General features: G+C 43.8%; 2 protein-coding genes across 3 annotated transcripts in view; both read left to right on the top strand.

Annotated features, from left to right (window-relative positions):
* The first annotated feature begins 21714 nt into the window (after window positions 1-21714).
* Window positions 21715-51936, top strand: grin2db (glutamate receptor, ionotropic, N-methyl D-aspartate 2D, b). The gene is made up of 16 exons (XM_073484629.1): window positions 21715-22002; window positions 22293-22499; window positions 23557-23823; window positions 27008-27336; window positions 28505-28619; window positions 35575-35780; window positions 36368-36536; window positions 37898-38051; window positions 39183-39308; window positions 40168-40397; window positions 40754-40914; window positions 43228-43297; window positions 43405-43522; window positions 47573-47808; window positions 48739-49306; window positions 49415-51936. The coding sequence occupies exons 1-16, from the start codon at window positions 21715-21717 to the stop codon at window positions 51934-51936; spliced, it is 5766 nt and encodes a 1921-aa protein (XP_073340730.1).
* Window positions 51937-70322: 18386 nt separating this feature from the next.
* The window catches only part of prkcg (protein kinase C, gamma), a 15785-nt gene continuing 14018 nt past the window's right edge, over window positions 70323-72089 (top strand). For both annotated transcript variants that reach the window (XM_073485280.1, XM_073485279.1), the window contains exon 1: window positions 70323-70564. In XM_073485280.1, the coding sequence (XP_073341381.1) occupies window positions 70323-70564 (242 nt within the window). The remainder of the gene's footprint in view (window positions 70565-72089) is intronic.

Raw genomic sequence — 72089 nt, forward strand, 5'->3', positions numbered from 1 at the left:
CAGATAGAACGATGATGGGTGCATACAAAGACTTGCAGACTTTGCGGGTGTGTTCGTGGGAAGTCTGCGAGTCTCGAGGACTGTCCAAACTCACACTTCATCCAGTCCACAAGGGCCCTCAAGCGGACTTTCTGCAGACTTCCAGGGAGTCGCATTGGGCTGCAGACTTCACCAGACTTCACTGATTTAATGACAGTGAACACGTCAAGGTATGTATGACTGAAGCCTGCAGAGGCTCAGCCCAGAATTCCAGCCTTCAGCCTATACGAACCTGGGGAGTCTCAACTTCTTTAGATATCCTTGTTTTGGTTAACTGGTTCATTCATTGGCGGGATTTTAGTATTGAGAACAGAAGACAGAACAGTGTAGAGTAAACATGCACGCTCTTTGTGACTTTGTTTTCTTCTGTATAAAACTGATGGAAGGATTATTTATTAAGCGAACTCCATGGGCTCTGTTATCAGATACATTCTTAATAAAATACAAAAAGAGAGCAGAGTGTCCAGAGGGTGTTTATTAATTCATCAAAACAGAGATCTGAAAGGACAACTTTTATTCATCAATAAGCTTCTCAAATGTGGGATTTGGTGCTTTTCCTTGTGATTCATTTATTTCATATTTATTGGGACTTTATTTTAAATATTTCTCTGCATCAAGTAGATGATACTTATTTACATTCAATGCAGGACTTTTATTTATAATGGAGTAGGTTGTGTGATACTAGCACTTGAGTAAAGGCTTACTTGCCACCACATGCGGGATAATTGTACATTTATAATCTCACAGATTTCGTTTCCTATTCACAAAAAAGAAATCAACAAAACATAAAAAAGACAATAATTTCTGTGTATAAATGTTGTCGTGGGATCCAGAATTCCAACAAAAGTGCACTCTTGTTTTTCTGTGCATCTGTGTACACAGTATATGTGTATTTGTGAGAGAGAGAGAGAGAGCGAGAGAGACAGACAGACATAGAGAGAGAGAGAGAGCGAGAGAGACAGACAGAGAGAGAGAGAGAGAGAGCCTTATTGTTTGATTGTTAGCTCAGAGCTAAACAGATGCGTAAATAGAGATAGGGGAGCCCAGTCACATCAGATTAGACCAAACAACAAAATTCAAACTGTCTCTCTCACTCTCCCACACACAAACACACACATGCTCTCACAGACAGTAAGTGGAACTGGGAAAACAAACAGACACCAGCAGAGCAATGTGCCTCCATCATACGGCCAACCTTTATTAACAACAACAGGAAAACACACTCCTGCACTGTAACTATCATGTAAATGTACGCAGACACTGTAGGTCTTTGTGCGCTACAGAAGCATACCGACACACACTGTGGAGTAAATACAGTGGTGACGCATACCATCACATGCCTCATAAACCCTAATGTTACCTCTCCAATATCTCCACAGGCCTCAGGCAAAACAGAGAGACCGCCATAGAGACAGGAAGGAAGTGCAAGAGAGAGACTGGCGCACATGGGCGAGCTGTGATGATGAATTGATTGATGAATGCAAATGAAGATGAATGCACGTGGCAAATACAGATAACAAGAGGAATATGAAGAGTACAGAGGCTGGTTCACCTTTTCCGCGTAGCAGAAAATATGAATAGCTGATGTGTATCTGGCCTATTAATACCACAGCAGCGACAGTGAACGCACCACTGAACCAGATATGGATCCCTTATCACAAATCGTATGGCTCAGAATCAGCCGCCGCCGCTCTTTCTATACCATCTGGAGTCTAATCACTGGGCCGGGACGCACCGATCAGCTTAATCGCCCTACATCCTAACCTTTATTGCCATATGGTCCGAGTCCTAAAACTGACCATAGATCAGTGTAAATGTAGAGCAACTAGCAGCCGTTTGTGTTCTTAATTGTTTGTTAATGCAGCTTCATTCCATCACAAATCATGCCAGGTGGAAAGAAGCAGGTGGAAACTGGTGTGTGTGGTGAACAATGGTATGGCATTCTAGCTTTTCAAATCCAAGGATTTGTTGCTTTTCTCTGTTTTACATCATTGTCAGTGGGAAGTAACAGAGTACAAATATTTGGCCAGTGTAATTTTTTCAGATTTTTCAGGTATTTATACTTGAGTAGTTATTTTTCTGCCAACTTTTTACTTTCTACCTACACTTTAACACACACATCTGTACTTTCTACTCCTTACATTTTCAAACGAGGGTCGTTAGTTTAGTTTTGAATGATCGATTATTTCTATTTTGCCGCCTCCCCAACATCACAAGACTGATTTCAACCAGTGCAAATCAGTGCATCCTCTGTGCATCAGTGCAAATCACACACGGCAGACGCAGTAAGATGGAAACAGATAGAGAGGGAGACTCGAATGGGGGGAAAAGTAGTGTTAGTGTCTCGTATCTGCAGAGACCCTGCAGCCCTCTGCCTGGATTTTCTTATTTTCTCAATTTTGTTGCTGTGCTTGGGACACTTTACCAACCTAAAACGTCGGTATTTGAAGTCTTTGGAATGAGACTCAACAATCAAATATCTTTATGATGCGTTTTACCAACAGCTCGGACAAATCCTACTGATTCTACCTTTAAGTTGAATAGTCTTTGAATTATAATAATATGACGGGAGGGTCAGCTTTGCACAGAAATTACCAGTAAAAATGTCCGTCAGAGGGATAAAGTAGTACATTTCAGAGCCAAGAAGTTGAATCAGTACCTTTACTCTTTTTTTATCTGCATCTGCACTTCTACTAGAATAAAGAATGTGTGGACTTTTGCAACTTTTAATCATTGCACATTAGAGTGGTGATCTTTGGGTTTTTAACTTTTGTCAGACAAAACTAGTAAAAGTCCTTCTTGTCTTCTTGGGATTTAGGAAACTGTGATGAACAATATTCACTATAATCACAATTAATTGCCAATGTTGTGATTACGGTCTGGTTAGGTTTAGGCACAAAAAACAATTGTTTAGGGTTTGTTTAAGATTATGTTTTACCTGGTTCTGTCACCACAAACAGGGCTGCAAATCCAATAAAATGTGTGGTGTTTTGCCACTAACACGACTGGAAAACGCCCCAGCATCTCATAAAAAATATACAGTCGCTCATTCATGGTTTGCAGTAACGAACAATGCTAATATTTAATTCTGTTGCCTGGGTTGTTGCTGGCCTAGTCTCTGCTCCTGTGAAGCCGACATGTTTGCCTTCGTTGATGCAGAATCCCACTGTATAGTAGATTAAACGGTCAGTTCACCAAAGATTTCTCACTGAAAACATTTATTTTTTTCAATTTTCTACTTTTACTCTGCTGATATTTAGTCATGCAGGTAGTTTTAGTTTTATTTGCCCAGGTTTTAAGATATCCATCCCTTAGATTTCTGCCACTGTCAAGAGCTTTTTTACTGGAACTAAATTCTACCCAGGAAATATGAAAACTGTCACAACTGTTGACAGCCTGTTCTGTGGATTATTCGAAGTAATGAGGACACTGATTTTGGAAATAGATGTTGCTGTTAAATTTCTGAAGTCTAATTTTTCAGTGTTCGAAGCACCAGAAATGTAACTCCATTCAGCTCTATTGTAGGACGGAGGCAGACGTCTGAGAGAGGTTGATGAGACTGTGTCTCAAAACCAGGGCAGACAAAACCAAAACGATCTATATGACTAGAAAAAGTCTTTCTTTACACACACACACACACACACACACACACACACACACAAATTGTGCGGTGACCTGTAGGGATCTAGTGGCACACATATACACACGCGCTACTTGTGTGTGGCCTCTTCCGCATTTGTGGGGTCAGCCTCATATTGATGATTGTTCAATTAGATGGGACTGAGGTGTGCGTCCATCATTTACCAGACCTCCAGGGGTAAGGCACATTTCTATCAATACGCTGAGACCTTTGGCCTGCTTGTCGTTACATTTAAGCACTCGGTCTTTCTCCTGTGTGAGCTCACGCTGTGCATGTATGTGTGCATTTGTGCATGTGATCGTGGAAGACATCCCAAGGTCTGATGAAAAGGTTAAACCCCAATCATAAGATCATCGACTGAGCAGCCAGGCGCACGTTCTGCTGATGATCTGCGGCTAACTATTGCTTCATTGATTAGTTCTGATCCCGCAGTGGAGGAGACTGAGGAGAAGATAACAACACATCTCAAATTTAATGCACTTCACACCCTCTGCGTCCCCCCAGAGATAGCTGTAAACAAAATATATACCTAGCACACGCAACTGTAGCATCTCTCTTCTTCAACAAACTTCAATATAAATATTTCATCTTCAAGTCGAAAAACACGAGGAGCTGCAGTGTTGTGATGCTGCATGTTCCTGCACTCTCTGCAAGCTGCTCACACATGGTCACTGACATGCTACTGTAGTATAGATTTCTCATTCACACGCACGCGCGCACACACACGCACGCACACACACACGCAGGAATGCTCTCTCTGCAGCTCTCCATGCAGAAAAAAAACAACAAAAAAAAAAACACGCACCGGGCAGGGTGACACTCACATGTGGATCCACAGACGCTGGTGTGGCGCCTCCGTTTTGCTTGGAGAAGCAGAAAGAGGCGATAGGAGGCAGGAGAAAAAAGGCAGGACGGCGAGGGAGGGATGCAGGGAGGGAGCCAGGGATGGATGGATGGATGGATGGATGGAGGGGAGGACGAAGGGGGGAGGGAGGGGGAAATGCAGAGGGAGGCAAGGGAGGAGGAGGAGGAGGAGGGTGAGGGGGGGGGGGGCAATGAGAGGGCTGAGTGGTTCTAGTAAATATTTATATTGCAGTATGATACCGCGAGAGTGAAAGAGAGGGAGAGGGAGAAAGAGAGAGAGAGGGGGGAAAGTCAGAGAAAAGGGGAGATATAGCGCGTCCATCCCTTTATTAATTTTATTCCGGACCGCTAAGTTTAGCATTCAACACGTGTCGCCAGTGATGGAGAGAGGGAGGGAGGGGGGGAGGAAACGAGAGAGAGAGGGGGAGAGGGAGAGAGAGAAGGAGGGAGAGAGAGAGGTTGACGGTTGCTAGGTGACGGGGCGCATATACTGAATTTTAACAAAAGAACAGGGAAAGAGGGAGAGGGAGAGAGAGAGAGGGAGAGAGAGAGAGAGTGTGAGGAGAGAGGAGAGGAGAGAGGGAGGGAGAGAGGTAAAGAGAGAGATCGGAGAAATTGAATACATGTAGAACATATATATATATATATTTAGATATATATTTTTTCCCGGCGTGTGTGCGGGTCTGTGTGTGTGCGTGTGTGTGTGGTGGTGGCGGCGGCGGCGGCAGAAGCGGTGGCGGGGGGGGACACCCGCAAAACGGATACCTCAAAAAGGAAGGATGTGAAAAAGGATGGAGGGACGCAGGAAAAGAGGGGGGAAAGGCTGGTGAAAAACAGTAAGTACATTTATTTGAATGATATTTGCGGTGCGGAGGCATTTTTTTTCTCTCCTCCTCTTCTTCTTCTTCTTCTTCTTCTTCTCTCTCCTTCTCTTCGCGCACAAACACGCACACACGCACGCACGCACACAGACAGAGACTCTGTGCCGCTTAGATTAATTGCGGCTCGGGCAGTGAGAGGGTGCTACGCGTCATTGAGACAGGCATAAGGGGGCTCGGGTGTCGGCATCTGGACGGCCGCTTGTGATGGAGAGATGGATGGCCGGGGATGGAGAGGTGGAAGCGGCCGGCGCACCGGGGCTTTGACCCCTCTGTCATTGCTGCGCCTGAAAACTCACAAGCGTCTTAACGCATAGGTTCCTCACAGCAGCCGGCATAGATAGTCCAATGATACACACACAGAGACACACAGAGAGAGACACAGAGACAGAGACAGAGACAGCACCGGCAGTTCAATTAATCATACAGACTAAACCTTTAGGCTATGATTTTGTCTGCCAGGAATTTTCTATGCATTATTAATAAAGACAGAGTTTTGGTTCCGTTTAAGTCTTTAAACACCGGCGCTGGCTGCAGTTTCCCCCTCACTCTGCTGCGGATGTATTAATTGAGGTGATCATATCTGTTGATGCTCATTTTCTCAGGCTGCGTGGTCAATGTTAGTGCGTGTGTGTGTGTGTGTGTGTGTGTCTGCTTCCTCGTCTTCTATAGCTAAAGCTAAGCCCGCAAGATTGCCGATCAGTTTTTCCCTCTTGATCTATTTATATCCCGATACGCTGAATATTTGGGCGTATGGCAGCACACAGTTATCCCTCTGTTGCCACCGAGGAATCTTCCCCAACGGGCTGACTTGCCTCAAACACTCTCAGACAGCTGGAACAGGCGGGTTTTTCCTCTTATTTTTTTTTCCAGCTGGGTGAAGGAGTGTGTGAGAGATTTCACTTTGTAGGTAGATTTGCTAAATTTGCAACCTCCCCCCCCCCCCCCCCCTTCGGGTGCCCAAATAAGTTTTGTTTTTGCCTTGCAGTGCTTGATGTAGGGAGAGAAGTGAATAACACACAGCACCACCACCGCTGAATAATAATAAGAGGAAAACAACAGAGAGGCCTTGGACCACAGAGAGCATCACAGAAGGAGCTCGTGCTGTTGACCTGTAAAACAGAGAGCCACAGTGTTGCTTCTCTCGCAGATTTGCTGCAGTGATTGGGAGTGCGAGATCAAATTTATTGGCCTGCATTGTGAAACCACTGAATTCATTTATCCAGATGGAAATTGGAATTAATGTGTTGTTTGTTTTTCCATTTCTGTGGGCTGTTTGGTCTCTTCTCCTCCCTCGGCCGAGTTCTCCAGCTGATATCCATTTCAATCAGCTCTTTTCACCCACAGGTGATGTGCTCTGCTCAGCTGATCGTTTTCCCCCTCTCGCAAGCCCGCTGAAATTTACACACAGGCGTACTGCAGCAGCGTACTGCATTCACCGCTGCTGCCCGTAAAGTGTTGCCTTCAGTGTCAGCAACAGAGCCCCCCTTTCTCTGCCGATCTGTCGTACAGTTGCCCTGAGAGATCTGTACTGTACCAGCTGTGAGTAGGGGTAGACAGGAGGGGAGGAGGGTGAGGGCGGGGGGGGAGAGGAGCACTGATGAGAGAGACAGAAGGTGTGGAGGGAGCGAGAGATGAGGGAAGGTGCGAGGAGGAAGAGGAGGAGGTGGAGAGAAAAGCCATGAGGGGAGAAGCCGGGGTGAGAGATTGGAAAGGCAGCAGAAAGAAGGGGGAGAGCAGAGGAGAGAGGGGAGGTTTGAATTGAATATCAGAGGGGGACATGGGTGGAAGGCGAAGGAGAAGAGATGAGAGGAATAGAGTCAACATTTGTGCGCTTGTTTTCTCCAGCCCCCTGCTCTTCATCAATTTCACCCTATTGATTCATCGACTTTTGCGCAGAAAACCTTCAAGCTTAGCTCAATCCCCCCCCTCGCCTGTCTTCTCTTTTCTTCTGCCAATCCCCCTGTTCCTTCTCGCCTCAATCCTTTCCGTCTCTTCTCTCACCCCTGCAACCTGTGACTTCCTCTGCACAGTTTCCTTTTCCCTCTCTTTCTCCCGCCTCCCCTTTCATCAGTTGTTTGATGCAACATTAGTGGATAGTTTCCTCAACCCTGCCGCCCACCCCAAACCCCTCTCCCACCCTCTCCGCACACGTTGCACCCAGTGTTCTTTTTAATACCACTAATTAAGGTAAAGCTCGTTAACAGAGAACATCAATTAGTCTTTAACGAGATCAGAGGCTGGTGTTTTGGAGCGATTACAGTGCTCCCCTCTCCCACTGTTCTTCTCTGGACTCTACTCAGGGTTGTATTGATGTATGTGTTGCATATTCACTTTGGCCTGGAGCAGTGGTGAGCTGAGGACTGTATGCTCGTGTTGGCAGGGGGCTGTCATGTGATGCAGACTGTTTTGATCAATTATTTGAATGTTTAAGGTTATGTAAAGAATTCACATTAACTACACATCTGTATTTTCTACAATAACAGCTCTGACTAGTGCTCATTAAATAAACGCATATGATTTAAGAAAAGTATCCCTTCATTGACATCAGCAGGGGAGGCGATTTATCAGATCGACTCTTCTTCTCAAATTGAGTCTAAATTGTGCAGGATAGTCTTATTTAATGTATGAACTGACTTTGTTTGGGAGTGAAGCCCTTCTAACCATCATTAGAAGCAAAACCTGCAGCTCAGTGATGCCCTCGAAACTAAACTTTTATCAGTGGTATAACACATAACAACTGAAAAGATTGTTTAAAATGAACAGTTAACAGTATAATCTGCCTGTTTTAAAGACTATGACTGTAAACTAGAGACCATCTTGTGATTGGATCACACCCGCCGTGACGCCTGTCATCATGTTCCGACCCATAAGTACTCTGTTACGTTACTACATTAGTACTCAGAACACATGGATCGAACTAGATCCATCTTTGAGTTCAGCCTTCATTTTGATCTCAGCTACGTACCTGTAAAGTTACGCGACTGCATCCTGCATGGTTGTGACGCTATCAACAGTCAATTATCAACTAAAAGTATAAATATTCAGAAGGGTAAAGGTTGTTTGAGTGACAAGTCCAGTATCATTTGTTTACTGACGTGTGTCAAGTGAATTTGACCTATCGGTGGTTTATTAGTTGATTTATTGATTGGTCGATCGACAGAAAAATAATTACAAATGATTTTGATATTCGATTAATCTTTCCAGTCATATTTCAAACAAAAACACCAAAGTGAAGAAACGCCAAATATTTTTCGGTGCAGGGTTCTCCAATGTGAGAATTTCCTGCCTTTCTTTGTTTGATGTAATAGTAAACTAAATATCTTTGGCCTTTGGACTGTTGGTCGGACAAAACATGACATTTGAAGACATCACCTTGGACTCTGTGGAGCTGTGATGGCATGTTTTGACTATTTTTTGACATTTCGTGCAGATAAAAAAAATGTCAGTTGCAGCCCTATTTACAGCAGTAGATACATAAGAGTTAGTAGAGATGACTTGTGAACTCCTTTATTTACTGCATGTGTATACATTTAAAGTTTAAATCGTAATAAAATTGAAAAAAAAATGCTGAACGTATTTCTATGTAAAAGTTTACGTGCATCGAACTGTATCCTCCACACAAAAACTAGCAAAAACATGTAAAATTACTGAAGGTACAGCAAATTTCTGTCACAGCTGCCAAGCTGTCAGTGACAACCTACCTAGACTACACTTGTTAGATGTAATAGTGACATTATGATGTGTTTGATTATGACAAGTTGCAGTAACAGAAAAAAAACTGTCTGCTTCCATAATGAGAACTGGGCATCATTTGTGAGGCTGGGTTTACTGCAAGTTTTCAGAGAGTCACGTGTCACTCAGAGAGACAGAGGCGCTGCTTCACATACTGAACTAGAATGGCACTCAGCAGAGCGCATACCTCCGCCATGGCCCAACAGTCCCCTTTAATTCACTCAAGCCTCGATAGCACTGTGTCCCTCTAAATTTTAAACTACCATAACTGCTTTACCGTAACTTAAGCTCACCAGATATAGGATCCAAATCAAACTGCTCACACTCATCAACACCAGCCACCTAAATATGCCTGATTTTTTTCATCAAGATCCATGACTTATTCCCCGAGAAACTAAAGAAAATGTCGAAAAACAGCCGTTCTTGCAATGTCAAAGAAAGTGAGAAAAAAATCCTGGATCCATCCCTTTATCCAGATCCGCACTAAACGTAAATGGGGTCTATTCTGGGCCGAGACCCATCCTCCATCCAAGTTTCATGGAAATCAGTTCAGTAGTTTTTGTGTAATCCTGCTGATAAACCACCCAACATACAAACAAACGGAGACGGGTGAAAACATAACCTCATTGGCAGAGTTAATTACAGAAGTAAACAGTTTCTGGGGGAGGTACAAGTGCTGCTTGGGGTGTGATGAAAATGCACTTATTCAGAACGAAGTTTGGTACAGTATGACAATAATCAATATCAAAACAAAATCATTATGCTGTAGAAACTTAGAAATGAATTAACTACCATCTGAACTCCCTGTCTGAGAGTTTCTTTTCAGTAAGGTGGCAGCTGCTATGGTTTGGCACCCTTGAGGTGCCGCCCCCGGCCCAGTTACAGCCCAACTCTGGACTGGGACTGGCAGAGACAGTCAAACACACACTGTAGATGGAATGACAGGAAGTCCTTCAACAAACAGGTGGAGATGGAACAGACAGACAGATGGACAGGCTGGCAGACAGACACATTCATAAACAAAATCACACAGACAGGTTTGAACGCACACAACAGTGAGGGAGAATTTATTGTGCACTCCTTGCACACAGTCACTATCAAACAGGTGCGCACACGCACGCACACACAAACAAACCTGAGCCAAAGCCCTGCGGCTTGTTTTGGGAATACAAGTCTGGAGGCAGCTAGCAGGCACACAGCTTCACATGGCTGCATGCAATACACAGTCACACACACTCTCAAAAAGTACATTCAGGCAGATACCCATGGGTATGCAGTCAGACACACACACGCGCACCAAGAGCATACCCAAAAATACACACACAATGAGTAGCATACTGCACACAAACACACACACACACCAGTCTCAGTTTTGGATGAGAGAGGACCTTGGGACCTTGCCCATGGGATCCACACACTTACAGACACCGTACTGTATATATACATTTGAGAGCGCGCACACAGCAGAGGAAAGGAGGATGAAGGGAAATAATGAAAGACGATGGAGAGATGTGCAGGAGTGTTTTGCGGCGCGCAGCGTTTTGCAGCAGTGCGGTGCGGTCCTTCATCGTGATGGATGGGGCAGGAAATGACAGCATTAAGTGGTTATTAAAAAGAGGAAATGGGGGCATTTATAAAAACTATGTTAGCCTGTGTCTGCGGCCCATGTCGCATGTCACCCTGGGCTGCTGTGTCATGCCTCCTGATCTGTGAGACTTCCCAGCACTGCACGTAGGGCCAGCTTTGTTAAAACCCTTTGTCATTCTCCTCTCAAAGAGCCCAGCAGCTGGCATTTATAGCAGGCTTTGTACTGGAGTGACTGTGCCGGATTTACTAGGTGCGGGTACCAGGTGCAAAGTTGAACCTGTTTTATTGCCTTATCACTTTATATAAAAATAGCTTTGCTCTATATTCTTTCAAGTTTGAATGTGGAATTCCTTCATAAACAGGTGCCGACTATACAGCTGTTACAAATGCAAATATGCGCGTTGGCACCTGAATGGAATTTGCACAGCACGTTATCTACAGTACAACAAGGTGGGGAAGACAAGGATGGAAGAGGGAGCGTCAGCGCAGAGATGGAAGAAAGCCTCTGATGAAGATAGTTTGATGTTCCTGGGCTTGTTTTAATGTGCTTCATCTCTGCATGTAAATAGCTCCAGCTTCTAAAACTGGCCTTGTGATTTGACACCTCTCCTGGTTTTTGACACTGAAAAGAATGAAATGTACAATATGCTTGGTATGCAGGTATTAAGACTCAGGGTGCGGATTAATTTGTTCTCAATTCAGGTTGTGCGGTTTCATTATTCAAATTGCACATTTTTTCACATCGAAGCCTTCTTTAGTCTACCTCCTGAAAGGTGATTAGGAGTGAATGCTCTCTTTTCAATTATATAATAGCAATTTCAATCTGATTTTTTCCAATGAGGCAATAAATGACCCTGGCCTTGGTCTGGTGCTGATCAGGCTCATCGAGTTGATTGTTATGTGTTCCGCTCTGTGTTAACTGTGGCATATTCTCTATCAAAGGCTTCAGCTTTTGGGAAATAGAGGCACTCATTCACACGTTTTGGACTAAGCAGTGAGGGGAAATAGCACGAAGATCAATTGTTGGCACCGGATGCTCTGTGAGATCTATACCCAAATATTAAGACTGCTGATTACAGTTCCTGTCATACAATAGTCCGTAGGTCACGGAGTGAGAGTGGGAGGAACGGGAAAACCTTGCGCCATTCCAAATTTGAAGCATTCACACTTTATTCCAAGATGGTTAGCAACACTAAATAAATTAAATAAAGCCTAAGGTAGTTATATTTTTGTGCTACATATATCTAGTAGTACAATGACAAGTACACCAGAGACAAACAAACAAGTGTATGCACAATCTGATACTGCCATGTTTGTGTTGTTTCTGGAACATCGTAATTAATGTTCATTACAACTGACCAATTATGTTTTTGTGACTCGGGGGGGAAAAAAGACTGAAAAATACACACATAGGAGAAGTTATTCTTCCAAACATGTACATTTGTGTTGAGAAGCAGTGTGATAGACGTATAGGGCTCGGATGAAAACGCAAAAAAAACCTTCAAAAGAGTCTTTAGATGATGACACATCAAAATGTATCAAATCTCATTTGCTAGTCAACATTTCTTGGTGCAAGTTATTTTAAGCAGGATTTGAACTAATTAAGCTTTTAAAAAGTGGTGAGGACAAAACTGGTCATTACAAAAAGTAAAGGAGGCATGCCCTCAGTGTAGATGACACCCATGTGGTTCATATTGTGAAAGGTATGGTAACTCAAATATTTTTATTACCTTAACATTACGTATTTTAGTTCCCTAAATCTGACCAAAGAGCGACAGAAAGATGGAAATAAATGGAAAATAACAGGTAAACTGAGTGTAAAAATAAGACGTTTACAGTATAAAGGCAGGATGTGACCCCCACTTCTCTAAGTGAGACCTATGCTGAACCCACTCAACCACAACAGCTGGCTCCAGATGTGGTTTTCCTTACTGTTTTGTAAGTTTAAATGACGGTCCTGGAGCAACATTGATTATGTTGTTCTAGGAACAACATCAACACCACCGTAGCTCATCGGCAGATATTGGCCTTTCACAGATTTCTCAGGCTATCCGCAAATATATTGTCCAATATATGCGATATAAAAACATGTACAGAACATGATGCAGAAAAAGATGCTTGAAGTAATTTATAATTGTCAAATTCCCGGTGAAGTTTAATGTTTGAGTACACTGATGTATGTATACCTTTGTCACAAGGGTTTGATAACCACATTTGAGGAATCAATGCAAAAAATGTGTGTTTATGTATATCTTCTGTGTGTGCAAGAATATTGGTCGATATATTGATATTGGGAATTTTTTACTCCCTAATATTGGTATCAGAATCAGCCCCAAAAATCCAGTATCGGTGGGGCTCTAGTATAGCTTATTTCTACTTGGCAGAATCAACAGTATTTTATTCAGATGTAACTGCCAGTGATTTTGGCTTTGCAGCCATTGTTTTTTATTTTTTACACTTGTGTAGTCTTTTCTTCAAGTATAAAATCATAGCTGTCAAAAAATGTTCTGATATCTCATGACACAAGCAGCTTTTCCCTCCCGGCTACTTATAATTACGTTCTGTACAATATGATGCGAAACCGCCATAAAGAGCTGGGGCCATCTCAGACTAGTGAACACCTCTTTGATGAGATACTGGGGCTTCATGTGTCGAGACTTTGAGAAAATAATAAAAAAAACAGGAGAAGACAGATATTTTATATTTGTTGCTGTGAAGCAAACATCATAGCATTACTGGGCAGCTGGATGTGTCTGTGTGAAGACAACACTGTGGGGTTCTGACATTTCCTTCACTAACCTCTCACCACCTTTTACTCCTGAGAATCATCTGAGGCTTCATGAAAAAAAAAAAACCCTCCCTGGTCTCAATCCTCCAATTCCTCTCCCCTGTTGGGCTTCTGTCTGCATGGGAGTGCATTTCCTGAGCTGAACTGATCCACCAACGTTTATAGGATAGGCTGACAGAAGTGTTTCTAACACCTTTGCTTATGAGCGGGGGCAGAGCCAGATGTGCTGTGAACGCAGCTCAAACCTGTACACAACATTTTGACATTGCAGCGTTAGATTTTAAGCAGACCAAATCCAGCTTGACTTTAGCAACATGTGGCGCCTGAGAGACTAGCTAACTGTTTCTCTTATTCAGACGGGTGTTAAAGGTTTGTGTGTATCTGTAGATGTGACATGTGCGTGAGTGTCTGAACACATTCATCCATACATGTAAAGTCTGTACATACACATCTGCTTGTGTGTGACCTTGTACAAAGACATTATCAGCGAAGGTTTCCCACACCAGTTTAATCCGTTTATCTTCAGAATAAGATTGTGTATCGTTACTATGCAGAGCTAGGTGCTTGTTTCTGCTGAGAGTCTTGAGCAGGTTCCTAGTTTATAGTTGTTACTGAATGTTTCACCTTACAGGTCCTGAAGGGCTGCAGTGTCGGCTGCTTTTCATCTTGCTCTTTTAATTAGTGACTGATTTAGATCTGGCTAGGTGATCCCAGTGTCTGGCCAATCAATGAGGGAATTAATGGAAGCGCTGGTGCAAGCAGAGTGGAGCAACGCTGTGCCGTTTTGCGACAACTGGCTCGAGATTGGAATGAGAAAAATAATTAATTTATATTATTGTTAAAAAAACGCAGTATTTTTCCTGTGTGGTAACATGATCCCCCTAAATTCTGAATACTCCCAGACTTATTTTGCCTGTCTCATCACATCTTCTGAAAATCTGTCATCCAATTTGTTCCTGATTTCAATCTCAATGCTCCTTTAAAGAAAAAAAACACCAATCAGGCAAGTATTTCATTCATGAATGTACAGTGCATTATGTAAATGCACAGCATGAATGCATGTTTATTCTTAGATGATTGGATTGCATTGATAGCGCTGTGATACTGAAGCTATTTTCCCCAAACACAAAGCCCTCAGAGTGTCTGGATTCCCGCAAAAAGGTTGAGTAGAGAGAAATGATTCCCTTTAAAACAAACATAATAAGATAATCCCCCCAGGTCGTGCGTCGTAAGGACATCTTGACAGAGGATTTGGGAAGAAAAGCAACTACAGAAAACAATTTATATGTACATTAAACCCAGTAAATTATGTGGTATTATAGTCAACCTAGGAGAAGAGGGGGGTGGCCAGAGAGTAGCGCCGCAGACCTCTGCTCCTCACTCTATTAGATGTCAGGTGTAGAGGTGGGAAAATGAAATATTCTTGCTCCTTGGCCAGCCTTAAAGCAAGCACTTATGTTATACAAGCATTGGCAGTGGGCACACAAACTATGAAGTCTCCTTACAAAACCATTTTCATTCATTCAAGCTGACTTAGGATATGCCAGTTAGGCTTATTGAAATAATACCCCGACACTCTGTCATGTGAATTCCTGATGCAAGATCCCCAGACACTGGTCTTTCCACGTGAAAGCATCTGACCTCCCTGATATTTATGTCTGAACACTCATGAGGGTAGTAAACCATTTGTAGCTGATGTTCTCTGAATGGATGTGTGTGTGTGTGTGTGTGTGTGTGCGTGTACAGGAGCGAGAGGATAAAATAGAGACACCATTGAAATATTTCCGTGCATCGTTCATTCACAAATTGATGTTGTTTATGCAGACTGTATAACTCTATAAAAATAAAGTGTGAGTGTGTGAGCTTGCAATGTCCTGAGGATTAAATGAATGACAGGGGCTTGGAAGATAACACACACACACACACACACACACACAAAGTGAATAATTCAAGATGCCCAGGCTGCGTTACAAAACAAAATGAAACAACTGACAGGCCTTTATTTCTATCAGCTGATTTTTCTCTCAGGTTTCTGGAGTTTATATTCGTGCAATTACTAGACATGTGTAAGGTTTTATTAAAGCAAAATTAAACACATTCTCTACTAGGTAATTCCAGGTAATTATAAACCCGGAGCTGAATGTTATGAGTTAGACAAATGGGATGTGGTAATGTCAAATATTTCATCATAATCATTTGTAATGGATGTGATTTCCAGTCACTGCTTTTCATGTCTGTTGTGCCAGAAACCACAGCGGGAAGTGGCAATAAGACATTTTCTTTTTTGTTAAAAAATGAGGTCAGAGAATTGTCAGTGCTACACTGTGGCAGGGTCCGGGGTCAGCTTCATCTCATTTCCATCAATCCATAGAGGGAAGAGAAACAAGGAGTGTCCTCCCATTCAAGTAATGAAATTTATCTCCTGAATGTACGGAAGTGAAGTCCAATTAATTGACACTGTCTCTTGGCAGAAGCGTTTAATCCGAGCCCGTGAAGAAATATTTGAATTAAAGGCAGGATACTCTGAACCCCAGTCAGGCGCGTTTTGTACGACCACATGGAAATTATGGGGACTTGAAATGTCAGAAATGAAATGCCTTTCTGCTGTGGAGAAACATCAAAGCGAGATGTCAAGGTGACTGTTTCATTTAGCTCTTGTAAAAGGTTACAAAATACAGAAAGGACAAATGGAGACTATCAGCTATAAGCGAGTGTCATGCAGAGCCGGTGTAGATTTCACATCCTCTCTCCTGTAACAGTACAGTTCATATATGGAATATTTTTTTTGCATTTTAAGGTTATTTATTTGTTAACAGAAAGAAGAGCCTTTGGATAGCTGTGTGCTCTGCATGTCTTCGGTTTGCCACAATTCATTTTTCATATTCCATATCAGCTAGCCCCTTGACTTTAACTGTTCCGCTTTAAAAAATGGTTGAAAGCAACCAGCTCTGATCTGGTTATCGGCCTGTGGCATGTGTAATTTACAAATACTGTGTGTTGCTTTTCCCTCTGAGGCTCTGGTGTCACGATGGTTTGATAGATGGCTCCGACTCTGTCACCAGAATGGCTTATGATAGCCACGGCTATCAAGTCCAAGGGAGGCAGCAGCAGCAGAAGCAGGCTTTACTACTGCTGTTTACGGCCATGCAGTAAAAACACACAGTACTATACGCCCTGCTGCTGCACGCTGCGCTGCTCGCCGATCACTCTGCACACTATGCACAATGGGAACAAGAGCCGCTCGCCTGCCTGGTGGCTCTTCTGCTCGACAGGGATCAAAGAGAGAGAAAGAGAGATGAGAGGAGAGAGGAAGTGAGGGAGGGGAGGAAGTAGAGAGTGAAAGAAGTACAGGACAAAGACGTGTGTGGAAGGAAAGAATAGGGAGAGGGCTGAGGAGGGAGAAACAGGCGAGGAGTTGACGAGGAGTTGGTGAAAGTGAGACGGTGCAGAGTGAGGCAACGGAGTGACTCAATGAATGAAAGCGTGAATGAACGAGTGACCAAATCGAGTGACTGAGTGAAGGAGACAGACTGAGTGAGGGAGTGCGTCAAGTGAGAGTGTGTGAGCGAGTGGATGAGTGGGTGACCAAGTGCAGCAGGACAGAGAGAGAGAGAGAGAGAGAGAGAGAGAGAGAGAGAGAGAGAGAGAGAGAGAGAGAGAGAGAGAGAAATTGGGGGAGGCAAAAAGAGAGGGAGAGAGGATATGTTCCGTCAGAGAGGACACACTCCAGTGGCTGTGATTGAAGTATGGGCCAATTAACACGAGGAGCATTGAGCTCCAGCTGCACTCTTCTCTTCATTCCTCCGCTCCCCCACACGACACACTCACACACAGAGAGACATTGATACACTCACATATATGCACACTGTGGGCATCACACTGTGTTGGCACTTTATCTTATCTTTTACTATAGTACAGCTATGGACCCGAGGAAATTATAGAGACTACATGCAGCAGTGTTCTTGAGCCCACTGCAGTCTTAAATGTGGACAAGTGGAAAAAAAAAAAGAAGGAAAAATGGAGTCTTCATCTTCAGGGGAGGGTTTTTTTTTATTCTAGGCACTTACAGTGACTCACAGAGATGCTGCAATTTCTTCTAATGGTGTACAGTAGATTATATATTAGCCTGCATATTTCAGATGTTTTGTTATTGGCTGTGGAGAACTGCCTGAGCTGATTCAGTGCAGCCTGTGCCATAGGCAGCAGGGAGCAGGTCCATTACTCTGCATGACAGACTGGAATGAAGCAGCAGAGCCCCGATGTGGGCAAAACACAACGCTGAACACTGCACTTCCACAACTCCACACACTCCAGACTCCAAAGACTCCTTCCCCATTCACATTTCCCCAGCAGATCGGATGCAGCACCAGGCCTGGCATGCTGCCTCCACTGGAGTTCAGTGGGAGAGGGGCTCAGGGAGGCATGCATGCCAGAAGCCGACTTCCACCCCGAGCGGCTCCCTCCCCTCCTCTCTTGCGACTCGCTCTTCCAGACTCACCGCGGGCGCTCGCTGCAGCTGTAGAATGCACAGTTAAGGAGAAGGAGGGGATCTGATACTTGAAAACATTGTGATTGTTTTCCTACCATCACACTGACACCGAGAATCAATTTTTCATTTTGTGTTTAGAGGCTATACAAGTTTTTTGTCTCTTTGGTGTTTGCGGGGAATAACACAGGCTTCACTTTAATCCTCTATAGAAGGATATACCGTCAAAGTGGTTGATTTGCCTTCAGCGACACAAAACTGCAAACCTGTTTTGATATTTGTGAAGAAGTTGCTGCAAAAAAAAAGAGCTGCACATGCAGTCACCATCAATTCCTATAGGAAATCAATTGGAATCACAGTGGGCACATGATGCTGTGTAGAAGAAATGTTTAAGCAGAGATATGATGAGATGTATTTTGATTGCAAAGTACTGGCAATTTTGGAAGAGAAAGAGGAGACTGGCTTGGCCGTGTGAATGTTTTCTCTCTCATCATCTTGATTAGCTGTCTCTGTCAGCCTGAGAATATTCCTGCTCTTAAGTACCCTGTAAATATTCCTGAAGGTGTTTTTAGTTTGCCTCTAACAGTCGCAGGCATGTACGCCAGCTTCTGTGGTGCTGTAAATGTCACTTTCTTTGTTTAGAAAGACAAACTAAACTGGCTCAGCGGGAAAGAATAATTATACTGTAGATACAGTAAGCTGCTTATTACAGTGATTGACAAATTTAGAGATCAACAATATACAATACAAATACTTCAGTGCAAGCGCTGATATAATATAATGATTTAGCCGGTAAATGATGATTGAAGGTGCGTGTACTTAGGCGAATTCAAAGTTTTAAAGTCTAAAAGAATCATCAAAGAAGGTAGTCTTTGAAATTTGAAAGGTTTTCAATTCCATCTTTCTTTCTTTTGTAGTCAGTGCAGTCACATTCAAGAAAAGAATATATTATAATATTTATCATCCTGGTGAGGAACACAATCCTGATACGTCCCAAATAACAAACAAATTTACATATTGTCTTTCAAATAATACAGTATCATGCAATGGTCAGATCCTGGCAAGGCTCCTATCTTTTAATTCAAACTTTATTTCAGACTCACAAGGGGGTCCATAGCAATGAAAAGAAAGAGAAATAAATCATAAGAAACTGTTCATAGGTAGGCTGTCTCGCCAGTGTTTTCTAATAAAGCACAAGTATAATAAAGGACTGATCACATCTCAGCAAGAAGGTGATTGGTTACCTCGTTACGCTTTTTTGACTAAATGATCCCAATTGTAACATTTCCTGTGTTGTAGGCAGTGCCTTTCCAAATATACATGCATTATACACTCTACTAAATTAGAAGCAGCTCTGAAGACCGGAAAGAGGTGGTTTTAAAAGGTAGAAGGGGAGGAAAATATACTAAAAGGAGAACATTTGCATTTAACAAAAGATTCATTTACGGTAGCAAATCAAATGAAACGATAATCTTCATCTCTTTCTCGCTCTCCTTTCTCTTCTCTGTGCATGTGTGTGTGTTTCAGTGTGTGTTTGCTCGCTGTGAGCCCCCTTACTGCTCGCTTTTCATGATTCAGTTTGCAGAACTGGAGCACATAATGAACTATATAGTAAGATATATTTAGATGAGGATTTGATTATAATTTGCCTTATTGTCGCGCGCCTCAGCGAGATGTTGCGGACGCACGTTCGATACACTCTGCAGGGAAAGTGGCTACTGTATATAGTAATACACCGTGTTCGCACTCCCAACGAGGCTCAATGTGATGGAATGGCACACGCTGGTTGAGCAGTGCAGTACAGTGACAGGCCTAACAGTTAATGGCTCAGCACCGTAGAATACAGCTCCACCAAATGATATGATGTACCGTATTCCTGCAGCTTCGTCTCAGACTCTCTCATTTTCTCTCTGTCTCCGTGTCCTTCCCATTCTTTCCTGCCACATCTTCCTCGCCTTGAAGAAAACAAAAAACAACAACAAAGCTTGTTTTTTCTCCCTCTCCCCATTCATTATTACATTCTCCTTTTCCCTCTCTCCTACTAACAGGTCTGTCTCTCCCTATCTCTCCACACCCCCATCTCTTTTCTAACCCGTATCTATATACCTCCCTCATTCGCCCTCTCATTCCATCTCATTCCACCGTCTTTCTCTGCTTTTCTTTTTCTGTAGCTCCACACCACACATACACACGCATGTCCACAGCCCTGTCACTCAAAACAGGAGGTTTGGCAGTGTATTTGTTTAGGCCGAACACGTATACACATCCCAGTAATCAATATTTCCTTTCCTGCTACTCTTGTCACATATTTTACTCCACCTCCCACCATCCCACCCTGCTTCGTCCTCTCCCTTTCTCCTTGTCTCCTACTTTTCCACCCAGCCTCTGTCCTTCAATCCACCAGTCGACCATAAGTCATATGCCCTGTATTTACAGTACCTTTCTTTTCTATTCATCTCACACAGCTTTCTTTCTTCACCCTCTCTTTTCTTTTCTTTGCCACTTTCTTTTTCCATCCAAAAGACTGATCAGGGTCAAAGAATCGGCAGACTGTGACAAAGAGAAGAGAGTCGGATGAAGACTGAGCGAGAAACATAGAGAGGAGGAAAGGGGGAAATAGAGGCGCAGAAGGGGAGAGTGACTTTAGAGGGAATATTATGTCAGCAGGCCTCTGTTAATCAATGCAATTGTGTTTGGTTCCTGAAGCCATGAAAATTGGGAGAAGAGATGGGGAATATGAAAAGACAGAGCACGAGACGGAGCGGGGAGAAAGTGAGACGGAAATGGAGAAAGGGAGGGAGGGCAGTTGGCACCAGAAGTAAATTGAAAATGATGTGCTGTGTTTTTGTGTGTCTGTGCGGCTCACATATTAACCCTGCTATCTCCCAGGTAGTCATTATCTCTCCGTATGGTTGTTTGTGTGAGTGTGTGTGTATGTTTGTGCGTGCTGCATTAACCCTCATATCTCTCTATCATTAAGCTGCTCTACGGGCATAGTGTAGCAATGCATTTATCTTGCGAGTGTGTGTGCGCATTCAAACACTGGATGCATGTGTCTGTGCTTGGATGCAGCTGTGTGAGGCCGAGTGTGTTTACAGTGATCTTAATTGTTGTTATCATTCATGCAGCACAATAACCACCTCCGCCCCCATCTTTGTCTCAGTCTGCTATTAACTCTCTCTCCCCCTCAACCTGCTTCCCTCCAACGGCCAGTTTCTATTTTTCCTCATATTGTTCCTTCTCAGCCTGCAGCCTAAATAGCACCCATTTCATCTTCTCTCTGTCTTGCTTTTCTTCCCTCTATTGTTTTTCCTCTGCATTCCGTACTCCTTGTCCAGTATTTTTCTCCAGCCAAAGCTAACTTTTATTACCCAATGATTGGATTCAGAATTCATTACCCCGTCTAGCCTGTATGCAATCTCTGATCAGTTTCTGTCTTTCTCTCTCTCTCTCCTTCACACTCTCTCTGTCTACACCTCCGTCTTCTGTCCTCTTCTCTCTTGATTTGATGTCCTCTGTACTGGACATTGCTGAAAAAATAAAACACCTGAGTCTAACTTAATCGCTTCTCTCTTCTCTTGCTTCTTCTTCTTCTTCTTCTTCTTCACCTTCTTCTTCTTCTACTCCTCTCTCTCTTTCTTTCAGGCACCCTCTCTTAGTGCGATATATATCTGCCTCCCCCCCTCGGCAGGTTGCCATGGTCGCCATACCTACTCTCTCTCTCCTATTGGTCCTGGCAGAGTGGGCAGGTCTGGTGGACGCCTCCCCCCACCTCCTGCTCCGGCCCAGCCCGCGGGAGCGTGATGCAGGGGCCATGATGAACTTCAACATCGCCGTGATCCACGCCGGTGCTACTGTGCAGGCAGAGGCGGCGGTGGCGGGGCCTGGGGGAAGGGTGCTCTACCCTGGCTTTGGCCGGGTATATGGCTCCCTGGGGGAGAGCGTAGTCACCCAGTGGGGCTCTGCTAACGTCATCTGGCTACAGGTTGGACACTGTCTCCTCTACCTACTGCTCATTCAGCCTTACTTGAAGGAAGGGAATAACAATGACCATCCATTATTCATACTCACTTCCAATATTTGAGCTGAATGGGCAGCAACTGCTGCTGTTGTGTGGGCCCTGCTGAATGAGCGGGCGTCTGGCAGCTTGTAGTGTTAGCCAGACATCTCATGCATACTACAGACATTTTCCATATCAATAACACTAAGCCAAGACACACTCCACTAGTTGGTCAATTCCCTCTGTATTTATCCCTGTCTATCTTTATTTCCCAGGTGAATGACAGTAGTCCTAAGACGGTGCTGTCCCAGCTGTGTGAGCTGCTGGCGGCGCGGCCCCTGCAGGGTCTGGTTTATGAAGAGGAGAGGCCACCTCGCACGGCCTGGGGTCCTTTAGCCCCCATGCTGGAGTTTGTCTCTGCGCAAACAGGACTGCCCATAGTGGCTGTAGGAGGGGGAGCGGGGCTGGGGAGGATGCCACAGGTAGGAGGAGGGGGGTTGGGGTTGGGGTGGGAGAGTGAGGGGGAAGTGATTGCAGCTTGTGTGTGTGAGTGGGTGTGTGAGAGGGTGTGTGTGAGTGGGTGTGTGAGAGGGTGTGTGAGAGGGTGTGTGTGAATGTGTGTGAATGTGTGTAAGACAGAGAGAGGAGAGAATCAGAGAAATACAAGAGGGCAGATGTCCCAGGTGTATGACACATATAATTAGGTGTGTGCTGTATACTGAAGCAGTATGGATTGACAGCACTATGAATGAAGTATAAAGGGAGAGCTGCTTAGATTGCCATAACAACTTACAATGTCACAATGTCGCGCATCCTCTCTGTGAAGAAAAGGTTTGGGGAAGTGCCGGTGGGACGGAGGGGAAGCTGAAGGTCAGGGTCGCTGATCTGCTGAAACTCTGCAGTGTTTGATCTGTAAATGGCACCAACTGGGGCTGTCGCTCTGCCTCTGATGTTCCTGGAAGGGAGGCAATGAGCAGACGTGTGTGTGTGCATGAATGAATAAGAGAGTGTTTGTGTACTGTACATTTGTGTGCGAGTGTGTATGCACCAGAGAAACTAGTGTCACATGCTTTTCACCACCAAAGAGGGGGAGAAAAGAATCAAAAAACATTGCGTTTGAGCTTACAAATAACTTGTTTTAACCATTTACACTTGAGGAATTAAATTGTAGCACTTTGATGAACTTCCTTTGAAGATGTACCCTCGCCTAGTCCTCACCCCCTCCCATCCCCTGAACAGACTTTTTAGAAACACTCCCTTCTGGACGTCATAGGAGAATTCATGCAACAATCCTAGTTGTTTCAGCCCTGCGGCTGCACGAGTGGTGTTGCTCCATAAAAACTTCAAGCCCCGTGATGCCACGATGTTGTTGTGCATAAAGATGGAGCAGTCTGGAGAGTTGTAGTTCTTTGTAGTCAAAATGCTGTCTGTTACTTTCTCACTGTATTGTTTCTGCATTTTAGACACAGTACAACTACAGAGGATGTATTTTTACAGTGAGATTTTAAACCAAATCGGCTGCTCTTTTTCCCAAATCAGGAATCAGGTTCCATCTTTCTCCAGTTCAGCTCCTCTACTGCCCTCCAATTAGAGGTCATCTTTGAGGTGCTCGAGGAGTACGACTGGACAGCCTTTTCCGTGGTGTCCACGCGTCACCATGGCTACCAGGACTTCCTGTCTGTGGTGGAGGGCCTGACGGACGGTTCGTTCATCGGCTGGGAGAAGAAGAGTGTGGTGATCCTGAACGTGACCGACGACCCTGGGGGGGCACGCACGCGCAGGCTGCTGAAGGAGAACGAGGCGCAGGTGAGACAGGGGGGAGGGAGGGGGGAAAGGGGGGAGGAAAGGGGAGGAAGTGCTGCGAGTATCATTGGGGGGCCCCCTTTCTGACAGGTGGCTTCCCAGCTTTTTCCTTCCTTCTTCGTCTCTCCCTCTGTCCCTCCACATCTCTCTCTCCCCTCTCTCCTCTATCCCTCTGTTCTTCTCTCCCCCCTCCCATCTGCAAAGGCATAAAGAGTTCAATGGTACAACAAAAAAACACGAGTCAATCTGATTTGCCGGCGGGTTGTCGTCGAAGATAATGTGCAAAATGAAAAAAGTTAAAAAAGTTAACAACCTTACAGTTTTCCCCTTCCACACTGTCCAACAGTATCACGTATATCAGCTTGTTCCAGTTCTTCACTGAAGATAATGTAAATGATCACTGAGTCAAATATTCATGGCTTTTAAACACATTTCCCCAAAATTTAACTTAACTTAGTTCTTTGGAAACTCTGAGATGTCCACTAGATTTAAAGTAAAAGGTGAGTTTAAACTATGTTTGGCTGCACAACGTGAGTTAGCAATGAGAGACTGTCACCTTCTCTAATTCATGATTCCATTTTGATCCAGACATAACCTAATGTCAGTAGTTTTTCTTCACCCTCTACCTTGTTTTAACTTCATTCTAGTTACCCTCTCTCTATATATCTTTATAGAGTTGTTACCTGATTTTTTGACAAAACTCGCCCTACATTTCAAATTCACATTGATTCATTATTGAGCAGAATGACTTGTGGTTTTGGCTTGTACCTCTGGTGTGTTTTATCCCTTCATATTGTATGCCTGCTCCCTCTCCTATCACACTGCCTTGCTCGATCTTCCCTTCCTTTCCTTACTTCCTTCAAACTTCCAGTCTCACTTCCCTTGCTCCTCTTAACTTGTTTTCTTTCCCTCAACACTTCCTTTATCATTTTGTATCTCCTTAAACCACCTCTTTGACCCCATGATCCACCTGTTAAATTTTTCATCTCCGTGTTCTCATGCTTCCTCCGCTCCCTCCTTCCCCCTCTGCCTCCCCTCCTGCGTTTTCTTTGCCTGGAGACAAGCTCACTCTCCTCTGCTGCCTTCCTGCTCACCTCCATCTCTGTATGGCTATCTTTGACTCCTTCAGTCCACCCGTCCATCCCTCTTTGCTGCATGTCTTCCCGGCCACGGGCTCTGCTCTCCGTTGGCTCGGTTTAGTCTGGGTCTCAATGTCATCGCTAATGTCCCAGCATGGTCACTGCAGCTCTGCGTGTGTGTGTGTGCGCGTGACTGTGTGTGTGTTTGGGTCTGTGTGTGTGTGTGCTTGTGTAGTGTATTCCTTAGACTCCACTCTGCTTCTGTCATTGTTAATATAACATACTGCCAGCAACGGGTTGCCTATACGCAGTGCTTGCTTTTTAACCCTCTTGCTTTTCACAACCACCCCCCACCCCCCCTTTTTTTAGCTTTTCTCTACTGCAGGGCTAATAAATGCTTGTGATCGCTTAGTGATGCTGTGTATCTTTGCATTACATGCTCTCTCTCTTTTTTCTCCCTCTCTGCCACATTTCTAGTAATGTCCTCTACATTATAGATGGCCTCATGCAGGTCTCTGGGTCAATTTCTACTCAAATCTCTCACTGTCTATCTTTTGTTCCATTCCTCTTCCAGCTTCTGCCTTGTCAGTATTTCTTCTGCTCTCTCTCTCTCTGTTGTATGTTCCTCTCTTTCTCCATTTCCCGTCTTTAGATATCGTGTGTCTGTTTATAACTCTGATTCTCTCCTTCCCTCCTTAATTCAGTCTCCCTCTCTGTCCGTCGCCCTCTTTCTCCCTCCGTCCTCCTCCCCCCTCTGTCACTCTCATTCCCTGCCTAATTCACTGGAGGTTTATTGGCATACAGGCAGGATTGTTTTGCCAAGCCATTACAGTTCAAAATTCAATGAAGGCGCAATTCTCAAAATGTGCTTTCAGTCTGTTTCCCTGACTCCCCCCGCCCCTCCACAAAAGAGTTGTCTTCCTTTTTTTTGTCCTTCGATTCCCCTTTGTCTATTTTCTTCACTCTGTGGTTTATTATGTACTTCTTTAATTTGCTCTTACTCTCTCTTTCTTCTTATGTATTTGTCAGCATTTAACCCCCACCCACCCCTTTCCGCTCAGCTCAGCTCAGCTCAGCTCTATCTTCCTCTTGTCGATCCACTCCTTCTCTCTCCATTTCCCCTCTAACCCCATAAAACCCTCTTTGGTCAATTTCTACCCCCATCGCCCTCCTCCTCCTTACCTCAGCACTTGCAGCAGAGAGCTCATCCAGTGTCACTGCTCTGTCTTTCTATGTTGAATTTCTCTCTCTTTAATGTTTTCTTCTCTCCTTCTCCCCAGCCACGCTCCATCATCCCACCCCTTCTTTCGCAAATATCTCTTATCTCTCCAGGCCCTGATTTCACCAAAATATGTCATCCTTTGCTTTTCTCCGCCATCCCCACTCCTCGTTTTCCATTCTCCAAGGAGTGACTTTTCTGTTTTCAAACCTCTGATTACTTCCCTCCATCCGCTCATTTTGCCCACCTCCATCTCCTGTTGTCTCCGGGTCTTCTCTTTGCCCTGCTTTTAATAACATATGTCAGAGTTTAACCTCTTCCCCCTCGTTTTCCCTCAGGTGTGTTTGGTCTTCAACTGCCCTCCCCTTCCTGTTTCTTCCCCGCCTCCACCTCTCTATTTCTCGGCTCAACCGCTTACAGTTGTTTCATGTTCTCCTTCTTGTTTTACTCCTGTTTTCATTATTCATAACTGTAACTTGTTTCATCAGGCCCCAGCTCATTAAGCACTGACCCCCATTGCCTCCTGCACCTCCTGGTTAGCACACATCACATTCAGCCGTGCAGTCTTCCCTCTTTTTTTTTTTCCTTCTGCTTCTTCTTCTGAATCATACGTCGACTCCCATGAACCTTATCACATCAGCTTGCAGCTATCTCTCCTCTTAACTCCCCTAGCATCCTTGTCTTTTCTTAATATGGCCTTTTCTATCCAACCTCCTCCCCTGCCGTTCAGGTGCACCTCTGCTCCAGCTCTATCTTTCTCCCCTTACTTCTCCCACCCTCTGTCTCTCTCCACGTCTGCCCCTGTCCCCTCCTTATCTCACTAGCGTGTATGTGTGTGTGTGTCTCCCCTCGTCCCTGTTCCCTCCCTGCACTTCCTGCTGTCCTCCAGGTACGTTTGCTGTACTGCTCCCAGGAGGAGGCTGAGCTGGTTTTCCGAGCTGCCTGGGCCGCCGGTCAGGCCGGAGCCTCGCACATGTGGTTCGCTGTGGGCCCAGCTCTCTCAGGTTTGGGCATGGAGAACCTGCCAAGGGCTCTGTTTGCCGTGCGGCCCCAGGGCTGGAGGGACGAGCCTCGCCGGAGGATTGCTCGGGGTGTGTCAGTGCTGACTCACGGGGCAGTGGCGACACGCAAGGATTACGGGACCACAGGCGGGCCGAACTTTGTCACCAACTGCATGACGGATGCCAATCAAACCCAGAGACTGCGGGGCAGGATGAGGTGAGAAAGAATGAGAAGAGGGAATGTGAAGGGGGATGGAAGAGAGTATAAATGTTTTTGGGGGCAAGTGTAAGGCAGTTCTCCAGAAAAAAAATGTGAAAAATGAAGAAATCGAATTGGAGACACAATAAGGTGTATTACACTGAAATGAGTTGATTCTGTGCCAGAATGGGCTGGAAGGTATATGGGTGGAGTTGGTAGATACAGTGTCAGAGAGCAGGCACAGAGGGGATATCTGAATTTGGAGCTGGCTATCATCCATGCAAAATAGATGTTGTTGGTGCGTGTAGTTGTGAGTTGGCAAAATTACCCCAGCATCTGTAGCAAGCGGACCATGTCTCATGTATATTAATGAGCCGGCTTTAATATATTCCTCGTAGGCTGTGCAAACAGGCAGCGGCACACTCTAACAGGTAGCCCAAGTGGTTCTGGTTATCATCTTGTTTCATTTTTAATGCCCGTCATTCTTGAGCCACATATAGACCATACACACGATACTGAATAGAGAAGTTTGTTCAGTCTGAAGATGAGCCAAACATGTAATGAATTAGTTTATTTGCAGTCAATTTCGTAAATGAATCACAGCACAAACAGTTTGGCAATTAAAGGGGGATGATTAATAGATTCCTCCTTCTTGGTTTATAAACTATGTCCAAAAACAGAGTAGGAAGATGTTTTCATTTTCATATTTTTGCAGTGCTACCTGCTGTTCACTGTCTGTAACTGCAAGCTGTTGTTCCATGAGGGTTTCTGTCATGGGGAAAAAAAAGCTTTCAGGTTTTCTGTTTTGAAGGCAGCAAGATGACATGAGGAGACAATTAGGGCACCGTCCTGTGTGATTATCAGACAAATATAGAGCTTGCAGCCGATACAGAGAGCAGCAGTTGTTTGACTTCAAAGGTCCTGACAATTCTGTGCCTCTGATCATTTGTCTGTAGATTTGATTAACAGACAAGCCCTCTTGTGTCACCACAGAGGTGCTTTGACTTAGTTTCAAACAGGAAGAGAATAGGGCAGGCTCACTGTTGCATCAAAAGCAGTCTTGTGATTTCTATTTTCTCCTCATCTCCTCCATGAAAACAATTAGTTAATTTACTAATAATAGGCTTTCTTCTGTCGTTTACTTACCACCTGCCTTCTCCTTGTGTATATATCCATCACCATGCAGGTATTTCAGCAACATCACGCTTGGTGGTCGAGACTACTCCTTCAATAGTGATGGTTACCTGTCCAACCCCTTCCTGGATGTAATTTCCTGGACACCTGGACGTGGATGGGAAGATGTAAGGACATGACATCAGTTCTTTTATGTCCAATCATGTGCTCTGAGTGTCACTCTAAAAAGAGAAAAGGGCATGCTTTCTGTTGAATCACAGGATACAGTTGATTGTATATCATTTTGTTGTCTCCAAAAACTGCTTGAATCTTGGGATTGTTGAGAAACTGTGATTTTAGCCTCTCTAAAGAACCACAAGGACAGAAGTGTCAAGAAATTGAACCCAGAGCAGGTTTTTGTGCTGATTGGAGCAACGTTCTTGAGTCTTAATCTCTCAGCATGAGTTAGAGGAGCAGATCTGTGCTGCGTTGGCATCTGAAATAAGAATATAAACCTGACAGTGAGAATAGTTGGGTCACATGGGTTAATTTTCATGTTAAGTTCAAAATGGCTATAAGTGCCTGAAGCAGAGGACAGAAGCTGGCTGCTGAACATTTGACCATGCTTTATGTCCTCCAACTATTCAGTTTCTGCTGTCGCTCTATTTTCTGGTTAACACACACACACACACACACACACACACACACACACACACACACACACACACACACACACACAGTATATGATAGTCAATTGAAGGGATGTTGACATTTGTCATGTCTTCCTAGTCAAACGTTGCTTTATAAAAAAACGAACATCTGTTTCTAATGTTAACGTCAGTTAACTGTTGCGTCTGTAAAATGTGATATAATAATTGACAGTTTTTCAGACAATGTTTAACATTATAGATTACATTTTGACTGTTTTGTCAGTGTTTTCTTACTTTTACACAACTTGACTAGTCCTAAGTTTAAAACTCACATCAGTTTAAACTACACATCCCTGGCTGATTGACAGAAATATAATCATCAAAATTTTGCTACTTTATCAATCGATTAGTCGCTTCTTAAGCAAGTTTCAAGCTTCAAAAATGTGAAAATTTGCTTTTTGGATTTTACATCAATCTATATTCAATATGTTGGGGTTTTGGACTATTGGTCTAAAAACAAGCAATATGAGGGCAATGACATCAGCTCTTTGAAATTGTGATGGATCAATTAATCATTAAAAAAAATTAAAGGATATAGTCACATGTTTTCAAGTCTGTCTTAAAGCATATGTGCATGCCTGTATGCATTTTTAAGACATATTGGGTTCTGTCACTTTCCCTCTTTTTCTTACTGGTTGTGAAGCAATAGCCTGGAGCTGAATTAGTTGATCAAAAGAAAATGAATTGTGAACTATTCTGATAATCATTATAGTCATTTTCAAAGTTCTTGCTTCTTAAACCTTAGGATTTGCTTGACAAAATCAACAGTCCTGGTTTTGTGCAAAAATGCATTTTAAAGGTGAGGCTAATCTGAAGCTTCAGCAGTCTTGAGTTGCCCAAATTAAAAGGTTTTCCTTAACAGTTACAATCTCTTTAGTACCAAATTCCCTCTCTGTGACTCCCTGAGCAGTGTTTAGTTGTTCAGATGCAGCAGAGAGATGGTAACACAACAAGGGAACTTTGAACAATGAGACTGTAACTTTGGAAGACACCCAACTGGTTAAACTAAATGAGGTCGTTGGAGCTTCACATACTGTAGCTTTGGCTGAATTTTGGAATGCATTTTATACACAATGAGGACTGTGGATATTGTCCTCCATGTCTTACATCACTGGATTTCTTGGCACTTGGAAGAGATACATCACAGTCAGTACAGAAAGGAGGAATTCTTTTGTTTCTAAATGTACAAATGGGTCAGCCAGAATCGCATTTAGACAGACTTAAAAATGTGAGGCTATTCTTGAGTCGATAATGAAAATAATCAATAGCTGCAGCAGCCCTGCAGTCAAACACATTTACTCATATATTTCAGTCTTTGTCATTTTGCTGAAAGCAGTGTTCTGATGTGGCTCCGATCAATAGTTGCTGATTTGTTCTTACTTGCTGCCTGTGTTTTCCGTCTTTTACTGTGAAATGAAATGCAGATTTAAATAGTGCTGAAGATTTCTGGGCGTCATTACCATCTGGTTGTAGACTCCCCATTGTTTTCTGTGTTTGAGTGTCTTGTCTACATAACTGCATGCGCGTCTCCCAAGCACCAGTACCCCTGGCATGTCATGCATATTCTATAAAGCTGTGGTTTGTTCAGAAATCCTTAATGCGAAGCCTTGTCACCTGTTGGAGATGTTTTCCCTTTAATGCGCCGGGATTTTACCCTTGTCAGCGTCAGAAGAGAGAGAGCAGTGCTCATTTTCTCAACCGCACACCAGCACCTCAGCACCACACTGCACATGCATAAAGACACCCAGCACTCTCAGAACGTACACTCTGCGACCGAACATAATCACAAACACCGCACAAATACAAATACCGATGTACTCACACAAGTTACGCACACACACATGCACAAATACACACATTGGTGGTTCTCAGCCTCCTGCTGGTTTTAACAGCCCACCAGAGTCCAGTCTCAGCGTGTCGTAACATGCTGACTCCTGCCATATCCCTCAAATCCCTTTCAATTAGAAGCTCCTGCGCTGGTCCTTCGACTCAAACCCGGGGTACGAAACCAGCCCACATACACACACACACACACACACACACACACACACACACACACACACACACACACACACACACACACACACACACATGCTTAGAACTTAAACACAGACATCCACATGCGTGTGCACACAAATGAGAGCACATACTGTATGCTTACACACATATGCTTACACTCTTCTTGCATAAACCCTCTTGCATACACACACCCACAATGAGGATAAGACGCCTGTATCTGCCTATTATGCACATCCACGCTGTTGGCTCTCCCTGAATATTTAATGTTCTCTTTACAATGACTGCACCATTACCTAGAGCCCGGGAGCACCCAGCTTAGCTTACTGAAACACTGCAGACTAGTACTGAAGGTTGTCCAGTATTAGCATGGCTTGTTTCAGATACGGATACAGCACACAGAGCTAGAGGTTCCAGGATATTACCAGAATTTAATGAACATTTATTAACTCAGATGCTAACGGATGTTTTAGATTAAAGTGGCTCCCAGTCTTCAAACTTTTGCTTCCAAACCAGAATATTTTTTCTGCCTGAAATATCTGTCATCGCTGTTCTTTTCCTGAAGTTTTTGAGTGGGTTTTTCTGGGTAGTTGTCTGATAGAGAGTAGTGTGTTCACCTATAAGCTCTATCTGTTTCCAGTCTGTGTTCCCTGAGTGTGTTTTGATTGAATGTCTTTTGCGGAGCTGCGGTCGAAGTGCAGGCAAAATACTGTCATCGTTGCCACCTCCTCCTCTTCTCTCTGCCAGAGCTTGCATTACACAGACAGGCAGGCTGCACAAAGCTGCCAAACTTTACTTCACTCTACTGGCCTGCTTAAGCACCCACATTCGTATGTGTATGTGTGTGTTGACTGTATGTCTTCATGTATTTCTCTGTGTGTGTGCCTGAGTGTACAGTATGTACGCACACTTTTTCGTGTATGTCGCCTCAGTTACTTGTCACGACACTGAGATGAGACTTTTATCAGGTGATCATGCCAAGATGTGTCAAGTGATGCTGCAAGAGGAAGGTTCACACACAAAAAAGACTCTGCACTGAAGCTTCTAGGGTGTGGTTCTGTCTTGTGCTGCTGTCTGAAGTCTGAATGTGCCAGGCACCAGCGTCCAAAACATCCAGAGTGCATAAAAACAAATGCAAAGAGAAGGGGGGGAACAATGACACAGCCAATGGGATGCTTGACAGACATTTTCAGGTCAGCAGTGGACACAGAACAATGTGGTCTCGCAGCATCATTCGCAAACAGATTTTAAAAATCATACTGAAACGGCATCTGTAACCATGGGTCCGCCTGCGGCATGTGTGATTTTTCACTGTAAACGCCTCTAAACATGCGTTTCCAGCTGAGCTTGTCACAAGCTGTCAAAAATCTTCAATTAAACTAACAAATTAAAACTATTCAATCAGAATTGTGGATTTCTGCTTGCCAAAGAAACACTTCTGTGACCACAGTTCCCTTAGTGAAGCTCATTGTGTGAGCATGAATCTGTCTGTCACTTGCTGCCACCCTACTCAAAGCCATTATATCCAAATTATTAGTATTTTGTTTAATAAGCAAATGACTAGCACGAATACATCTAAATAACCGCTGTAACCCCGTCAATCAGTGTGGCCTTTGTATACACGTAAGTGTGTCAGGTAATTGCTCCCAACCCACATAACAATGAATATTCAAGGCCTGGTGTTCTAAAAAGAGCGAGTGGGCATGATAACCTTTATAATACCTGGACACTAAAATGCAAAACGGCACCATAGCCCTGCAATAAATACAACCTTTACGCTGCTTATTATACTTAGCTTTTATTGAGACTATAAGGGAGAAGTTAATTCATCTTTGTAGTCACTCTGTGGCCCTAGCTTGTGATACAGTATTGTACAATTTATCATGACTGTATTATCTTGTATAGGTCTTAATGTTGGTGCGTTACCCTCTGTGTATGTGGCAAACTTAATGTTTAAAGTTCTGATATTGTTATCGTTCTAACACAAAGTAGTTTTTTTAGTTTAATTAATGAAAAATTATTAAAAAACGAATTAAAAGCGGCTCCTTAAGAGTGAAATGCAGATTTTTATGGCTGATATCATAGCTTAGTCTGCATCTTTTTCATTTCAAAATATGTGATTGATACAGTGTTTGAGCATGCAAAATTAAAGTGGTTAGGGGAAATTATACTAATTATCAAAAATAAATTAATTTGCCATAATATATCGAACCAATTCCAATTAAAGCCTGTTTGTAAAACATGTAATTTTTCTGTTCTTCAGTTTCAGCTCTTTTTATAAACACCATCTGTATCTGTGCCTTCTGGATGCACAACACATTTATTTAACGTACAATCTGCAGCTAGCTTAACTTTAGCTCCGGTGTCACTACACACAGCACTCCCAGGAGTCCCGTCCTCGGCTCGAGTAAAGCTTCAGGATTCGCCCTCCAGCTCGAACAAAACAAGGTGACCCGGACTAGTTAATAACAGAAGTAAACGACACACATTTTAATTATCGAGAGTCAAAGTTTCTCCTCTTCTTATAGGGGCTAATGTTAGCCGCGTCCTAGCCCCTTGCTAGCACTTCGTACGTACGTTGGTCCGCGATACTTAAACCGTAGAGGGGCAGTCAAAGCGTAATGTCCTTACCTGTTATCCAGCCACTTTAAACTAATCCTAGTGACATTTGACGGGCAATTTCTCTCTGATGGATTATTTTGCTTGGGTCCAATATATCCCGGGACTGTGCCCCGTCAGATCCGCCCTGTTTGTTCGCTGAAACGTGCGCTAGTGCAAGTTCGTTGCGCAGGTGGAAACAATTAGTTAGCCAGTTGAGCTAGCATACCACCTAGTGCTGGATGACAGGTATGACATAACTTTTCGACTTTTAAACCTTACATTTCCTCCTCACACCTCCTTCTGCTTTACCAAGCTAACATAGAGTATTTTGGACATATTTCTACTGGCTGTTCTTCGCTTCCTTCTAACTTTCTTGTAAGACAGCGAACATGTATGGGAAAAAAAGGACTGAGTGAGCTTTATGAATTAATAACTTTTTAGTCACCAGACGCTCTTATTTTGCACACTGCAATATCAGTATCTACTGCGACATGGCAAAATCCAGGTTAAACTCTTTGAGTGAATGGATAAGCTGGAGGCACGGATCAGGGGTGTGTCAGTCTGATGGTGTTCACAGTCTGACAACTAAACAGATCCTTCACTCATCAAATAAAAGATAAATTACAGGACCAAACAACAGTAATGTGGTAACTGGTAGTGTGTTTGGCAACTTACATGAGGAAAAAAATACCGCAGTTACGTGGAAAAGCCTCCGTCATCCTGTCTGTCATCCTGTCGGTCCTACTGACTCTTCGTCACATTTCTGCCTGAAAAACAGCGTCTGTCCCCCCCATCAAAAAACTTTAACTCAACAAGTGTTTGTCTCCTTCCATTATTGTGTTGTCCCCTTCTGGTGGACCCCATGGGACCTTATTTTAGAAAAACTTTGTATGGTAGTGAATGGCGAGAGACAAATAATATTTTGATCCCACTTGAATTGTGTCATGAATCACACATATGATGTTTGTCAATTTAAAAGATAATTTTCCAAGTCAAGAAAGTCGCAAAACAGGAAGAGGCGTGACTTCAGCTCTCTATGTCTGGCGAACACGCTGCATGAGGGAGGGGATTTCTAACTGCAAAATGGCCAGGAAGTTAGCTAAAATGATGACAATGCTCACAGCAGTTTTAACGTTACGGTCTAAAACCGAATAGAAACATACTTACTCACAGAGACTTGGTCATTTTAGATGGACTTTGTCTCTTCCCTCTTATATAACAAACAGCTTTGATGATGGCACATTTCCCCCATTTCCAAACATGTGACATGCATAGTTTTGATTGATGTCTGTTAGAGGCTACATTTGAAAAAACTTAACCAACATCTTGAGATGTGCACATGGGAAAATCTTGGACACCTCGATCGAATCTGAAAAACAAAAACTATAGCATGTAAACAAACTTTGAAGCATGACAGGATAAAAACACTAGAAGATCATTGAGTAGCTTATTTTCATAGTTGTCCTGACTGTCAAATCATGATAGCAAAATGGTTTTCATCCCTCTGCTACATTACAGACATAAGGGGAAGTTGGGACATGCAGATATAATTATTTCAAGCATTCATCATTTACTCATCATTAATAAATTATTTTCACTGAAATATCTTGAGACAAGGCCAACGTGGGTTGTCAAGTGTCTTCTTGATTCTTGCTTTGAGCAGTAGGGTTGTTGCCATCATCAGTTTTTTTTTGTTTTTTTTACATTATTAAAAACACTGGTATCCATTAAAAGAAAAGAAATATTGATTGTGGTAGAAAAGGGTGTGTCTGTGTACTGCGCCTCTCTCTAATGTTTCTCGTATCTGTTCCCTCAGGTAGGCTGGTGGGAGAATGGCGTACTAAGGCTTCGATACCCAGCCTGGTCCCGCTACGGGCCATTCCTTAAACCACCTGATGATGCCCAGCACCTGCGCGTTGTCACACTGGAGGAAAGGCCATTTGTCATTGTGGAGCTGGCAGATCCCGCATCCGGGACCTGCATCCGTGACTCAGTGCCCTGCAGACGACCCCTCAATGCCAGGTTCGAATCCTTTGGATTTAAGACAACACAATGTTGTGTGTGGGATTTGATGTTATCGACTTATTCCATATGATAATGTTTCACCCAAAACACAAGTGGCGATGAAAGGAAATGATAATCAGAAAAATCGATTGGAAAAAAATCGTAGCTCTCTCTCTGCTATGAATGGAGTTCCTAAGCTCTCATGAGGCCATCCAATAGAGGAGACATCAATCACCTATCAAAACTGTGGTCTCCTCACTGCCTGACCATAATCAATAACAGACTGCTCTCCAGAGGATCAGTGGAATGACTCAGGAGTCTGGAATCAGATATGACCACAGTGGGGCTTTATGGTTCATCAGCTTCTGAAGGGATGACAGCACCTATCCTACACTGGTCGATCAAACCTGTCACCAAAGACTTGGCCACAGTATTCCTTCTTTGTGACCATTTTCCTTTCCTTTCCTTTCCTTTCTAACTTTCCTCTTGTAAATCATCCAATCAAACGCACCATTACACGCCAACCACAATGCATTTACTAAGGCTTTTTATTTGACACTTTTACTGTTATTTCTTACTTATTTTATCTTGTAACATTTTCACAGTGCCATCCACGAGGGTGTGGCCCCCATGAAACAGTGCTGCAAGGGCTTCTGCATTGACATCCTCAAGAGACTGGCCAAGATTGTCGGCTTCACCTATGACCTTTACTTAGTGACCAATGGGAAACATGGAAAGAAAATTGATGGGGTTTGGAACGGCATGATTGGAGAGGCAAGTCTTTGTTTATGTGTGTGTGTGTGGTGGGGGTGCCTGTGGTTCTGCTTGTCTGCCTTTGTGAGCAATGTGTTCTCATTGTCGGTGCTGTGTCACTTGCGCATGTGTGAAAGGTTTGTGTGTGTGTGTGTGTGTGAGTTTATATTTATGGCTCTGCATATTTTCTGTTGCATTTTCAGTCGACAAGCCGCATAGTAGCATGCCTCTGCCTGTGCTCCTGTTTCCTGGGTGACCAGTTAAACGCTATGTGACACATCAATCGCTGTGAGAGTTAGGGCCACTTAACCACCACGAACAATCAGACAGCTGTCATTTATTATACACACACACACACACACACACACACACACACACACACACACAGACACACACACACACATAAGTGTGCAGAGAAATGCACTGCAATAGAGGGCAAAAAATGCACACTTACACAAATGAGCTGGACAAAATATGCGGTGAACACACTTTCCAGCAAATACTTTCCTATAGAAGCACTAACACACACATTGTCAGACTCCCCCTGGCTAGTTGCGATTAGTCCTTGATGTTTTCTGGGCACTACTCTCTGAGGTTCATGATCCCCCATCAAGAAGGACACAAAGATGCTGGCAAAAAAAAAAAAAGGCACACACAAACAGACAAGCATGCACACATGCTCTCACACTCATACTGAGATCGATACGGATGCTGCTGTTTCATTGAAGCGTCCCGCTGTTTCTATCTTTGTCCCAGAGGGAACTTGCCAAACGCCAGTTGTCACACGCTCCGAGACAGTTCCACCGCGCTCCCCTGCTCTATCATTTATAACTTGAGCCCGGGCCAGAGCTGTCTGTCGAATCTATTTTCACATGCAAAAGGCCAAGCAAATTTTGTTTTCTCAAACTAATGTCTGTCTTTTGATCAGATGTTCCAAAGCCTGCCATTCTTTGATCAGGTAATCCAGAGACTTGGCAGAGTTGAGGGGAGGGTGCTTTGCTTTCCGCTTCGCTTCATTTTTCTGCTGATTTGCTCTGAAGAGCAGATGTGCCATGTCTAATGTAGATTAACATTTCACTTGTACAATCAGCAGACACAGCGGTTTTCAGGTTTTTCTAGATGGTGGCAGGGAGGAGACAGGCCTCAGCTCATTTTATATGCTAAAGAGATGCACCGGAGACATGTGTTCAGTATTTGTAGCAAATTGAATCCTTGGCCTTTCCCATGCAGGCACATTTGAGAGGGTCAGGGTGAAGAAATGTCACTATCTCACCTGGAAAGGAACCTTTGCGGACTGTTAAAGATTGGCTTTGTCTAACTACATCTGCTACAGTAATTATTAATTAGACTTCTCTCTTACCACGGATTCTTGTCCCCTTCAGGTGGTGTACAAGCGAGCGGACATGGCCATTGGCTCGCTGACTATCAATGAGGAGAGGTCAGAGGTCGTGGATTTCTCTGTCCCTTTTGTGGAGACAGGAATCAGTGTAATGGTCTCCCGTAGCAACGGAACTGTCTCACCATCCGCTTTCTTAGGTAAGAGGCTGTGTTTATGTGCGGCGGGGAGCTGATGTACAGAATCTAATCTAATTGTAAAGTGTTGAGTTTGCATAAAAAGCCTCAGTCTTTGGCTGCCGGTCCTTAACGTCTAGATTAGCCGTTACTTTTTCTTAGCTGCTCTTGTCTTCCAAACTTATAGTTTCACTCTGTCAGCAGTGTTGGGGCTCCAGTGGGAAAACAGTGTTATTGGCCTTTAGACTGCATTGAGATGATTGTAAAAAAAAAAGAAAAAAAAGAGAGAAACAGTGTTTATGGACTTGGGGAGAATATGCTCCAGTGGTTTCTATTTTTACTGCATGCAAGGCTCATCTCTAGATATATGTAGTACAGAATGTGCCAGTTGTATTAAACTCTCTCATCCTTTCTATTGATGATAATAATATTACAACCAAAAATAATGATTTGACAATGCAGTACAAAATGGTTTGCTTGTTTATTCAAAGTTGTATTCTTCTTGTCCCTACAGTTGAATATTTAAGCTTCAGTGTGTAGAATGATGTATGCGTAGAGTTTGATACAAAAAGGCTGTTTTCACATTCTTTGCTGAAAGTGGAAATTTTCTCTGGTCTCAATGAAAATGAGATTTTAAGAGGCAAGCCTAAGATCATGAATTGTGACATCACAAATAGTTTGGAAGCCAATCCTAGTCCAACATTCAGGATACAAGTGTGACATGGAAAGACGAGAAGGAGACATCTTGTGTCCAGCAGTCAAACCTGTCAAATGGAAATTTTTGCGTAATCATGTATTCTGGAATAAATGGACATTTTGTGTGATTTGGCAACCCCCACAGCTTCTGAGTGCAACACCAATGCCGTACATACAAATCCCAGGTCTGTAACAATTTGTCTGATGTAATGTAGGTCACAATGTTATGTGTTGAAAACTTGTATCTTGAAGTAAACATGTATGTAACGCTGTGATCCTACCCTCTCACTGAAGTTACATAGTGCAGAAACAAGTGATGGGGGGGTGGAGTGGCTGAGATAGAGACACCATTCACCCTATTACAAGACACTGCACCATCAAAATGATGTTGATGGTGCAGTTATTTTAAGATTAAAAGGTTACATAATGTTTTAAATCTTCTTCTGTTTTCCTGCATAGAGCCCTACAGTCCAGCGGTGTGGGTGATGATGTTCGTCATGTGCCTGACCGTGGTAGCTGTGACCGTCTTCATTTTTGAGTTCTTCAGCCCTGTGGGCTACAACCGAAGTCTCCAGACTGGCAAGAGTAAGTGATTGGTCTAAGGTGTCTGTCTTTCCCAGTCTGATAGACAGAGCTGTTGCAGCACGGGTCAAATGGACAAACATTGAACAGACTCCTGGAATGTAATTAAAAAAATTCCAAGTCCAAATGATTTATTTTTTAGTATGATAATGAACTTTTTTATTTCTATTCTGTCACATTAAAAATGTACTGTTGGATATTTTAAATGTGCTGCCCTGAATCCTTAACTGTGAGTGTGGTGAAGAGGAAATTATACCTACAGTAGGTTGAACTGCATCCAAGTATTCTCGATATTGAAGCAGCCATTTATTATTCAACAGCATAGTTTGTACCCCTGTGATATTCAGTATGCCTGATGCCTCGGTCCAATACCCAACCCGACTCGCCTCTTTTACTGCATGATTGCTGTGCTCTACATAATTTTACCTTTCTGTCATCCTCCCATATATCCCTCTCTTTCACTCCCATCTCTCTCCATCCTTCCTCCTTTACTCCTATCGTATAAAGGCAGGAGTGTTTGAGCCCTTTTGAATGGTGATTTGCACCATGCGGTTTAATTATTTGTAAGATCACGTAGCAGCCGAATTGAAAGCTGCCATCCTTGAAAACGTATAGGTGCTGCCTTGTGAGCTTCGGTGTCAAAAAGCCTGCCAGGTATTTTCATATATAGTAAACTCATTTTACAGATCATTTAGGGAACCTTAATTTAGAATCGGCTGCTTCATTCGCAGTCAGACGCTGCTGAATTCACCATTGTGTCTGTCGTGCACTGGCTGGATTACTGTCTAGAAAAGTTACAACCACTCTCATAAATCCTTCTCTTTTTCTCTCCCTCTTTATACCTCGTCATCGTTTTGGCCAGAGGCTGGAGGTTCTACTTTCACTATAGGAAAGTCTGTATGGCTTTTGTGGGCCATTGTCTTCAACAACTCTGTGCCAGTAGAGAACCCCAGAGGAACCACCAGCAAGATCATGGTGCTGATCTGGGCCTTCTTTGCTGTCATCTTTCTTGCCTCCTACACTGCTAACCTGGCTGCCTTCATGATCCAGGAGGAGTACATTGACACAGTGTCAGGCCTCTCGGACAAGAAGGTACCTCGCTGCTTGAATACTGATTAAGTAGGGAAAGCAGAAGGAGAATTAAAGTCTTAGAGTGAGCCAAATCCCATGCATTTGAATGTTAAATTGATTAAAGCACAGGAATTTAGAAATGAATAAAATCTCATTTAACCTAACTCAATTACCACAGTTCTCGAATACTTAAAAAGACACTTCTAAATACTACTTTAAGTCCACTCCCTGCTCTCTTTTCAAACATTTGATTTGTGCACAGAGTGTTGTAAGTTAGTCTGGGAAGTGGACAGAAATAGGTCAGACAGATTGGTGCACAGCCTGGTGTGTCTCATGCCCCCTCCGTCTCCCTCCCTTGCCTCCCTTTGCTCCGCTAGTTTCAGCATCCCGAGGAGCAGTACCCACCTCTGAAGTTTGGCACGGTGCCCAATGGGAGCACAGAAAAGAACATCCGCTCCAACTACCCAGACATGCACCAGTACATGGGCAAATACAACCAGAGAGGAGTGGAGGACGCCATTCTGAACCTCAAGACCGGGTATGTCTACTACTACTATGAGTCTGTCACATTTACATGTAACCTGCCACGTCTTTGTCTTTCTACACATCTTGCATGTTATTTTCAAGCTTTATGTATAGTATAGCTGAAGATTCATAGGAAATTGGGTGAGAGAGAAAGCGGATGACATGCAGCAAAGGGCCACAGGTCGGTTTCCAACCCTGGGCCACTGCAGCGAGGACACAGCCTCTGTCCATGGAGCACATGCTCTACAACCTGAGCTACAGGGGCCGCCCTAAAAATTATCATGTATTAAAGAAGTTGTTAAAGTTGTTCAAACTTCTCTGTCAAGGCTTATTTGAAACTAGTCGTTGTTTGCTCGAGACATAAAATATTTTTGCCTATGTAGGCTTACAAGAACAACCTAGATGCTTATGTGGCAAATGATTAAGTACAGAAGTTTAAGAAGAAAACATTTCAAAAGAACCAATTTACATGACAGAGTTTCTCTACTGTGAAGGATGTAAGAGTGTTAATGACCATGCAAACAAAAATCTGCTTTAAATTAAGTCAACTCAATGTATTGCCTTTCAACAACAAATCAGGATTCTCTAAATTTTTTTTTTTTTTTACTCCTTAGGTTATTGAACAAGGTGATTAAAATTGGTCATGAAATTACATTTGTTAAATAAATAATCATATAGGCTTGTCATGATTAGACTTAACGATTTAGTCTATAAAATGCCAAAAACATTGTGAAAAATGCTCCTCACTATTTCCCAGAGCCAACCAACAGTACAAACTCCAAAGACTCTTATCAAAATAGTTGACAACTAATTTTCTTTCAATCAGCTTTGATTAATTGATGAATTTTGATTGATTTCTCCTAGAAAATCCCCATTTACTGCCATTCAGATGAGGTGCAAGTAAATGTGGTGCCACTAAATGGTCAACAGCAGAATTTTTGCTGTTGTCCTCTATTGACACTAAAAACTCTACTACTGGCCCATTTACAATCAGATCTCCGCATTGGTTGGCAATACAGTCTCACCAAAAGCCCACTGAGCAGCTGTTTTGGAGCGACTGTATCACACAATCTCCCTCAAGAAGATAATGTTGCCAGGTTGTCATCGAGTTTGAGATGTTCAGATTGCCTCTTAACAATCCAAGGATTTCTTGTCTACAATAGGTTTAGTTAAAAGTTGAGATTGAAAGTTCTTTCTTAAACTTGGAAACAGCAATACAATGTCATCAGGAGGTCTGCTATACAACACCTGTTTACTGTATTTCCATCAACCCATCTAATGATAGTTCACTTAATATGTCTGGTTATTATACTATTTTGTTTTTTGGTGGAGTCAAACCTGCTGCCGTGCTTTTGTTGAATATTCTCACGCTTGCGCCCGCAGTCCATCATGCATGGTGACACTCTTTTCAACTCCAACTAACATTTCACATCTTTTATCACACTTCCTGCTTTCCTGCACAGATTCTCTCACCTTTACTCTCTCTCCACCTTCGCTGCTATCTCCACCCACCCACACAGTGCAAGCAGCATTTCCCTCTTCACTCTCTAGTAGAATCTCTATCACCCGTCATGTGTTGGATAATCCCAGTTTACTTTATCCTAAGCCTCTGTCATCGCTTCTCCCTCCCCATTGCCTTGACACCACAATTATAATTTAACATGCGCAAAAATGAGAAACTTCTGCTTTTCTCCTGCTGTCTTTTTTTTTTTTTGTCGCTCAGTGCTGCTTATCTTTCCCTTCCTGTCCCTCCTCATCTGCCCTCTTATCTGAACCATTTCTCTTTTTTTCTCCTTCTCTTTTTCGGTCCATTCTTTCACCCCTTCCCAGTGTGCCTTCTCGGTGTGTCTGTATTTAAACTTTATAATCCTCATCACTCTCTGGCTCTATCCCATGTCTTTTCCCCCTGAAGTGTGTAAATCTTTCCCCCCTCTCTCTCACTCCCTGTCACTGCGCTCTTCGCACCGTATAAATCCCCATCCCCCCCTCCCCTCCTCCTCCACCACCTTCCCGCTTCCTCTTACTCACACATCTTTCCCTGATCTCCGCCTTATTTTATTCTCCTTGTGTTTTCACTCTTTCCGCCAAGCCTGCTTTACTATTCCACCCTTCCTCCCTTTTCTTGTTATGATTTAACTTTTCATGCCCTCTCCATCATTCTGCGCCTGTCTGCCGTATATTTTTGCACCACAACTCTCTTCCCAGGTACATTGCAGAGATCCACCTTCATGCCTCCACCCCTCCCCTTCCTCAGCCTGTCTCTCCATCCCTCTGTTCCCTCTCTCTCATTCAATGATGAATGAATTCTCCCTTGATCCCTTTACAGGAAACTGGATGCTTTTATTTATGATGCTGCAGTATTGAACTATATGGCCAGGAAGGACGAAGGTTGTAAGGTGAGGACGAACTCACACGGGCACTATTGCTCACACAAAGATTCAATATGAGTTTGCCTCTTGGTGAGTTTTTTTTTCTAATATCTGGACATTGTCCTCTTTCCAAGGTGATGACCATAGGCTCGGGGAAGGTTTTTGCCACCACAGGCTACGGTATCGCCCTGCACAAAAACTCACGCTGGAAACGTCCTCTTGACCTGGCCTTGCTGCAGCTGGTGGGAGATGGTAAGAACCGTGGGGAGAGGAGGGTGGAGAGGAAACTAATTAGGACAATGGAGGGGCAAAGAGAAGGTTAGGGGTAAAATGACAGGATGGAGGAATGAGCGACAGAGTAGCACGAGTGGGGGGTGGATGGAGGACACAGGGGGTAGATGAATGAGAGGATGTTGAGTAGTGGATGGGGAGGGATATAAAGTGAGAGAGAGCAATGGCTGTGAGGTGTTTTGATTGTGACAGAGGGAATAATGGTGTGTAGGAGAAGGCTGATGGCGATGGTAAAGAGGTTTGTAGGTCTCTTTATTGGCAACAAGAGAGGAGGTGGGAGCAAGAGGAGTATGATTTGTCCGTTTCAAGAATCGGAGACTTGATTCAGTTGGTGAAAGTGCTCATGCCCCTCCCCCTGTCTTCGCTCCTCTCAATCTTCACTCTCCTTCCCTTTTTCCTGCTTGGGTGGGTAAAAAAGAAAAAAAGGATTTACTTGTATGAGTCAGTGTTGTAAAAAAGGATCATCACAACTTGTGCGGTGACAGATTTACACTCATTACAGATTAGCTGAGACTGACACAGAGAGTGAGGAAGTGTGAGGAAAAGAAACCCGAAGAGAAACACCTGAAAATACCCTGAACAGGAGATGTGGAGAGGGTGAAGCAAAAAAGAGAAAAAGAAAACGGATCAGATAATTGAATAATTGATAGCTATGGGGGCATTATTAGTATGCTGTCTGTCTGCTGAACACTTGTCTAGGCTTAATCCATGGGAGGATGTTTCTTGTTTGTCCGAGAGAATCTGTTTTTAGCAATAGTTGTCAGTACACTAATGCTTGATTGTCATTTTACACAGTCCACCACACGCATTTATTGTCTCAATCGGATGCTGCTTGTTTGGCTTTTCCTCATGTTTTAAATCAGCTTTGCTTATGGCGTGGCGGACAAAGCCCTTTAGCTGTTTCTGGCACGCAGACAGTTTAGCTGCTTACACACTGATAATGCCAATTTGGTGCCAAGATCTATTAAATAAGACTGGCGTCTGGAGCTGAATAGTCGGACCTGGGAAAGAATGTGTGTGTGTGCGTGTGTGTGTGTGTGTGCGTGTGTGCATGTGCGTGCGTGCACTGTGCGTGTGTGTGTGTGCATGAAAAACAGAGAGCCCAGACAGCCTTGTCTGTTGTTTCGTTTAATTCTTGGTATATGACCTTGTCCTTGCTTGTGTAGCAAAAGCCCTTAACATCAGCTGTGTATGCGGGATGGATGTAGTTACAGGGTGGTGTTGAATGCTGAGGGTTCTAGTTGTAGGCAGGCATTATTGGAGTGGATTACTAAGGAAGAGGATTAGTTTGTTTGGATGTGGCGGGAGGAGGAGGTGGGGGGGCTCACATTCAGCATGCCCTCAAAGGCTACATCTCAACAATCGCCCTGCGGCTCAAGGACTCAGCAACACACCTTCAGCTGGGCTAAATCATGTCACAGTGTTACATCATTATTGTACCCTGCCGTGTTGAGTCATATCATTTTACAACTGCATTAGAGGATAGAGGGGTACTAGAGAAGTCCGCCATGGCTTTGTCAACCCTGTGAGTGTATTTTTCTCGTTGTTGCTGCCTCTGGTGATTCATACCACAGCTCTAAGAGATGCTCCATTGATCTCACTACAACTTGTTTTCTGATAAAGGCAAAAGTGCTGAGTAGCAAGATTTCCTTCTCCCCTCTTATCAGATCCACTTCTATTTTTTGCATAGTATCAGGATTTTGATTCCAAGAATATATTATTCAGTGAGCAGATATTAAAAAAATGTGAGGAGCTGGGTTTGAAGCTCTTGGCTGGCCGGGTGTTTTTTTCTCAGAAATCTTGCAATGAATGCCGAGAGGTTTGTCATGTTGTGATAAAAGCACAGGATGGTACGGGTCACGGTTTACTGCTCAACAACTGTGGAGCTCAGCGTCTCTGGACATGTCTGGCATCATGCCACATCTGGCATACTGCAGAATCCAAAACATGCACGCAGACACATTTACATATACACGCACACATGAAGACACACAGTTTCCTTTATTAAATAACGTCTTTGTGGTCTGTGCCAGCACTGTGTTCGCACTGTGCCAGCTCTACCTGACCTGACCTGCCAGCAACGACAGAGGTGGAGTGTGGATTTGACACACCTGTCAGATTTGGCAGGCCTGAGCTGGCTGCGACTGAGAGGCAGAGACAACTGCCATCACAAAGGTCTGAGGGAGGGAAGAAGCAGGCGCTGTGAGAAAGAGTCGGATTGTGAAAGAGGGAGACGATGAAGCACAAGATGAATCACTGGAAGTCAAATGGCAGGAAAGCCAGGAGATGAGACTTAGAGCTTAGAAAAAGGATTCGAGTGGGGCTTGTGAAGTGGAGGACAGACATGAGACTACCTGTTTATCTGCACCTCTCACTGAGACACTCGCTGTTTTCACATCAGGCACCTGTTTGGACACACAGCTGCTGCTGAGGGTCAATGACACCAATGAATCCTCTTGAATGGGGTTAAAAAACAGACCTTTGTGTCTTTATATGTACAGTATCTGTGTATGAGTGAATCTGAGACAGGGAGTTGTTACCTGAGTCTGCCAGTGGGCTGCAGTAGCGCTATGTCCATCTGTTGCTGTAGCTGGAGGCCACGGCTGATTGGCTAATGATGTTCTACAGGAGACACATTAGCCAGATCACACAGATGACTGAGTCGGCTTCATCTAAGCTATGCAAGCACAGCTAATGAAGGCACAAATGAAAAGCTTGACTTTTTGGAGAGCAGTGTGCAGTTTTGCGGGTGGATGTGTGACTTGTCAGAGACTGTAACATGCAGTAAAATGCAACCTTCAGACCTGCTCACTGCAGTGCTGCCCACCCTGCCATTGCTATTAGTGTAACAAAAAGCTCTCTTTACAAGTCAGTCCTGTTGGAGAGTACACCTCTTTAATTCCATCATGAATCATACCCTGCATCTTCTGGCTGTCCATCACTATGGTTACACCAGCAACCCCCGCAGCCAATCACAGGTTTAGCAGGGCAGCCCAGATTCATTAGGCCAGTGAGATCATCAATGAACAGGCAGAATAGTTAGTGGGTGAACTGGCCTTGCCTGGTTTCTGGCATTCCTAGCAGATGGGAATCATGAATCCCCCAGAGCTTCCCACCTTGATGGAGATTCTGACCATCCCTCCAGCACAATTAAATGATTATGATCTTCTCCTTCTGCCTCTGTCTCTGTCCCTTCCTATCGGTTCTCTCTCTCATCACATTTTTTCCTTCTTTTTTCTCTCCTCTCATCCTCTTCAAGCTGAGGAGTGTTCCCGCTGTTTGTCATAATGACACAATCTCAGCCTCTCGTCCTCCATCTCTGCTCCCCTTGTTCCAGCTCCCTCTAACTCTCTCTGTCTCCGTGTCTGTCTCATTTCCCCTGACGCGTTCGTGGACGGAGAAAGAATGCCGCTCACTCTCTCTCTTTGCAAAAATATTCTTCCCAACTCTCTCATTACCTCTCTCCGTCTCTCTTCCATGCTTGTTCAACCTATCCAACTATCTCACTGTGGCTCCTGGTCTCCCTTTCTCCTCTTCTCCTCATTTACTCTGGGTTACAATGTTGAGATTAGGTTGTCGGTGCCATTTTACTTCTCCGGGCTACTTCATTGTTTTGGACTCTCTCTCTGTCTCAGTCTCCTTTTTCTTTGTTACTTCAGACACTGTGCTGCTTTTTGTATTACTGACCTTTGACCTTGACAAGTCACCTTGGATAATGGGCAAACAGCAAGCAATACTGTAGACCTGTACTTTAGTGCTTATTAGCCTTTCTGTCTCCCTGTGTCCCTTGTCACAATCTATTGTCCTTCTTGTATCTATCTATCTATCTATCTATCTATCTATCTATCTATCTATCTATCTATCTATCTATCCATCTATCCATCCATCCATCCATCCATCCTCCTCGTTACTTTCCTCCTCTCTACTTTTACCCCCTTTTAACCTTTATCCATTTTCTCTCTCCTGCTTCTCTTACTCATCCTTGCCCCCCCTCATCCATCCCCTTTCCAGATGAGATTGAGATGCTGGAGCGCCTTTGGCTGTCCGGTATCTGTCATAATGACAAAATTGAGGTGATGAGCAGTAAACTGGATATTGACAACATGGCTGGGGTCTTCTACATGCTGCTGGTGGCCATGGGCCTCAGTCTGCTGGTGTTTGCCTGGGAGCACTTGGTCTACTGGAAGCTGCGCCACTGCATGGCCACCAGCTCGGGAAAATTGGACTTTCTCCTTGCAATCAGCAGGGTAAGTGTTTCTGTGTGTGTAGGGTTTTTTTTTTGTTTTGTTTTTTTTGCACTAGCAAACTAAATGTCTTACTGTATTGCAGAAATTGTACTGTAAATACAATGTATGTACATGTAAATGTATTTTGGCGCCTCAGAATTTTCCATCCACATTTCTCTTACCTTCAATTTCGTGCACTAAAACTAGGGTACACTATAACAGGGCAACACAATTGGAACCAAAATGCTGTGCATGTAGCCATATCTTCATACATGTGTAAACATGTGTGCTCCTGCCTTTGTGTGCCTGTATCTGTTACTGAGTGTGATCGTTAGAAAGTGTGAGGTCCGGGGTCAATTCAATTCCACTCAGTCAATTCGGGAGATTAATTGAAATTCAATTCTGCTCACACCCTGGATATCCTGTTCCTTTGACAGTGACCTTGACAGAGCGGGCCCACACCATATGCATGGGATTATTGTAGCCTCACTGATAATAATTTATCCTTCTTGCCAGTGCAGTTGTAATTTATGCATTTATGTATGCGATTTCATTAACCAAACAAAACACAACTGTACTATAAATAGAAATAGATGTTTATCTGAAAAATAGCAATCTTGCATTTCTTTTGGAAACTGGAACTTATTTAGATTGCTATTTCATGATTTCCATTTTCGTCCACTCCTCTTTCTCTGTCCCTCTTTCAGTCTCTCATGAACATACAGTAATACAATGTGTTTTGTGCATGTTTCTGCATGACAGCTGCAGTATGCTGCATCTGTGCACATCTATGTTGTTACATTTTTTGCCAATATATTTCTGCACCTTTATCTCTAAAGCAACATCTATTGATTTCATGTTTCATTTCAGGAAATACTGTTTATTCAATTTCATTTCATGGGATGCTGTGAATAAACTCTGTGTTTCTGATTTATGCTCTCTTTTCCTCAGGGCATGTATAGCTGCTGTAGCTTTGAGGATGAAACAGCACCAGGTGGAGCTAAATCTTTGCCTACTCATCATCATACTGCAATGGTTACAGTCCCATCCCAGCCACATGTTGTCTCAACGTCTATGACGAATCCAGCTATTGCTATGGCGCAACAGCAGCAGCCACCGCAACAGCAGCAACCGCAGCCCGTCTACAAAACACCTCTACCGGGCTCTCCTCCCACCGTGGTGCATTCTGGGACAGCATTGGGTCCCTCCACCACCCCCATTGCTGGTGCACCCCTCCCTTGCTCCACCTTCCTGCCCCGGCCAGACCGCAGACTGGCTGTGGTGGATCGCTGGAGGCTGCCCAAATCTGCTACAGCCACCAACCCAATGGCTGTAAGGGGGGCCATCACTGACATGGGACCCTTTGCTCAGAAAGTCCCACCAAACTGGGTTTCTACTGCTGGAGGGGGTGGGGGACTTGATGGTTATAAGAGATACTATGGTCCCATTGACCCTGAGGGACTGGGGCCCTGCATGGAGCAGCAGGCAGGGTCCCAGACCCCCAAGACTATGCCCAGGGGCCACCCCCAGCCCCCTCCAGCCAGTGTGGCCTTCTACTCAGAGAAGGGCATGGACCACGGGGTGGGGAAGAGGGTGGTGGGAAGTGGCAGCGGAGGTCAGGGGAAAGGGGCCGTTAAACCTCTGGGAACTCCCAGACTGCCTCCTAAGAGTCAGGCCCCTCTGCCTCCTACACCCCCGCTGCCACACCCCTCTCCCCCTCTCCCCTCATCCTTCTGGAGGAAGCGCAGGCCCAAGAAGCCCAAAGAGCCTGGAGGGCCACTATATGAGAACATTCTGCCCCTGGGGCGGAGGGGAGGAGCACGAGATGGAGTGAGGGAGGGCGGAGGGAGGAGGGCACGCCCCCTCTCTCCCCCGCTCTCACTTCCTGTGCCAGTACCCCTCAGCCCCTCTTACACCCCTCCTTCGCCCTCTGCGTCCTTGCACTATACGTCCTCGTCCTCGTCGTCAACAACTTCATCTACATCCACGTCCTCATCTGCATCATCGTCTCGCTCCACCTCTCCCACCTACTCTTACAGCTCCTCCAGGAGCACACGAGACAGAACTGGAGGAATAGATGGAGAGGATGATGATGACGATGAGGAGCTGACAGAAGAGTCTAGCCTCCTCCTTGGCAGGGGGAGGGAAAGGGAACGCTCAATCATCCGGCCTCGTTCCCTCAGCCACGGGCGCCTGCCACCACCCATACCCCCCAGGAAACCACGCACATCCTGGGGTGACAGAGAAAGGGAACGAGAGAGGGAGAGAGGAGGAAGCCAATTGTCTCAGCTCCAAGAGTGGTGGGCAAGCTGGAGTGAGAGAGAGAGGAGCGGAGGAGATGCTGAGAGGCAAAAAAGGGAAAAGAAGAGGAGAAAAGAGAAGGAGAAAGAGAAGAAGAAAAAGAAAAAGAACAAAAAGAGGAAAAAGAGGGAAGAAAGAGAAAGAGAGCGAGAGAGAGAGAGGAAGCGGAGAAAGGTGAAAAAGAAGAAGAAGAAGGCACTTAAGACAAAGAAAAGGAAGAAATCAATTGGGGGGAGACGCTCTGAGCCAGAGGAGGGTGATGTAGAGCCAGAGAGGGAAGGGGAGGCAGAAGGAGAGAGGGAAGGAGGAATACAAGACTACTCATCCTTCTCTGCCCAGTACCGGGGCACATTTGGGGACAAGGGGCGGGATTCATGGGACGGAGAGCGGGAGAGGGCTAGGAGAGAAGTAGGAGACGAGGGAAATGATAGGGAACAGGAAGACAGCAGCAGGATCAGGGAGAGGCGTCCCAAATCCTCACGCCCTCATTCCAGACATCATACCCCCAGTAAGCGCTACCCTAACCTCAACAAACTCCCTGCATCAGTCAAATTTTGGGTGAATGGAAGAGGAGATGATTCTAATACTCCTCCAACATCCCTGCACCCACTCCTTCCATCCTCCAAGCGGAGAAGAAGTGGAGGAATGGACAGGGATGACAGTGGTAGACTCGGAGAGCGGCGTCCTTTGTTAATGCATTATGAAAAAGAGAAAGCACAGACAAGAGAAGGGCTGTCCTTCCATGAGTGGGACTCTGAGGATGACGAGGACGATGATGATGACGAAGAGGAAGACAGAGATAGAGTGAGGGAGCGGGTGGAGGAGAGGGGAAGGAGAGCAGGTAGGGGGGCAGTGTCTGAGTCAGAGAGAGACAGGGCCAGGGCAGAGGACAGTTATTCAGATGAGGGCTCGTCAGGGGAGTTTGGCCGTTTTGAAAGATACTGGGAGGGAGGTGCAGGGGGAAGCAGCGCTGGAATAGGGGGCATAGGCGGAGGAGGGTGGTTCTTTGGCACCTACCCCTCCAGAGAGAAAGGGGGCAGTATCAACAGTCGGGATGATTCCCTACTAGGAACTCGGGCAGAGGGTTGGATTGGTGCTGATTTCTGGGGTTCAGGGCCAGGAGTAGGTTGGGGTTCAGGTGGAGGGAGCGGAGGGCTCGGCTCACAGTGGCCACCACCCCCTGCAGCCTTCCCTCCTCCTAGAAGATACTGGTCAATGGACAAGATTCCTGTGAAGGGAGAGAAAAAATGGAAGAGTGGAGGAGGGAAGAGCAAGGGGCGAGCTAGGGACAGAGGGGAAGAAGCAGGACGTGCCACCATGTGCTCCTGTAGCCTTTATCCCCAACCCCATCCTTACCCACATCCCCACAGCCGCTCGCACACCTCCCACTCCAAGAGAGGAGCCACGGCGCTTTCCCATAGCCAGGAAGAGCTTCTCCCCCACTGCCACAGCTTCAGCGGGGGTTCTCGCCCCAAGCCTCTGCCCCCCAAACCAGACAGTCAGGCCAAATCAGGCAGCCAATCTAACCTCAGCCTCAGCACACAGCCCACAGACCATCCAACGCAGCCCTCACCGTCGCCACCCCAGCAGCCGTCCATGTCTCCCACCTCTCTCCCGATGCCCATCCCGCCTCCGCCCTCTTCATCCTCCGTCTCACCACCAGCAGGGGTAGGGATGGCAGGCCAGGGCCAGGCACAGGCTTCGGCCAGCGCCAAACTCCAGTATCAGAGACTGCGCTCGGTGCCACAGCCACGGAGGTTCTACTCCCCCCACCTGCCACTCAAAGCCAAGAGCCTGTGCTCACGCCGAGGGTCAGCCCACTTCTCCAGCCTGGAGAGCGAGGTATGACAGGGGGAGAGGAGAGAGGGAGACGTGGGAGCGAGCACCACTGCTATTGAGAACCGTGGTGCCATGGCAGCTGGAGCCAGGGATGACACCAGAGATATGGCTGCCTCGGTGGCCATAGGTAATCAATTAGCAAACATCACTGCGGGAACTAATATGGACAGTAGTTCTACTGCCAACACTACTCTGTGTGAGAGCAACAACACCGCCACCCGCTCCATTGTACGCGTTCTAGTGAAGGCGACAGTGAGACGCCACACCAGGGTGAGCTACATCCGTTTGGATGGTTCCTATGACAACGTGAGTGAAGGCGAGACTGCATCACCGGGGACTGCAGCTCCTGAACTTCTTCTCCGCTCAGAATTGAGCTTTGTGATGTCATCTTCGGTTCTCCTCCCCTCCCCGAGTCACAACTATGGATAAGAGTAGTCTCCAACCTGTGAGTAATGATGTCATATTTGTACACACAAACACACACATGCACGGGCACACACACACGCACAGATATATGCTCAAAACGTCTCCCTCCCTCTGGCTTTGAGAACACACCTCGGTGGGATATGGAGAGACCCACCCTCTCCCAAAAGAGACCAGTGATGGTCAATAGACTCTGGCTCCCTGTCCTCATTGGCTGTTGGCTTTTGAACTGGATTGGTGGACTACTTCTTGGTGTTGGAGAGACTGCCCCCTCCTCCCTTTTGTAAATCAGTTGATATGAAAAGCAATGCAGTCAGCTCTCTCATGCACTCTGTCTGCCTGATCACCTTTCACTGGACAGTGAGGACAGTGCTGTTTATTTGCCCACAGTGACCTCATGACACCATCAGACCCATCTAGCTCTACCCCAGGACCATCTACGTGATGTCATGTTTTACTAGAAACCCTTTTAACCAATCAGAACAGGAACCACTTCTCCTCCTCCCTGTTGGAGCTTGTCATGTCACCTCTGGTCCAACCAGAGCTCGAACACAGTTGAGTATCAAAGTATTTGAACAACAAACTGAACTTTAAAAGAGAAATAACAATAAGAACAAAAAAGACATGTAGCAGATTTTCTTTTACGTCTGTCTTTTCTTTTCTTTCTTACTCAGACTTTTTCTCCCCATGCCCTCTTTTTTATTCTATCAATATATTTCTCTCACTGTGTTAGTGTTTTAATAAAGAGGAGGCTGGATGTGGCTAGTATTGGAAGTGGGAATGATTCAATAGCAGTGCCAAATTTCCACTCAAGAGCTTTTAAGCAAGATTGGTTTTCAAGTAATTTGTTTTCATAGATAAAGCCCCTTCTTTTCTTTCCACATGTGAACAACACATAATTCACCATCATGTAAGTGGATCAAGGGGATGATTGGTGCAATATCTGTAATTGGCACTAGATGGCTGCATAATATTCAAATAAGCTTTGGAGACGATTGAGCAAAAGCGTCTGGTGAGTTTAATAATTGTAGCTACATGATGCAGAGCAATGAGCATGCTGCTATGAACTTTATTATTTTTATGAAAGTGGCCAGTCAGGATTTATTCAGAGGAAGTAAGGGGGATTAAAACCAAGTGCAGTGTATTATAAAAGTTCTCTTAGGATATTATTGTATTTCACCACCACACTGTACCTTGGTAGAGTTTGTAGATGATGGATTATATGAAGCACAATTCTTCATTGTATTTTTTCGGACATGTGTGCCATAGCTGCAACTGCACAATCTACAGGTTAACATATTTTGCTGGTATGTGGAAAGCTAATCACTTGATGTTGACTCATGTTGCTATTATGGACAATAAAACTCACTGTAACCAAGGTTCAAATAACAAAGTATCACAGATACTTGTGCTAAGGAAATGGTCTTTTACTTTGACTATTTCCTTTCGGCGAATAAGACTGAACAATATACTGTGAATGCTTTGATTTCCAAATTTAAGGTGCATATATGATAGCTGAGACTTCACTTAATGCAGTCAGTAATAACTCCTGTTATCAAGATTATCAGATGACTGTTTGACTTTGAGCAATATTCCCACCTTCAATGTGACAGGGATGCAAAGGTACATCTGTTTGCATCCGAGACATTGTAATTGTTTTTCCTCTAGTTTAAAATGAGATCATTTGTTTCAGCCAGAGTCAGGTGTTCCACATCTTCAAATGATTTTCTCTTCGGTGGGATAGGTTTCATCTAATTTGGTCAGATTGCGATTGTAATAAATTAGTTAAAGTCCACAGCACCTGGCTCTGGCTGACCAATATGAATATGAAATGCTATCTGTTCAAGAGCGAGTAGTGAACTCCAGCATTGTACCCTCTGTGAGCTGTGCCAAAAGCCATCTACTGTGTAAACTGTGCCAATGTTGCCAACATTGCAATGCATACGCTCCATTTTCATAAGGTCAACACATCCACCTCATTTCTCACACTAAGACCAGCCACAGCCCAGCTCTTCTTCTATTGTAGTTGAATGTAGCTTTGACATGATGTAGCAAAAGAACACCTACTTTTAGACTTTGTAGCTTTTTGGATGCTGTTGATAATGGATAGAAGGAGGGGGAGGGGGTTGACCTGCTATGTAAGGGACTGTGCGTTGTGTTTGTGCATGTCGTCACAGATCGAAGGGTTAGTCGACCTTCTCAATTCCCCTTTTAACTTCTTTGCCTTTCAATGAGGGCAGACTGTACCTTTTATCTGCACATGGATTGCTTTTTTTCTAGGTCTGCGTGGGGCAATTTTTAAAACAATCTGTCTTTGTTTTTAGAGAAATGCTTTTGCCTTTTCCCATCCTTTTGGAAAGCCCCAGAATCATTGCATGTTTAGCTGAATGAAATCTCAAAGATTTGTGGTGGGAGTGGTTGTGTAGTTCAATTTTAGCAAATGCTTAGGACCCAGGGCAGCCACCTTTCAGTGAGGTAGTAAGCTCGTTGACTCTGCACCCCGACAGTGGAAACCACGGCTTCCTGTGTAGTTGAACACAGTCATTTTCAACCAATCAACAGGGCTTAAACCTGGTATGTCATTGAGCATTATTGATTTCTTGAGGCGCTAATACTTAAGTCTGTGACTGCATGAACAGAAGTGACTCTTAAAAACCCTCTGGCTTATTTTGTTTTATTTATTTTATTTTATGCTGAGAAAAAAGAATATATTAAAATATACTATGTTTTTGAGAATGTACCATGTTATACTGTGATTTAACTGAGATATTTTATTGTATTCAATTATCATTTGAATTCTATCATTTATCTATAAAGAAATATATATGTACAAATAAATATATACATATATATACATACAGGTATATATATATATTAGTTAAGTTTGGTATATTTGGAGGAAGTGTTAGATGAAATAGTTTTAAATGTTTTAGCTTTGTAGCGATTCTAGACACTGAAATCATTTTTGAATTTCGATTCCTCCTATATGACTGTGAAGACATTAGTGCCTGTGACAAAAAAGACAAGTAAAAGTCTAAACTCTCTATTCATCTGTATCTACAATAGCTATCAGTCTGTCACTCCTCTCGTACTACCTAACATTACTTTTCGAAACTCGCTGCTTTCACACATTAGTATGTTTCTCTCACACAGTCTGCTGTCTCTTTTGCTTTCTACTGCTCAGCTCTGCAGTTCCTTCTCCTGGTTTTCATTAACGAGCTACAAACATTCTCCGCCTCTCCTCTTTTTAAAATTTGATCATATGGTGATCACATCTCTTTGTTAATTAACCCATCCATTGACCTTTGCTTTGTTCCTTTGATCACCTCCTCTTTAAATCAGCTCATTCCTCTGTCTGTCTCTCACTTAGCAAAAAACAGAGACCAGTAGATACTGTGTTCTTGCTCCTTTTGACTGATTGTTGATGATGATGATCAATTAATTGATTGATGAAATAATTAATGAACAATGTTACTATTACTGATGTGACTGAAGTGTGTATCTGACGACCATGCCACTGTAGCAAGTCTGGGCTGTACCACACCACCAGCGAGCAAATGAGGCCACAGTTGCTATGGTGTTGCCATGGCATTTTCATGGCGTTGCCATGGTGTCCTCTGCACCGCCACCACCTGGTGCCTGCTGGGTAATGTAGTTTAATGTCCTTCACTTTCCCCCCCAAAAATGGTCCAAGATCTGCTATGCTCCCCTCTGCTCGGTCCTGAACTTGATCAGTGGGAGGTGAAATATTTAAAGCAACATTAAGTAAGACTTTGATTTGGCACCCGACAGTTTGAGTTTCCGTTTCACTTAGACATCACTGTTCTAAATATGCAACATTTTATGATTGCTGTGCATATTATGAGAACTTTGCTAACAAAGCCAAACGTCCAGCAAATTTACCAACACATGACAGAGTAATCCAGTTAATATCACTCACTTATGTCAGTAAGAAGGCCACCTTGGCGTCTGTCTGTGCAGCCTTTAATTTCGTGAAGCTCTCGCCAACGACTAAAAGCCAGTTTGAGATTTTCTCTTCTCTGGCCTCTTGCTTGGTCACTCTCCTCTAAGCTTCGTCTGTTGATGTCTTTTTCGGTTTTGATGTCCGTAGAGCCAGTTGAGCCTGGTTCCATCACCTGCTTGCCTGGCTCCACTTCAGTCGCCCATTCTGGTGCTGCTTCTAACATTCCCTGCCCTGGGCCTGGAACCTCCTCCTCCCAGCAATCCAAAGCTCCTGTGCTAGTGGTGTAAACACCAGCACTTCCCAGGAGGTGCTCCAAACTCCCAGTCTGGTCCAGGAACAGTCAGTCAGCTGCAGAGCTAATTGACCTAACTAGCTAACAGCAGCTACAGCTAGCAACAGTTAGCGGCTAAGTAAAGTTTTTTGTCCATCATGAATCTTTGTGAATCAGAGTTGAAGCAGAGCAGCTGGAGGACATCGGAGGGAAACCAAAAAACATTTTCAACAATTCCTGTTACACCGACGTTGGTGGTGGTGTGTGAAGTAGCTGTAAAGCCTTACACACTTCTCATGGGAGATCATAGCCACTCACCCAGAACAGCCGTTTAGGGCGCAAAATGGTAACGAGAGAGGCCCCACTCCCCATTCTTACAAGTTGGTATATCAACAAAAAGATTTTGAAGCTTTTAAAGGTAAAATATTAACATAATGTTGCTTTAAAAGCTCACTTTGGGAGAGTGCTGAGGGGCAACATGGTGGTGACATGTCCGCTGTCTATGCTGATCTAGACTGGACTGGTTTGGCTTGAAGTGGCTATGGTAATGTGTTGATATCCGGTCGATCACCTAATCTTTAAATCATCGGTTTTTGCTGCATGTTTTCCCAAAAGCTTCGTATCACAGATAGCCTCAAACCAGTCAGGAGATAAGTGTATTTCTGTGTCTCTGCTCGTGTATTTCTTGTATCGAATGTGTGTGTTTTATGTTGAGAGGGTACATGCCATGCCTGAGCGTTGCATGTGCACTAATCATGTGTAAAGGCCCACTGCAGCATGATTCTGTAGTGCTCTCCTTTGCTCTCCCTCTGTTTTAACTCTCTCGCTATTTCTGAAAAACACATACACACACACACTTTGCTGTGCATGCATATTTAACATACAATGCGTACATCACTCAGCCAATGATCCTCATCTTCCTCTAGCCCTCACTAAGCTGCAATCTTAAGCATCGCCTCAAGTACTCTTATCATCCCACACAGGCACATGTGTGGCCTCACAAACACTCACACACAGTGCACGCCAGACACACACTCCGGCTACTCTAATTTCTGGGAAATGCAGAATCTTTTGTGTAAAATTTAGTTTAGCAGAGGAAGTTAAGTACATTCACAATGACGGCTCTGATTGTTTTGAGCTATCCGTCTCTTGAGTTTGCTGTATAGTCCTGCACTCCGCCTTGCATTGCCCTGCCTGTTCTGATCCATCAATTCTTGTTCAGAGTCGTCGGGTTCAATTTGTTTTACTTTGCTGACTTGCTCCTCTTTTGATTTACCTTGTTGTTCTAATCCACTTTGATTTATCCGTTTTACTGTCTGGTCAAATTGTATGCATTGAATGCTCCAGTCCAGCCTAGTGCAGCGTCCTCCAGGCTAGTCTAGTGCCTGAGTTTGTAAGAGATCCTGGCGCACCCTCTCCTCTCTCTACCGGCCCGTTACCTGGGAAGCAATACGTGTGGTGCTCCAGAATACAAACAGGGTCTTCATTGGCTGAATCGGCCATGAATTATATCAAGGAAAAACAGGAGTGCCACACGTTGTACTAACCAGGTCTCAGGTCTGCATGTTGCACCACGAAAAGCTTATCCAACCACAGTGACAGGGCGCATATACCCACAGAAACCAGTGTGTGTGTGTGTGTGTGTGTTTTCAGCATTGTACAAGGCCCAGCTCTGCTCTAGTAACCTCGCCAACACTATAGGCCTACTTACGGGTTGCTAAAGCGGGTTGCTAGTAGGGTGATGTTGCTCCTAGCCCAGACTGGTCTGGTCTATGCCCTAATTTAAATGTGTTAGTTTATTTGACATTGTCTGTCTGGGGTGGGGCTGGAGGGTCAGTGCTGCACTTACTTCCTGAGAATTGCTTCATAAAATATGATTCTCTTTAATTAACGCCAGTGGTGCTGTGTTTCCTTCCAATTCTTTTGTCACGAATGCTATTATAAATAAGAGGCTTTGAGATTGTGTTTGTGCAGTGTGTGTGCACCTGTGTGTGTGTGTGAGTGTGTATCTTATCTTATGACAGTATTTTTCATACAAGCCATTACCCAGTCAGAACTCCTTCAAAGTAAATTTATGGAGAGCTCAAAGAGTAGTTTCTTTGGCATTCTGACAGGCAGTCCTCTGCCAAAGTGTGTGTGTGCGTATTTTTTGTGTGTTTCCCTGTGTGCGCGCGCATGCTTGCTTGCATATATTTCTCAGAGGTTTCTCGGTTCTTGTCAGACTTTTTGCTTTGATCTGGCCAGAGCTGACCTAACATAATCCACTTCCTTCGCCCTCAAAGAGAGCAACACACCTAACACTCCGCCTCAACTCTCAACCTCGGCCAACAGCGGCCAAGTCGGAGCCACCTGACCGGCTCTGTTTCCACTACAACAAACAGATGTGTTCTGCTGATCAGATCAGAATTTTAAACAGACCTGACCCTCATGCAGCTCTCTGGGAAGTCATCCGTAAACTGATATTTGCACTGATAGCCTTCGTTTTTTTTTGTTTTGTTGTGCTTGGTTTGTGTTTTTTTCTTTCCCCAACCTCCTTGAACAGAATTAATTATATCCAGAATACGTAAGAGGGTTGCAAACACAGAGAGGTGTATGAAAGTGAGTTTGAGATAGTTTTAACTTTCATCCTCCTTTGTGGAAACTCTCTCATCTGGTCCTCGAGGTGAGATTTATTCCCAAACTTGTTTCTTTCAAACGCTGCTCAACCAAGCATGACAAAACATCTAAACAGTACCTGACACATGATATTCTGCAAGAGTGTTGATGGGGATATTAAATATGTTTTGTTCTGCTCCCCGTGCGCCTGCGATCTGCTAATTAGCCATGCTTTGTCAGTGTGATGGGCTAATGGCTAATTGCATTGTGAGGCCTCTGTGTGTACATGCGGTAATGACTTAACGCTCTAATAAGATTGAGTTACAGGCAGTTGGATCATGGTGTCCCCAAACACTGATCTGAGGTCAGTGTTATGCTTTTCTATCTAATGGCTATGATGGGAGAGTGGAGGCTATAAACCGATCCTTGATCTCCCACGTGGGATTTCGATCACTCACTTTGTGTTCGGTCATTTATGTCAGAGCCGATGCCAGCAGTGATGTAGTTCATCTTTACGGATAGCAAATACAGGAATACAGTTTTTATTTGATTCAGAGTACATCATATTGAATGAATGTTGATCAACGATGCTTTTATCTTGAAGTCGTAAAATATGCATGGTCTGGATTGGTCACTTGATGAATGTCTGCCCTCAACACAGCTATTTATCTGTGTAACTCTTCTTCCACCTGCTTCATTCTTTCCCCCTCCATCTCCCCTCTCCTCTCCTGCTGCAGCACCTCCCAGCCCTCACTCACTTCTCTTCCAACTCCACAGTCACACACACACACACACACACAGACACACACGCACACATATATACAGTACAGTGACACACGCACACACTCATGAGCGGTGTGCGGGAATGGGAAGGAGTGTGCTGCGTCCCTGCTGAGGTGCAGCAGATTGATCCTGTACTGATCTGCCACCGGGTCCCTGGGGATTTGTAACGCATGTCTGCGGCGCAGGGCTTAACACTTTCTCTCGCTCTCTCTCTGTCTTTGGCTCTCTCTCTCTCATTCTGTCTCTGTCCAGCAACACGAGCGTCGCCTTTTGCTATGCAGTGCAGTGGCCCTCACGCTCCCGCACCGCTCGCCCTCCATCTCTCTCAGTATTCTGCCAATAACGGGTTCCCTTCGTCTTTCTGTTTTGATTTTCTTTCAATTCGGTTTCCTCTGACTGATTCTGTCATTTCATTTACTCTGCTCTTCTCTATCTCTGGTTATCCCGTCCTTAAAATCACTCAGCTCTCCCTGTGGATTTCCCTTTCTACTGCATTTTTATTGATAATTTCTCTATTGTTTCTGTCACTACTCTTTTGCAGATGCTGTTGTCTTTCCAACATGTTTATAGAAATATCTATATATCGATATGTACTGAGCAGCAAATTTTTTTTATCCATGTGCATCTACACACACTGTACTCACACGCACAGTACATGTGGAAGGAGAGCGCTGTTTCTCTTTCATCATGTGTGCAGCGCCGCAGGGTTCTACAACTCATCGGCTTGATCTCTGAAGTTGAAAAAACAGCCAAGTACCCTTTCATCTCATGCTCTTTTTTTCCCAGATACACAGCCAATCTCTCGCATCCTCCATTTTCACATGAGCATCAATGGGCCACGACCAGGGACAAATGAGCTAACTGACCCACAGTTTATCCCACACTGTGTGCGTACAGAATGTGTGTCTTTTCTCTCTGTTTGTATTAGCACGATTGCATGTTTTTTTATCATTGCAAGCCACACCAGTGTTAATCAGTGGCTTTTTGATTAATTGTAATGGTGATGAACACGGAGTATATTTACACATTAATGCGGACACCACTTTTAATGCAAATTCCTTCCCTTCATTTAGTTCGCCAGGATCTCTGTGGATGTTTAAGCTGTCAAACACACTGTAGCAGCGGCTTGTATCTTCTGTAAACTGGTCCATTACACATCAGCCAGCAAAGGAGTGCATGTCATCTGATACTTTGTAGTTTATCTAAAAAAGACGTTGAGAAACAATTATTGACATGATCAATTCATTTCATTCACGTCTTTCATGTACAAGGTAAAAACAAATGTCATTTTATGATTTTTTTTTCTGTTTATTTTACATATTTTTCCTGTATTTTTGAGATACACAAAATATTCATAAAATTACAAATATAAACTGTAAATGTACATGTCTAATGTAAAATAACATAAAAGATCTATAACTGTGAAGAAGCATAGAATTTCCATTTTCTCACAGAAAATGTATTTTTTCCATAAAAATAGTTTTGCAAAGATTTTTTAATTGAATGTTATGTTCAAGGTTATTACTGTAATTACATTTATAAAATTAGATACAATTGGTGACAATTAACAGCAAAAGGAGTATTGGTTCTGTAGTTGCATTTACATTTATTTTGCAGTTACATTGATTTGTTTATTAATTGACAGATATCTTGTATAATTGTGGAAGTTTTCACAACAAAACTTTGAATAAATGTGTTTTTAACAACTTTCTTGCAATGTTTTTCACAAACTAGTTCGCCCACTTTTCCCATCATGCATTGTGCTGAACCGTTTGTTAAGTTTGCTTTTTTTGTGTTACAAAATGCACACACAAGTTTTTGTTAGTGTTTCTCAGAACATCATGGCTTATATTGTGACTTATATTGATGTCACATTTCTTTACTCCAGCTGTAAATCTGATTTTTGGTAACACCAGTATGTACTCTAGAGGCACTTGCTTGCTACATACAACAGTTGTGTGTTCTGTTGGGTAACACAGATGAAGATAATGACATATTGATGGTAAGCTGATAGTAGTTGAGTGGGTTAAGATGACCAGATATGTAATTCTGTTATATTCCATGTCGATTAGCTTTTTCACATAAAATCCATCTAAAAACCAGCACTTTTCTGCAATTTAAAGCCTGATTATTTGTATGATAAGTGTTCAATCATATTTAAAGGTAATTTCATTGTTTTTGTATGTGTAAATATCTTTTAAACATTAAAAGGCCAAAAAATAAACAAGACCCCATGTAAAATTAAAGCTAAAAATTGTGTTGTCATGACAGAAAATGACTGTGTTTTTACAACATGGTTATTTTGTGTTATTTTAAAGTATTTTTGGCACCTCCTGATTATGATTTTGTTTTTTACAGTGTATAAATACAAAATGGTGAAAAAATAAAAAAGCTTCGTCAGAGCCTCAGGTTACGTCTTAAAAGCGCTTTGATAGTCCGACTGACAGTCCAAATCTCCCAGATATAAAACAGAGGAAGCAAGCAAAACACATTTAAGTAGCTGGAATCAGAAAATAATTGTTGTTTTGCTTGAAAAATTAATTAAATGATCTTTTATCACATGTTGCTGATTATTTTTCTGCAAATTAACTGAACAATGAATGGACTAATCAGCTCTTATGTTGGTATCTGGTGTGTTCTTTATTTGTTTGTAGTTGTGATTCTTAAGGATTTGTTTGTCTCTATTGTCCCATTGTCATGATTTAAAGTGAAAAGAACGAGAAGCTTTGTGTGCAAACAGTCCTGAAGACAGAGCGTTAACATCAACGGGAACGGGAGCTTGTTGTATGCTGTGGCCAATTTGTCTGAAGCAACATTAGCACCACATCTAGGACACAATAATTATTCATAATACTTCCTTGTTTGCCTCTGTGTATGCGTGCATGTGAACGCATGTGTATGTGTGTCTAATGCCACCTGCCCAAAGGGAATTCATCCTAGAAAACTGGGATGAGATTAAGATATCCTCAGACTTTACCTTGCTCTCCCCTCACCTCATTATCCAATAGCCCCTCTTACCCTGAATCCCCTGCCCTCCTGCTTTCATCCTTCCCCTTGAGCACATTTTGTTCACAACCGTCTCTTCCTCCCTGCAGCAGTGAGAAAGCTTTTTGCAGCCTACAGTTGAGGTTTTGAGTTCTTGTTAGTTTTATTGCACATACCGTGAATAGTAATATGTTTCAGCGGACACAGTTTTCCTCATGTTGGTATATGATCTATCGGCTTGGTCCCAAACTCATTATACTCCTCCATAAGACTCAACGACAGTAGAAAATAGAAACACTATCTAAATAAAAAAAAAAAATGGACAGACACCAAATGTTGCTGTTATTTAAATAGATATACTATTAAAGATATACTAAAAACATAATCGAATATTAATAAAGTACTTGTGTTGCTTAAAGCAGCAACAATCAATATTTTAATATTACTAATGGATCACATGACTGCTTGTATGTGAACAGGTCACTTGTAGAGATGATCCACAGAGAATGATTGATTCTGCAGGTCCCAAGTGTAGTTTTTGTTTCAGTTAAAAAGAGCCTAACCTTTACACTGTAAGCTACCTGCTCAGGCGGACACAGTTAGCAACTAGCTGGTGAACCCCGTCGAGCATTTGGCAGCTAGAGAGCCAAATTTTCCGCCAGAGGTTAGTGGAAGCGAAACCAGTTTAAAGTGAAGTGAATATCACACTAACATTCATCAGATGGACAGGAACACGACTCTACGGGAAGATAAGATAATCCTATGGGAAATTTACATTATTACAGTAGCAAAGGGGATAGCAAAAATGGAGATCATCATCATCAATTAAACCAGTAATAAAAAGTGAAAAAGCCGTAAAAATAATGTGAACAATATAAATAAGAAACAAAAACTTAAAAAAATATTTAAACTGTTGCACATTGGGATGCTGAAATTGCCCATCGGGGTATTGAGATAACGTTCCTCTGTTACTGTTGGATGTGTAAACAAAAGACCGCTGCATGAAAGCTGCTGAAAAGTTTAAAAATGTCCCCTTGAAACTGACCAGAATCATTTGAAACTATAGTGAGACGTAAGCAGTCTGCCAGAGCAACAGAGTAGAAGATAATAATTTTATTCATACCAATGCCATTTTCGATTGTGCTCATCGGTCTGATTCTTCCCGATCAATTTTCTGCATAAATAGAAGTAGGTCTACACAAGTTTTATTATCTCTGACCATGGACACAGTGTAGAAACAGAGTAGACTAGAATGGCACTCAGTAGATTGCATACCCCCACATTCACCCTTAATTCAATCAAGCCTAATCCAATATCATATAAAACATATTGAAATCGTCTAGATCCGGATTTTTATTTGGCTCTGCATCAAATTATACTCACTCATTGATACCAGCCTCCTAAATACAACAGATTTTCTTCACCAACATCAATGCATTATTCCCTGAAAAATCTGGTCCTCTCCCTTTATCCGGATCTGCACCAAAAGTTAATGGGGTCTATTCTGAGCTGAGACCTCCATCCAAGTTTAATGGAAATCCATTCAGCAGTTTGTTTTTTTTAAATCCTGCTGACAAAGCATCCGACCCACAAACAAAGGTGAGGAGGTGACTAAAAGGCATGCATGTGACGCAGGTGTGCAGAAGGTGGATTGTTGAACTGCTGTTTAACTTGGAACTGGTTATCTTTTCCCATCCTCACTCATAACAGAGGATATCTACTCTGGGAAATTGTTGTCTTGCTTGGTTGGGAAGCAGTGGCACTCAATTAAATCACATTTCCTGAATTTAAGCCCATGTTGCGTTGAAAGCTGTTTCAGCTTTATGCTGGTGTTTCCACCCTCACATGATTATAAATGTACATTGTCATCTTATGCAATGAAGCTTTAGACTGTTTCTTCCTCTCAGCCATGACTCCTTGTGTGAGTTTGACATCATTGTTTTGCAGTGCACAACTTTAAGATAAACATGCCAACAGTAAACGGAATTGATAAGCTCTGAGGCGAAAGATTACGATAGATCAGACGATTTGGAAACAATTCTCGACTAGAACCAGTTCTCAATTCCCATACCTAGTACAAAAGAAAGATTAGATTAATATCTGACACATCTTCCTCAGATCACTCCCTTAGAAGTTCTGTTGTCCCCCCAGAGCAATCCACAAATCATAATCCATCATCATGATAGATAAGATTTGAGAGACAGTTGCTCATTTGCTCGTATGCTTTTTCATTTTTGCAGTATTTGTTGTTGCAATGAGAGGCAGGTCAGCAGTAAAATAAATATGGAGAGCAGGCTTATTTGCTTCAGCACTGAGAGTTTGTAGGCCATGTTGATGAGCCCTAGTCGCCTGCCAAATGTCTCATCTGACTGGTGTAGAGGTTTGCTGCTCTCTTCCAAAAACACAGCGGACCACTCTTCATTTAAAAAAGCAAATAGAAGCACACCCCAACAGAAAACCAATACAAGCAAACAGAGCCAATTGGTTCTGAAGAGACAGATTTAACAGGCAGATATGATTACCTCCGACACCACTTCTCCCCTGATTCCACAAACAACAGTTAGGCAAGTCAATTTACCTTAATTTCATTGGAGGAGAAAGCCAGCCAGCCAGTCAGCCAGCCAGGTTGAAGCCGGTGCTTGATGCGAGTGAGCGCTCGTTAGATGATAATGGATGCGTGTAATTGGTGAAGTGCTGATTGCTCCCCCAAAAAAGATTCCATCGGAGGAGAATTTTCTGTTTCATTAAGCCATGGTCAGAAATAATAAGATAGCCATCTGTAGACTGAGAGAGGAGAAGGGGGGGAGGGGGGTATGGAAAGTGCTCATCATCAGAAATGGTAGCATTGACTTCCAGTACTCTCATACAATAGTGATTATTACAATGATGGTAATAACTAAGAGACGGATTGTAGTTTTTGAGGGTTGTCTTCTTCATTATTCATCCATCCTCATTTTTCTTTCCTTTTTTTTTATCAAATGTCATCCATATATTTCCTCAGCTGTGTTTATATCATTTCCCCTCTGCTCTTAACCACGCAGGCTGAATCTATGTGTTTTCCATCCTGCCGTGTGTGTGTGCGTCTTCTTGGTTTACAGCCTTAATGTATCACTGGCTGCACACCAACTGGCTTTTATGGCCCAGGATCAAACGCTGTAAAGTATGCTCAGATAGGCATGCAAACGCACACTGATACAGACACTTTAGAGCCACAAGTGCTTACTCATCACACCGCATGGAGGGCAGGCATTGTGAGGCGTTTATGTGCTTTGTTTTTCAATGTCCCGATTACCGAGGAGTGCATGGTCTACAGCTCATATTTTTGTGGACATCTTCCTCATTTATTTGTGACAATAGGACAAGAACATGACTCATCCAAGATAAGACTGATGAAGAGTGTGCGTCTTATGGGCCAGAAAATGAAGACAGTAATGGCAGTTCTATAGAGAAAGGTCTGGTGGCGGCTTGTGTGAAGGAGAAGCCCGCTATCATTTCCAATCAGCTGCTAGTTCTGCATGACTAATGCTGAAACGACATATATCATTGTCAGATAGGGCATGTTCGCACAGATGTTTTTTTTTTTAAAGCACACCCGCATAATAATGACAGCCTCCAACACACACACACACAATTGTACACGCTAGCTCACTCTTATCTTGCCGGCTGACACCATTTTGCTCTCTAACAATCTTGCTAATTATAATTGTTAATTAATTCTCTGCCAGTGTCCTCATCAGGAGACTAATAACCTACATTTCCATTAATTAGACCTTCAACCCTTCGCTCCCTCTCTCAGTCTCTCCGTCCCACTCCAATCCACCCCTTCATCCCCTGCCTGCCTGCATCCCTGCTCCTGCCTGCTGCTCCTCTCTCCCATGATTGTCCATAGACCATGTGCACACATGGAGTGTGATTAATTGTGTGTGTGTATGTGTGTGTGTGTGTGTGTGTGCTTGTATTACTCACCTTGCGGGGACTAGCATTTTGCCAACTCAACTCCCATTTGGGGACAAAAAGCCGGTTCCCCTAAGGGACACCAGTGAGTTTTGGGTTAAAAGGACAGTTTGACATTTTGTGAAATACACTTACTTTTGCAGAGAGATAGATTGGAAGACCGATTCATCCTATGATCTCTACAGTAAATATGAAGCTGGAGCAGCAGGTTAGCTTAGTGTAGCATAAAGACTGCTGCTGTTTTTCCCCTGTTTGTCTCCCTCTTTCTGCATGTAAAGTAAGAAATTCTGCCTACTGGCAGCCCCCAAAGTCCACTAATTAACACTTAAATATAAAAGCCCAAATTTCTGCTGGTTGCCTGGCAACTGGTCCTGGCCAAAAAGTCTGGCACATATCCCCCCCCAAAAAACAGAAAAAAGTGTTGTTTTTACACTTTGATTTTTGTAGTGACTAAACAAATGAAGAGGTGCTGGTAGGCATTTTTTGTTATCTTTGGACAGAGCCAGGCTAGCTGTTTCCAGCTTTTATGCTAATCTAAGCTAACCAGCTCCTGCTATGCTATATTATGGATCCCACTGCTTTTCTGCTAAGACCCACCCCTCAGCTCATCTGCCTCTGATTGGCTTATCGTGAAATTCTTACACTAAACCAAGTTTGGATGAAACCACAATGAATTTAATGACACTGTTTAATGCTGATTCTGGAGTAAACACTTTGAGCCAAGCATAGAGACTGTTTTCTCTGGTTGGTAGAGAGCTACTAATTCTCTGGAATGTGAGCTGTAGTTTCCCGGGTAAAAAGACCGACCTCTTCAGCTGTTGCAGCTGTGTCTTTGGGCTAGAAATGGCAGACAGGTTGGCTGCCCTTACACACACCGAGCTTGGAAAAACGATGCAACCAGGACTAACGTTGCAGGGGGCCAACAGCTAGCCTGTCCACTCTCCTGGCACAGAGACACTCCGGCAGTGAAGAGAGGAGGAGTGACCCTAAGTGGAGCAGCAGTGGGCCTGCAGGAGGGATGCGACTGTTGAAGATGTTGGTGTGTTTACCAGAGCCTCTATGCTTGACTCAAACTTTTAACTCATGCTCAACCAATGAAGGCAACCAATCAGAGGCAGGTCTTCCAAGCAGTGGGATCCATAATAGTGCTGCAGCCGCATATACCAGCTACAGACGTGAGACTACCAATTACCTTACCCGACTCTCTGCAAAGGCGAGGCAAATAAGTGCAATACATGTCGAACTATTCCTTTAAGACTTGGTGTGTGTCTCCTGACTGCATGTAAGTCAATACATTGTCCTCCTGAGAAAACAAGTTTGTGCGTGTGTGTGCGTGTGCCCTTGAAGCTATGCAGGCAATCGATGGACAAACAGCCCCTCTCGCTCTTTAAAACTACTCTTCCCATCAGGCTCAGCTGACCTGGTTTCCGTGCACAGTGGAGCAGTGTTATCATGCCACCACTTGCTCTGATCTCGGAAACAAACTGCAAATGAAGTGAACACGCTGTTAACTGCACTGTTGCAGAAAAGATTAACACTGTTGTTTATTTCACAGGCCTGTTGATCCCTTAGTCATCTGGATCTGCTGCAAGACTTTCCAACAGTTTATTCCCAGTTTTAGCTCGGTTTAACTAGCCTTTTGTCTGAAGCTCTCTGCTCTTTTCTTCCAGACTGGATACTCTCTCTCTCCTCTCCCTTTCCTCCTCTCCATCTGGCACGAGAGGAAGTGAGGGACAGTTGGTGTTTGCATGTCCATACTATGCTGGTGGTGGCAAAATGGCAGCTTCTGTCTCAGCCGTCCTCCTTCCTCTACCTCCCTCACCCTCTCCTGAGAGAAGTAACCCAGATTTCGAAATGAATCTCTGCCTATCCCCCTCAATCTCTCTCCTCTCTCTCTCTTCTCTCTCTCTCTCTCTCTCTCTCTCTCTCTCTACCTCTTCCTCTCTCTCTCTTTCTCTCTCTCCATCTCTCGTCCTCTTCTTAGTAAAAAGAGAATCAATCTTGGAAAGAGAATACCACCTCTCTATCTCGTCCTCCTCCTCACCCTGCCTCTGGGTTAACGGATACATACCACTTCACTCTTCTATCTTTGGTTCCTAGAAAGCTTGAGTCTCTCAAAACGCTTGTTGCTTTCTCTTTTTGTTGTAATAGGTTTTTCTCCTTTTTTTTTTCTTTTTTTTTTCCGGGTTGATCCTCTTCTTCCACAGCCACAGCACTGCTTCCCTTCCTTTTTTCTGTCTTTTCTTTTCTTTTTGAAGTGACCAGCTACAGGTGTGACACCTTAGCCTTTCTTTTAAAGTGAGCCACACGAAGACAAGAAAAGGGGGAGAGGAAGAGAAGAAAGCCGTCCTATAGCTGAGCCTTTCCACAAAAATCACCACAAATTCAGGTATAGTTTCCGTCTTATCTTCAGGGTATTCATCTGCACACATTTTTAGAAAACATTTTTCTTCTTACTTTACTAATTTCAGAGCACCCTGCCATTTTTCCCACCATCCCCTTTCGCCCTTTTGATTGATTTGCTCCTGCTTCTTTGCTGAGACACCATCATTTCATCACGGTTTTTTCCTCAACATCGGTTTTCGCTATGGGCTTATTTATTTATTCATTAAATCTCTGTTGGTGTTTCATTTATCATTTAGCAGCGTGCAACTCTTGCACCACAATCTCTCCAGCTAATATTTGCCGTTTTGCACTTTTTCCAGCACATCTCATTCCCTGTAGACGTACACATATTATTCTGGTCCAAACTTTACTTCAGAAATGGGACTAATTGCTAATAAGGGCAGGCAGGAAGTCAAGAGAGGATACAGGCTCTAATATTGGAGCAGGTGGTGGGGGTGTTGTTGACATGGCAACAGGAGGTACAGTTGACATGACGACCAGGGGGTGGGGAGATGGAGACAGGGGTACAGAGAGAGGGAGATGTAGGTAGAATGGACGGGCAGTATGTGGGACACACAGTGAGCTGCGCTAATCGTTTAGCGTCTCAGAGTCTCTTAAGAGAGTTCTGTCTCCGTATGTGAATTAACCTCCCTGTCGCCCTCATTACACCTCTCTTTTCTTTTTCACTCTCATACCTGTCGCTCCCCCTGTGCCCCCTCCGTCTTCCTCTGCACTTCCGGTCCATTCATCCTTTCTCGATCTTTCTCTCCACCACGTCACTCCTTCACCGCTCCCTACCCTACATCCCATGTGCCATTAATACAACTCCTGTCTCAACCATGACCCATTACACTTTCCATCCCTCCTCCTCCTCCTCCTCCCCCTCCTCTTCCTCCTCCTCCATGTCCTTGCCTCCTCCCCTCCTCCCTCTCGCATGTTCAAGGTCTTTCGCCTGCACAACTCTATACCCTCCTCGCTGACACTCATCATCCATCCCCTCCTTCTCTGCTCTTCCCTCTGTATCCTCCAGGCATCATGTCCACCCCAGTCTCCCCTTCCCCCTCACTCTCCCCGTTGACATTGGCCTCCCCGACATCGGCAGCCTCCCCCGGTGCTTCCCCTCTGCCCTCGCCCCTCGCCCCTCCACCCAGGGTTCCCGTCTTCCAGAGGAAGGGCGCGCTCAAACACAAGAGGATCGTTGAGGTGAAAGACCATCAGTTCACAGCCCGCTTCTTCAAGCAGCCCACCTTCTGCAGCCACTGCACCGACTTCATCTGGTAACACACATACATACATGAACACACACACACACACACACACACACAGCTGCACATTCACACAGACACCAACCTGGCAGTTCATAAGCCGCCTCCTCAGGCAGCCCACTACTCCATCTGATTCTGACTTTCTTTGCACTTTTTCTGTCTTACACCAGATCCAGCTGCCTGCTGGAGAAACAGCCTACACTATGCAGCCACCACACTGACCTTATGTGATCACATAACCTCACCTCCACAATGCAGCCCACACAATGCTGCAGTTACTTTAGGAACTTCACACACATACAGTATACACACAATTAGGACAGAGTTTTTTTTAGCCTGCCCACAAAGTTAGAACACATGCAAACATGCACAAACACACACAGGCAGCAGTGTAGGAGGAATTTTAAAGATTTTAAAGGGAAACTCTATCCATTCAGCATTTCACTTCCAGAAAGCTGAGGGAATCACAGAGGACAGATTAAAATGACAATGGTCAAAATTGGCTGAGATATCCCATATTTTTGACTATGGTGTGGGCTAATCTCCAAAAATGCTGTATCCTGCAATTCCCATAATGCAACTCAGTAGCGACTTTAATTAGGTCCCACTATCTCACCATCAGGGGGTTATTTTTCAGATTTTAGAAAAGCCAGAAAAACACATGGAACTGGTTTTATGAAACTTAACTTCATGCGTAAAACCAGAAACACAGAAAAGGCTTCATTAGAAATACCTGCATTCAAAAATGTTCCAAAGTGCAGATTTAACTTCAAGTATAAGCAGTGAAATGAACGTGGGCTTTTAAGCTACTAATTCTAAAATGTAATCTGCTTTGTGTTGTTAGATTTATAATGTTAAACACATTGTGCAACTTGTACCTTATTTAATTGTTGTGGTTGCTCCAGGTGGTGCTAGAGTTTACACTCATTGCTGTCCCCTGAAAACCACATATCTCCAAATATGAGGGTTTGAATTTTTCAACTAAAGGATGTATTGTTCCTTTATGGGTTGAGAAAATTCTCCTACTTTCTCCATTTGATAATAATGTAATAAATCATAAGACAGATGGAAAACAAGTAGTTGTAAAAGTGCATCGTCACAAAGCTGTTTGTCTTGCTCATGAAAAGTTGATGTTTTGGAGATACATAATTTTCACAGGACAGGGATGATCTGTTTTCTGCAAAAAATAATCTGCAAAATGTTGACAGGTACAGTACAGGACTTAAAGGGTAACGCAGTGGCTAAGTTGCATTGTGGGTAATGTATGCAACAGGTTTTGAAAGAATGCATGGAATAAAAAAGGTGATTTTGATCATTTGTTCTTAAACTTTCCATCTTGAGTCAAGCAGTGTAATAGGAGTGCAATACTAGACTAGTGGACTGCTTTTCAAAACCTGTCATCTACATTACCCACAATGCAACTGACATCCCTAGAGGCAATTAATCAAATTACATGTACTTCCCACTGGAGACACAAAAGACTTTATACTGCTTTTTTCACATACGCAGTAATATTCCTCAAGACCTGTAAACACAC

Source organism: Pagrus major, chromosome 17, assembly GCF_040436345.1.
Source record: "Pagrus major chromosome 17, Pma_NU_1.0".
In the NCBI taxonomy this organism is placed as follows: domain Eukaryota; kingdom Metazoa; phylum Chordata; class Actinopteri; order Spariformes; family Sparidae; genus Pagrus; species Pagrus major.

Bases quoted from the DNA above. Each gene is read 5' to 3' on its own strand.
- grin2db (XM_073484629.1), top strand. From the start codon at position 21,715: ATGGTCGCCATACCTACTCTCTCTCTCCTATTGGTCCTGGCAGAGTGG. The intron at 36,537-37,897 runs GCAAGTCTTTGT...TGTCCCCTTCAG, and splicing joins GGAACGGCATGATTGGAGAG to GTGGTGTACAAGCGAGCGGA. The intron at 43,523-47,572 runs GTAAGAACCGTG...TCCCCTTTCCAG, and splicing joins GCTGCAGCTGGTGGGAGATG to ATGAGATTGAGATGCTGGAG.